Source organism: Triticum urartu, chromosome 5A, assembly GCF_056163025.1.
Source record: "Triticum urartu cultivar PI428250 chromosome 5A, HENAU_Tu73, whole genome shotgun sequence".
Lineage (NCBI taxonomy): Eukaryota > Viridiplantae > Streptophyta > Magnoliopsida > Poales > Poaceae > Triticum > Triticum urartu.
Genome location: NC_141877.1, coordinates 49,381,304 through 49,451,922, shown reverse-complemented (window position 1 = coordinate 49,451,922; position 70,619 = coordinate 49,381,304). Strand labels below are relative to the sequence as shown.

General features: G+C 44.8%; 4 protein-coding genes, 1 long non-coding RNA gene and 2 pseudogenes across 14 annotated transcripts; 2 read left to right on the top strand and 5 right to left on the bottom strand.

The window, feature by feature from the left end:
• Window positions 1–16,370: 16,370 nt before the first annotated feature.
• Window positions 16,371–25,603, bottom strand: LOC125506731 (leucine--tRNA ligase, cytoplasmic-like; annotated as a pseudogene).
• A 2,898-nt stretch (window positions 25,604–28,501) lies between these two features.
• Window positions 28,502–31,802, top strand: EMB1417 (Pentatricopeptide repeat (PPR) superfamily protein). 7 transcript variants are annotated; one of them, XR_007282983.2, is made up of 9 exons: window positions 28,502–28,727; window positions 28,823–28,920; window positions 29,027–29,125; window positions 29,461–29,604; window positions 29,796–30,008; window positions 30,363–30,753; window positions 31,212–31,245; window positions 31,286–31,407; window positions 31,547–31,802. XR_007282983.2 is itself a non-coding variant. In XM_048672267.2 (7 exons), exons 2-6 carry the CDS (start codon window positions 28,831–28,833, stop codon window positions 30,705–30,707), a joined length of 891 nt encoding a protein of 296 aa, XP_048528224.1. In that variant the 5' UTR covers window positions 28,502–28,727; window positions 28,823–28,830; the 3' UTR covers window positions 30,708–30,753; window positions 31,547–31,802. The 7 variants fall into 7 exon arrangements, 3 of the variants coding, with proteins under 3 accessions (XP_048528224.1, XP_048528226.1, XP_048528225.1); XR_015603916.1 differs by having other exon boundaries at window positions 31,506–31,802; XR_007282981.2 differs by lacking the exon at window positions 31,212–31,245 and having other exon boundaries at window positions 31,292–31,407.
• Window positions 31,803–33,055: 1,253 nt separating this feature from the next.
• Window positions 33,056–33,907, bottom strand: LOC147967941 (putative wall-associated receptor kinase-like 16). Its single transcript, XM_087522592.1, has one exon. It carries the CDS (start codon window positions 33,792–33,794, stop codon window positions 33,090–33,092), a length of 705 nt encoding a protein of 234 aa, XP_087378718.1. The 5' UTR covers window positions 33,795–33,907; the 3' UTR covers window positions 33,056–33,089.
• Window positions 33,908–34,678: 771 nt separating this feature from the next.
• On the bottom strand, window positions 34,679–38,335 carry LOC125507768 (single myb histone 5-like). Its single transcript, XM_048672260.2, has 7 exons — window positions 38,118–38,335; window positions 37,772–38,032; window positions 37,436–37,674; window positions 37,226–37,310; window positions 36,820–36,903; window positions 35,733–36,089; window positions 34,679–35,424 (listed from the first exon to the last, which is right to left on the bottom strand). Exons 2-7 carry the CDS (start codon window positions 37,919–37,921, stop codon window positions 35,410–35,412), a joined length of 930 nt encoding a protein of 309 aa, XP_048528217.2. The 5' UTR covers window positions 37,922–38,032; window positions 38,118–38,335; the 3' UTR covers window positions 34,679–35,409.
• Window positions 38,336–43,452: 5,117 nt separating this feature from the next.
• Window positions 43,453–46,647, top strand: LOC147967940 (protein FAR1-RELATED SEQUENCE 5-like; annotated as a pseudogene). The gene is made up of 3 exons (XR_015603212.1): window positions 43,453–45,593; window positions 45,673–45,733; window positions 46,145–46,647. The product of XR_015603212.1 is annotated as a protein FAR1-RELATED SEQUENCE 5-like (transcript).
• Window positions 46,648–48,474: 1,827 nt separating this feature from the next.
• Window positions 48,475–56,021, bottom strand: LOC147967939 (glutamate dehydrogenase 1, mitochondrial-like). 3 transcript variants are annotated; one of them, XM_087525448.1, is made up of 6 exons: window positions 55,550–56,021; window positions 54,175–54,425; window positions 53,942–54,017; window positions 53,782–53,844; window positions 52,976–53,113; window positions 48,475–49,474 (listed from the first exon to the last, which is right to left on the bottom strand). In XM_087525448.1, exons 1-5 carry the CDS (start codon window positions 55,628–55,630, stop codon window positions 53,072–53,074), a joined length of 513 nt encoding a protein of 170 aa, XP_087381574.1. In that variant the 5' UTR covers window positions 55,631–56,021; the 3' UTR covers window positions 48,475–49,474; window positions 52,976–53,071. The 3 variants fall into 3 exon arrangements, with proteins under 3 accessions (XP_087381574.1, XP_087381573.1, XP_087381575.1); XM_087525447.1 differs by having other exon boundaries at window positions 48,475–48,820; XM_087525449.1 differs by having other exon boundaries at window positions 48,475–48,796.
• A 2,329-nt stretch (window positions 56,022–58,350) lies between these two features.
• LOC147967938 (uncharacterized) lies at window positions 58,351–61,168 on the bottom strand. The gene is made up of 4 exons (XR_015603211.1): window positions 60,208–61,168; window positions 60,057–60,117; window positions 59,109–59,220; window positions 58,351–59,003 (listed from the first exon to the last, which is right to left on the bottom strand). It is a non-coding gene; the product is annotated as an uncharacterized LOC147967938 (long non-coding RNA).
• Between the last annotated feature and the right edge of the window lie 9,451 nt (window positions 61,169–70,619).

Here is a 70,619-nt window from a genome sequence, read left to right as displayed (position 1 = left end):
CCTGGGCCGGGCCGGCGCTGACGCTCATCGACCTCACGGACCCCGAGGACGACGACGACGCCGCCTAGGGTAGCGCGCCTCCTCGTAGTTTAGGCTGTTTTTTATGCAAATGTGGACGCGTGGACTCTCGTCGGCCTTCGTGGCCGGCTTTAATGTTTAATTAATGCAGTTTCTCTTTTTTTAAATATGCATGCGTTCATTTTTTTTGGCGTCGTCTAAATGGGTCGCAGGCCAGCATTGGGTGCAGGTGCCGACCCAAATGCGGAAGCGGACATCCGTGTCCGTCTGGCCGACCCAAACGGACAAAAAGTGGACGAAATCGCCGTCCGTTTGGGTCGACCCGTTGGAGTTGCTCTAAAAGTCCTTTTGTACAAGTCTCCTTTCAAATAAAAGTCCTTCCCAAATAGACAATGTACCAATCGTGCATTCTTGTAAGGGCATCTCCAACGCGGATCCTCAAATCGCCCCTATATGTCATTTACAGGAGTCGTGATGAGTTTTGCCATCCAATGTTATCCCTCAAGCGCCACTGAATAGTCCGGCAAACTAGAAGCAAACTAAGGAGTTTGCTTTGGGGGAGTCCAGACATCCGTCTAGCCAACCAAAAGCCATCATGTCAGACATTCGAGCATCCTCTCTCTCTTCAACTGCGACATGCACATGCATAGATGGATATTTAGGGGACATGATTGGATAACCAGCTTCCACGTCAATGTCCTTGAACTGTTCTGGACCAGACCGTGGACAAATAATGTACCCATTTTAGGGGTTATCATTCAAGATGCCCTAAGCATAAATGCATACAAATTTTTCTTCTGACCATGATTGCCTTGCTAATTATATTAGGCATCTCCAATGCAGATCTCATTCCGGCCTAAATTGTTAAGAGTCGTACCGTTCGTCAGGGATCCCTATATTACGCCTGACATGCTGGGATGTCCAGAATTTCCTGGGCTGATCCCAAATCGGGGGGCTCAATCACTACTAGGAAAAAGCCTACCAGCAGCGCGGGTTTTAGGACTATCAGTAGCGCGGGCAAGAGCGCTACTGGTACGGCGCTACAACTAAAGGTTAGCAGTAGCGTTAGTTAACCCATGCTACTGCTACACCGACTTAGTAGTACCGCTTTCTCGACGCGGCGCTACTGGTAATTACTAGTAGCGCTTCTCCCAGCCCGCGCTACTACTATTATTCCGTATTTTATTTCTTTTTTATTTTATGTTGTATTCATACACCTCTATACAAGTTTTCATACAGCAGCAATTTAGAGATTGCTTTTACATCATAATGAGTTATTACATCATTGGGTGAAAGAACCGTGGACTACTTTCAAGTGGCATCCACTTGAAACTAATCTGCGGTTCTTTCACGCAATGATATAATAAATATCATCATCATCATCATCATATCATTAACAACTTATCATCATAATACATCATTGTCATATAACACCTCCTCATGATCATCATTTTGATCGATAAGACATCACATAGCAAGTTGGTCACTAGTCATAATCACAACTACTCCTCATCATCAACTCTAACACATTGTACCACATAATAAACATATTGTACCTCATAGGACCTACTACATTTCTTAGGACCTACTATATTCTCTAAGGTAAAACAGTAAAAAGCAAGATAGCCCCTGGCTCTCCATTATGGAGAATGCAGATTATCCTGTCTCCAATTCTTGCCTTTCGCTTAATGTTGCTTCCAAGAACCTCCTTACGAATGTCCAAATATTTTTTCCACTCTTTTATTAGCATGTGTTCACCGGTTTCAGAAATCCGATATGCACAGGTGAGATCCGTAGGATGACCTGACTGTATGTTCAGAACTTCAAGGCGACCATTGTAATACATCAGATGAGGCACACAATCCATCAGGATTTTCTGTTGAAAAACATAGTAATAACTTCGTAGTTAGCAATGATGTACTAGTTTTAGAAGTATGCAAAAGATGCACAGATATCGTAATAGTAAAAAATCTTACCAGGGTATCTTCATAGAAGTTATCGTGGTTCAACACGTGCACTAGTGGCACATATTCATCATAATTTGGAGGAGTTCGATAATAGGTATTGTAATTCTTAAAGAAAGTACAAAATGCGATCAGATGATTTTTCTCCTTATAAGTTAATTCGGAGCCATCGGTGTAGTGGGTTTTGTCTACCATCTTCGGCACATTCTTTGAAGAATGAAAATAAGCTGTCAATGGAAATAAGTTGTCAACTATTTTGAAATAAACAATATAAATTAGTTAATAACTATGTTTGAGAAACTCACATAGCGGTAGAATCGGAAGCGTATCAACAAGGACCCAAATGTCCATAATATTTTGCTTGATGTCAGGATCACCAAGATCCATGGTGACAATCATACCCTCATAAAAACCATACATTTTGCAAAGTGCTTCCCAATTTTGGCAACCAAAATGGGTTACGCTCTGAGAATTGTACAGACTTACTTCAAAATCCATACCATGATGGGTCCTTAGATGTATTTCCTTTGTTTCAAAATTTTCATGGTCTTCAAAACCCATCCTCTCCAAGACATAGCGTCTTGCATGGCATGGGATAAGCTAGTCGAATTGTAAAAGATGAAAATTAGACGTTGAAATAGTTGAAGTCGTGCTTAATTACGAAAAAAAACACTTGTCGTCGTTGCGTACCGTTTCAACATTGAAGGTCTCCTCGAGCTTAATGTTGAAGCGCCGATCATCGTCCAGGTGAGGGTACCTGTCGCACAGACTTCGATCGTCGTGGCACCAGCTGCACTCCCCCGGGAGACTTTCGTCATCCGAGTACGACATTTCCTACGTTCATAATTCAAAGATTAAACTTGTACAATTAAATATATGTACTAAAAACCCTAAATTAGATCATTATTTTTTGAGAAAATCCAGGTCACTCGATATTTCCTACATATTCTAGCACAAGTCATGCCAGAATTCACGGGAAAATCCGGCATGATCTTTGCTAAAAAGGACATATTGAGCGCCTGAAATTTGTCGGAACGGAAATTAATCAACACTCCGGCAAAACATAAGCCACTCGGAGGTGTAACCTGAACATGACCGGCCACTTGGGCAACCACATATCCTATTTGAGCAACACAGGATATACATGTTTTTATCTACATCATATATATCTTATAGGACTCATGTTGACATGGAGATTTGGCTGGTCTCACCTCGAGGTCGGAGGGGGTCGGTGACGGGGACGATGGCGGGGATGATGGAGGGGCTCCTTGATTTCTGCAAAAACAAAAACCCTATAAGTTATCACTAATACATCCCGAATAATTTCTTAAAATAAAAAATAACAACAAATATGACATGTTCAATTAGTTCTATTAATTCAACTAGTTCTTACTAAATATAAACTTACTATAAATAGAAAAAAAAACTAGTTCTTTCTAAAAATAAAGTAGTTCAACTAGTTTATTAATTTCCTTACTAATTATTTTAAACACTTACTAAATAAACTAGTTCTATTAAGCACTTACTATAAATAAACTAGTTCTATTAAACACTTGCTAAAAATTCTACTACCCTAGTTCTACCCTAAATTTTCTTACTTCTATTTTATTCAAAACACCTAAAATAGTCAAAAAAAATTATTCTATTAAAAAACCTACATTCTACAATGTCTACATTCTAAAATCTACATTTAAATTACCTACAATTTGCAAGAACAGAGACAAGGGAGGGAGGGAGGAGAGAGGAGGGGGAGGGGCGGCCGGAGGAGGGGGGAGGGGTCGGCCGGAGGAGGAGGAGGGAGGGGCAGTGGGAGGAGGGCTGTCGGCAGAGGAGGGAGGAGGAAGGAGGGAGGAGGGGGCGGCCGGAGGCGGAGGGAGGAGGGCGCGGTGGGAGGAGGAGGGATGAGGGTGTGGGAGGAGGAGGGAGGGAGGGAGTACCTCGGTGGAGGACGGACGACGGCGGCGGCGGCGGCGAACAACGGGTATCGGCGCAGGCGAGAGTGACTGAGAGGGAGAGTGAGTGAGAGAGGGTCGGCCGCGTGGGGAGGATAAGTTAGGGTTAGTAGTAGCGCGTGATGTCTACTACACAACCTTCTTCTTGTAGACGTTGTTGGGCCTCCAAGTGCAGAGGTTTGTAGGACAGTAGCAAATTTCCCTCAAGTGGATGACCTAAGGTTTATCAATCCGTAGGAGGCGTAGGATGAAGATGGTCTCTCTCAAGCAACCCTGCAACCAAATAATAAAGAGTCTCTTGTGTCCCCAACACACCCAATACAATGGTAAATTGTATACGTGCACTAATTCGGCAAAGAGATGGTGATACAAGTGGTATATGGATAGTAGATAATGGTTTTTGTAATCTGAAAAATGTAAAAACAACAAGGTAACTAATGATAAAGTGAGCGTAAACGGTATTGCAATGCGTTGAAACAAGGCCTAGGGTTCATACTTTCGCTGGTGCAAGTTCCCTCAACAATACTAACATAACTGGATCACATAACTATCCCTCAACTTGCAACAAAGAGTCACTCCAAAGTCACTAATAGCGGAGAACAAACGAAGAGATTATGGTAGGGTACGAAACCACCTCAAAGTTATTATTTCCAATCATTCCGTTGGGCTATTCCTATAAGTGTCACAAACAGCCCTAGAGTTCGTACTAGAATAACACCTTAAGACACAGATCAACCAAAACCCTAATGTCACCTAGATACTCCAATGTCACCTCAAGTATCCGTGGGTATGATTATACGATATGCATCACACAATCTCAGATTCATCTATTCAACCAACACATAGAACCTCAAAGAGTGCCCCAAAGTTTCTACCGGAGAATCACGATGAAAACGTGTGCCAACCCCTATGCATAGGTTCATGGGCGGAACCCGCAAGTTGATCACCAAAACATACATCAAGTGAATCACGTGATATCCCATTGTCACCACAGATACGCACGGCAAGACATACATCAAGTGTTCTCAAATCTTTAAAGACTCAATCCGATAAGATAACTTCAAAGGGGAAACTCAATTCATTACAAGAGAGTAGAGGGGGGAAGAAACATCATAGGATCCAAATATAATAGCAAAGCTCGCGATACATCAAGATCGTATCACCTCAAGAACACGAGAGAGAGAGAGAGAGAGATCAAACACACAGCTACTGGTACATACCCTCAGCCCCGAGGGAGAACTACTCCCTCCTCATCATGGAGAGCACCGGGATGATGAAGATGGCCACCGGAGAGGGATTGCCCCCTCCGGCAGGGTGCCGGAACGGGTCTAGATTGGCTTTCGGTGGCTACGGAGACTTCTGACGGCGGAACTCCCGATCTATTGTGCTCTCCGATCATTTTAGGGTATATGGAGATATATAGGCGGAAGAAATACGTCAGGGGGGCCACAAGGGGCCCACGAGGGTGGAGGGCGCGCCCTAGGGGGGTGGGCGCGCCCCCTACCTCGTGGCTCCCTCGTTTCTTTCCTGACGTGCACTCCAAGTCCATCAGGTTGCTTTCCTTCCAAAAATAAGTTCCGTGAAGTTTCAGGTCAATTGGACTCCGTTTGATTTTCCGTTTCTGCGATACTCTAAAACAAGGTAAAAACAGAAACTGGCACTGGGCTCTAAGTTAATAGGTTAGTCCCAAAAATCATATAAAATAGCATATAAATGCATATAAAACATCCAAGGTTGATAATATAATAGCATGGAACAATAAAAAATTATAGATATGTTGGAGACGTATCAGCATCCCCAAGCTTAATTCCTGCTCATCCTCGAGTAGGTAAATGATAAAAACAGAATTTTTGATGTGGAATGCTACCTAACATATTCATCATGTATTTCTCTTTATTGTAAAAAGAATATTCAGATCCATAAGATTCAAGACAAAAGTTTAATATTGACATAAAAATAATAATACTTCAAGCATACTAACTAAGCAATCATGTCTTCTCAAAATAACATGGCCAAAGAAAGCTATCCCTACAAAATCATATAGTCTGGCTATGCTCCATCTTCACCACACAAAATATTTAAATCATGCACAACCCCGATGACAAGCCAAGCAATTGTTTCATACTTTTGATGTTCTCAAACCTGTTCTCAAACCTTTTCAATCTTCACACAATACATGAGCATGAGCCATGGACATAGCACTATAGGTGGAATAGAATGGTGGTTGTGGAGAAGACAAAAAGGAGAAGATAGCCTCACATCAACTAGGCGTATCAATGGGCTATGGAGATGCCCATCAATAGATATCAATGTGAGTGAGTAGGGATTGCCATGCAACGGATGCACTAGAGCTATAAATATATGAAAGCTCAACAAAAGAAACTAGTGGGTGTGCATCCAACTTGCTTGCTCACGAAGACCTAGGGCATTTTGAGGAAGCCCATCATTGGAATATACAAGCCAAGTTCTATAATGAAAGACTCCCACTAGTATATGAAAGTGACAACATAGGAGACTCTCTATCATGAAGATTATTGTGCCACTTGGAAGCACAAGTGTGGTAAAAGGATAGTAGCATTGTCCCTTCTCTCTTTTTCTCTCATTTTTTTATTTGGGCCTTTCTCTTTTTTTATGGCCTCTTTTTTCTCTTTTTTTATTTGGACTTCTTTGACCTCTTTTATTTATTTATTTATTTTCGTCCGGAGTCTCATCCCGACTTATGGGGGAATCATAGTCTCCATCATCCTTTCCTCACTGGGACAATGCTCTAATAATGATGATCATCACACTTTTATTTACTTACGACTCAAGAATTACAACTCAATACTTAGAACAACAATATGACTCTATGTGAATGCCTCTGGCAGTGTACCGGGATATGCAATGACTCATCAGTGACATGTATGAAAAAATTATGAACGGTGGCTTTGCCACAAATACGATGTCAACTACATGATCATGCAAAGCAATATGACAATGATGGAGCGTGTCATAATAAACGGAACGGTGGAGAGTTGCATGACAATATATCTCGGAATGGCTATGAAAATGCCATAATAGGTAGGTATGGTGGCTATTTTGAGGAAGGTAAATGGTGGGTTTATGGTACCGGCGAAAGGTGCGCGGTATTAGAGAGGCTAGCAATGGTGGAAGGGTGAGAGTGCGTATAATCCATGGACTCAACATTAGTCATAAAGAATTCACATACTTATTGCAAAAATCTATTAGTTATTGAAACAAAGTACTACGCGCATGCTTCTAAGGGGATAGATTGGTAGGAAAAGACCATCGCTCGTCCCCGACCGCCACTCATAAGGAGGACAATCAATAAATAAATCATGCTCCAACTTCATCACATAACGGTTCACCATACGTGCATGCTACGGGAATCACAAACTTCAGCACAAGTATTTCTCAAATTCACAACTACTCACTAGCATGACTGTAATATCACCATCTCCATATCTCAAAACAATTATCAAGTATCAAACTTCTCATAGTATTCAATGCATTCTATATGAAAGTTTTTATTATATCCCTTTTGGATGCCTATCATATTAGGACTAGTTTCATAACCAAAGCAAATTACCATGCTGTTCTAAAGACTCTCAAAATGATATAAGTGAAGATCAATGAGTAGTTGAATAATCATGCAACTATATGAAGACTCTCTAACATTTAAGGATTTTAGATCTTGATACTTTATTCAAACAGCAAGCAAAACAAAATAAAATGACATCTAAGAATAGCAAACATCATGTGAAGAAGCAAAAATTTATGATCAACCGATACTAACCGATAGTTGTTGAAGAAGAAAGGTGGGATGCCAACCGGGGCATCCTCAAGCTTAGACGCTTGAGACTTCTTGAAATATTATTTTGGGATGCCTTGGGCATCCCCAATCTTGAGCTTTTGTGTCTCCTTAATTCCTCTCATATCACGGTCTCCCTAAATCTCAAATGCTTCATCCACACAAAACTCAACAAGGACTCGTGAGATAAGTTAGTATAAACCATTGCAAAAACCTTATCATACTCTACTGTAGCAAATCATTAAAATTATTATACAACATTGCATACTGAATGCCTCTGCATATTTAATAGTCATATCCTCAAATAAAATCATTAAAGAAGCAAACATATGCAAACAATACAAACATAACAGCAATCTGCCTAAATAGGACAGTCTGTAAAGAATGCAGCAACATCCATACTTCCCTAACTCCAAAACTTATTAAAGAAAATTCCCACTGTATTAAATTTATCAGATCTTAATATGCAAAAGGTTTCAACATTTTATCACATTCTGAATTTTCTAGGGAATTATTGCAACAGCGGTAAACTTTCTGTTTTCAAACAGCAACATGTGGACTTCTAAAATAGGCATAGTAAAGGCTACCAATGCCACTTTTATTGAAATAAAAGATGCAAAACATTATTCTAACTAACAGTAAGCAAATCTTAACAAAATAAATTGACGCTCCAAGAAAAACACATATCATGTGGTGAATAAAAATATAGTTTCAAGTAAAGTTACCGATGAACGAAGACGAAAGAGGGGGTGCCTTCCGGGGCATCCCCAAGCTTAGGCTCTTGGCTATCCTTGAATATTACCTTGGGGTGCCTTGGTCATCTCCAAGCTTAGCCTCTTGCCACTCCTTATTCCATAGTCCATCGAATCCTTATCCAAAACTTGAAAACTTCGCAACACAAAACTTAACAGAAAACTCGTAAGCTCCGTTAGTATAAGAAAATAAATCACCACTTCAAGGTACTGTAATGAACTCATTCTTTATTTATATTGATGTTAAACCTACTGTATTCCAACTTCTCTATGGTTTATAGACTCTTTTACTAGCCATAGATTCATTAAAATAAGCAAACAACACACGAAAAACAGAATCTGTCAAAAACAGAATAGTCTGTAGTAATCTGGATCAAACGTATACTTCTGGAACTCATAAAATTCTCAAATAAGTTTCTGGAAGTGAGTAATTTATCTATTAATCATATGCAAAAATAATTAACTCAATAGCACTCTCCAATAAAAACTGGCAGCAATTCTCGTGAGAGCTAAAGTTTCTGTTTTTTACAGCAAGATCAACAAGACTTTCCCCAAGTCTTCCCAACGTTTCTACTTGGCACAAACACTAATTAAAAGCATAAAACCACATCTAAACAGAGGCTAGATGAATTATTTATTACTAAATGGGAACAAAAATCAAGGAACAAAAATAAAATTGGGTTGCCTCCCAACAAGCGCTATCGTTTAACGCCCCTAGCTAGGCATGATGATTTCAACGATGCTCACATAAAAGATAAGAATTGTAACATAAAGAGAGCATCATGAAGAATATGACTAGCACATTTAAGTCTAACCCACTTCTTATGCATAGGGATTTTGTGAGCAAACAACTTGTGGGAACAAGAATCAACTTGCATAGAAAGGTAAAACAAGCATAACTTCAAAATTTTAAGCACATAGAGAGGAAACTTGATATTATTGCAATTCCTACAAGCATATGTTCCTCCCTCATAATAATTTTCAGTAGCATCATGAATGAATTCAACAATATAACCAGCACCTAAAGCATTATTTTCATGATCTACAAGCATAGAAATTTTATTACTCTCCACACAAGCAAAATTCTTCTCATGAATAATAGTGGGAGCAAAATCAACAAAATAACTATCATGTGATTGAAAATTAAGATCAAGATGACAAGTTTCATGGTTATCATTATTCTATAAAGCATACGTGTCATCACAATAATCATCATAGATAGGAGGCATGCTTTCATCATAATAAATTCGCTCATCAAAACTTGGGGGACAAAAAATATCATCTTCATCAAACATAGCTTCCCCAAGCTTGTGGCTTTGCATATCATTAGCATCATGGATATTCAAGGAATTCATACTAACAACATTGCAATCATGCTCATCATTCAAATATTTAGTGCCAAACATTCTAATGCATTCTTCTTCTAGCACTTGAGCACAATTATCGGAATCCTTATTTTCATGATAGATATTAAAAAGATGAAGCATATGAGGTACCCTTAGTTCCATTTTTTTGGTAATTTTCTTTTATAAACTAAACTAGTGATAAAACAAGAAACTAAAAGACTAGATTGCAAGATCTAAAGATATACCTTCAAGCACTCACCTCCCCGGCAACGGCGCCAGAAAAGAGCTTGATGTCTGCTACACAACCTTCTTCTTGTAGACGTTCTTGGGTCTCCAAGTGCAGAGGTTTGTAGGACAGTAGCAAATTTTCCTCAAGTGGATGACCTAAGGTTTATCAATCCGTAGGAGGCGTAGGATGAAGATGGTCTCTCTCAAGCAACCCTGCAACCAAATAACAAAGAGTCTCTTGTGTCCCCAACACACCCAATACAATGGTAAATTGTATAGGTGCACTAGTTCGGCAAAGAGATGGTGATACAAGTGGTATATGGATAGTAGATAATGGTTTTTGTAATCTGAAAAATGTAAAAACAACAAGGTAACTAATGATAAAGTGAGCGTAAACGGTATTGCAATGCGTTGAAACAAGGCCTAGGGTTCATACTTTCGCTAGTGCAAGTACCCTCAACAATATTAACATAATTGGATCACATAACTATCCCTCAACATGCAACAAAGAGTCACTCCAAAGTCACTAATAGCGGAGAACAAACGAAGAGATTATGGTAGGGTACGAAACCACCTCAAAGTTATTCTTTCCAATCAATCCGTTGGGCTATTCCTATAAGTGTCACAAACAGCCCTAGAGTTCGTACTAGAATAACACCTTAAGACACAGATCAACCAAAACTCTAATGTCACCTAGATACTCCAATGTCACCTCAAGTATCCGTGGGTATGATTATACGATATGCATCACACAATCTCAGATTCATCTATTCAACCAACACATAGAACCTTAAAGAGTGCCCCAAAGTTTCTACCGGAGAATCACGACGAAAATGTGTGCCAACCCCTATGCATAGGTTCATGGGTGGAACCCGCAAGTTGATCACCAAAACATACATCAAGTGAATCACGTGATATCCCATTGTCACCACAGATACGCACGGCAAGACATACATCAAATGTTCTCAAATCTTTAAAGACTCAATCCGATAAGATAACTTCAAAGGGGAAACTCAATTCATTACAAGAGAGTAGAGGAGGGGAAGAAACATCATAGGATCCAAATATAATAGCAAAGCTCGCGATACATCAAGATCGTATCACCTCAAGAACACGAGAAAGAGAGAGAGAGAGAGAGAGAGAGAGAGAGAGAGAGAGAGAGAGAGAGAGAGAGAGAGAGAGAGAGAGATCAAACACATAGCTACTGGTACATACCCTCAGCCCCGAGGGAGAACTACTCCCTCCTCGTCATGAAGAGCACCGGGATGATGAAGATGGCCACCGGAGAGGGATTGCCCCCTCCGGCAGGGTGCCGGAACGGGTCTAGATTGGCTTTTGGTGGCTACGGAGGCTTCTGGCGGCGGAACTCCCGATCTACTGTGATCTCCGATCGTTTTAGGGTATATGGAGATATATAGGCGGAAGAAATACGTCAGGGGGGGCACGAGGGGCCCACGAGGGTGGATGGCGCGCCCTAGGGGGGTGGGCGCGCCCACCTACCTCGTGGCTCCCTCGTTTCTTTCCTAACGTGCACTCCAAGTCCATCAGGTTGCTTTCCTTCCAAAAATAAGTTCCGTGAAGTTTCAGGTCAATTGGACTCCGTTTGATTTTCCTTTTCTGTGATACTCTAAAACAAGGTAAAAAACAGAAACTGGCACTGGGCTCTAAGTTAATAGCTTAGTCCCAAAAATCATATAAAATAGCATATAAATGCATATAAAACATCCAAGGTTGATAATATAATAGCATGGAACAATAAAAAATTATAGATACGTTGGAGACGTATCAGCGCGTGCGCGAGAAAAGCGCTACGGCTAAGGAGAATAGCAGTAGCGCTGGGCGAGGATACGCGCTACTGCTAAGTTGGGCTAGTCATGTGTGCCCAGTTTAAACATAGCAGCAGCGCTTTTTGCTAGTACGCGCTACTGCTAAAGTTATAGCAGTATCGTGGTTTATTTACGGGCGCTGCTACTAAGTTGCAGTAGCGCATGATTTTGTCCAGCGCTATTGCTAAGATGGTGTGTATAAGGTTTTCCCTAGTAGTGAATAGGGGATTCCAGAATCCGAATGTCCGCCACGTCGAAATCTGATAGACCGGACCTACCCAATCCCGCCCCCTCCATTTATAGGGTTGTTAAGCAACTGAATTATGATTGCAAATTCAAGTTAGCTGGAGGGGAATTGTTGCTTGATATGAGTGCTTTAGATCAATGGTGACATAAAGCTAATGAAAATGCTAATATATTTAAAGAAAAGGTTAAAACTTGGGATGACAAGAGAAAACAAAAATGTGAATTCAAAATAGGAGATGAAGTCCTTCTGTACAAGTCTCTTTAAGACATTTTGCAGGTAAATTTCTATTGAAATGGGAAGGCCCATATATCATCGAGGAAGTTTACTGGCCAGGAGCAATCTCCAGCGCGGACCCTCAAATCTCCCATATATGTCCTTTGCAGGAGTCGTGACGGGTTATGCCATCCAATGTTATCCCTCAAGCGTCACGGAATAGTCCAGACGTTCAAATTCCGGCAAACTAGGGGGTTTGCTTTGAGGGAGTCCAGACATCCGTCTAGCCAACCAAAATCCATCATGTCGGACATCCAGGCATCTTCTCTCTCCCTTCAACCGCGACATGCACATGCATAGATGGATATTTAGGAGACATGATTGGATGACCAGCTCCCACATCAATGTCCTTGAACTGTTCCGGACCAAACCGGGGACAAACATTGTACCCATTTTAAGGGCCAGCGTTGGAGATGCCCTAAGCACAAATGTCTATGTTGCTTCCTTGTACAACTTTGAAGGACTCTACTTGACCTTGTCTCGCCTTCTTTGACATGGACTCCTTTTTAAGAGAAAAAGAGAAGGGCTTTAGGAACATTTTAACTACGTATTAGGATGATGCAAGTCATCCAATGTAGTGCCCCATCAATCCATAATCTCGCAGACTAGATGCAAATGCCGGAGTTCGGACGTTCCGCCACGTACGCGCCTGTTTGCCATGTCCTACCTACTCTCTTTGCTCGAAAAACCCTCTCCAAACGAACTGTTTGCCGTGCATTCATGTTGGCCAAGCCGATACAGAGCAGACGCGACTCCGTGACATTGATGCTGGTCAAAACAACGTGACCGGACGAGCGGGCAGCGCCACTTCAATGCCAACAGGTGACCAAGAATCCCACTTCAGCTGGTGTGCCACATTGAAGCCAATTGTCCGCTCGTTCGACTGGCCGTGACTACTTAATTAAGCATGGCTCTAGCATCATCCACGCTACACCTCACATCGTATCCTCTTCGTTCCTTTTCATTTATGCTCATCATCGTCGACGATGATGAAGTTCTAGGTCTTCGCGCCGACAAGTGGTGTCTCCGGATCCGGGGCCGTCGTACTCCACGGCGCCCGGATCCTCCGGGAAGGAGGAGATCATCTTATGCTCCGGCGAAGAGGAGGAGCGAAGCCACATCAGTCGTGCCTCCTCGTGGAGGTCGCCGCAACGGACGAGATTATCGGGCGCACCTGGAGCTCCTTCTCAAGTGGCCACTCAAGGACCGTGGTCTGTCGTCGCCCTCGCCGCCCCTCCGTCGCATGAAGGCGGAGTTGAGTCAGCGTCATCGCCTCTCTGGGCGTCAAGGCGGAGCCCTACCCCGTGCAACCTGTCCAAATCAGTCATCATGTGAAGCAGGAGCCGCGCGCCGGCGCCGCACCGCCATTATGCCCGAATTGACGAGTCGGCGTTGCCGTCTTGCCGCATCTGGCGCCACAAGGCCGTGATGGAGGAGGTGCCCCCGGCGATTGCGAAGGCGTGTGGCTGCCTGCAGTGGCGGAGCTACAAACTAAGAGCAGGGCGGGCCAATCTGAAGAATACCACCCAAAAAATTCAGAAATAGCCCAGTTAAGCTCATACTTTGCATTGTTTTCGTTCTAAGCTGGGCGGGCCATGGCACTGTTACATAGCTCCGCCACTGGCCGCCTGGTCGCGGCTGCAGCTCCTCGTCGTGAAGCATCATGACGGCAAAGGAGAGGGTGGTCAAAAAGGTAGATGGAGGGAGCAGCACAACGAACCACACCGGGCGTTTGCTCTAGAAATTTGATCTAGAATATTTTTTCATTATCATAGTGCATCTTAAGAAAGGACTTTGCTTCTACTCAAAGCAATAGTTGTAATTGTATTTCCGAGCTTAGGTTTATTTGCACCCGGTCAAAAAAATCATATTTTTTTTAAAAAAATCCCTCCCCCTCCCTTCCTCCCTCTCCCGATGGCCGAGTGGTTCCCCGGCGATGAGGCCGCGGCCAACGGCTTCGGCCGCCGATCGCTCCGCGAACATGAGTCTTGGCTCCTGTTCCAGGCGAACATCTCGGTGCCGCCGAACATGCGCGCCGGGCCAACGGGGTGGAGACTCAGCAACGGGGGAGTGCCCATTCCCCCGTTGCCCGACGCCGTGGCGAAACCGGGCTACTTCGCCGACGAGGTCGACGTCGTGCGCGCCTCCCTCACCGACGCCCAGCTCGCCCTCCCCGAGTACGCCGCCGACAACATAGCGGCGTGGACGGCTTACTTCCAGCGCCGGCAGCAGCAGAGGCTGGCGTCCACCAACGGCGCGCCGGTGGTGGCCGGACCGAAGAACAACGACGGACGCCGCCTGTGGTGGGGTGTCCCCGGGCGGACCCTTGAGGGCGTTCTGACGTACCTCGAGGGCGGCAACGACCCGCCGTTGGCATACCCCCGGCGAGGGCGGCTGCCACGGCCATGGCTCACCGCCGACGCGACGGGCAATGGTTGCCCAGGAGGTTCGGCGCCTCCTCTTCTCCCTCCTCCTCCCGCTCTTCCTCACACTCGTCCGGCGCTCCGGCGCTGCTCGGCGTCAAGGCCGAGCCCGCGGCGGAGATGCCGCTCGGCCGGCGCACTCGCAGCGTCGACATCATCATCAATGAGGGCGGCCGGCGCGCCCCCTCGTCGGCTCCTCCGCGCTTCGTCAAGCCCAAGACGGAGCCGGGCCTGGCGCCGGTGAAGACAGAGCCGGGCCTGGTGCCGGTGAAGACAGAGCCGGGCCTCCCCACGGTGAAGACGGAGCACGGCGCCGACGTCGAGGTCGATGATGTTGCGGCCCTAGAATGGGCGCGCGCGGACTCCCTGAAGATGACGAGGGAGCGCCAATGCGCCACCCTGCGCGATTCGCGCAGCGCCGCCGGGGCCGCGACGAGGGAGGAATCGTCGTCATCGATGGCAGCGACGACGCCGCCGCGCCACCGCCGGCAGCCCGCATAGGCGACGCCGGTCAGGGGTCCAGCAGGGACGGCCGCGTCAAGGAGGAGAAGCCGGACGACGACGACGGCGGCGGCGACTACTCCGCTTTTAGCCAGTTCTTTTTTAATTATATATGTAATAAAAACCCGCTTTTTAAATGTAATATATGCCGAACTTTGCCGAACTTTGAACTTTGCTATATATTTAAATTTTTTTAAACGCGCCTGGGGACGGCCCTGGGACCGACGGCTGGGGACCAACTCGGCCCCAGGGCGAGTTTTTGCGCCGGCTCACCTCAGGGGGCGATTTTAGGCGCCCCTTGGGGGGCCAACGGCTGGAGATGCTCTAAAATGCAGTAGCATGCCAACAAACAATTACACTGCTCATTCCCAATACTGCACTATCTTCTAACCCTAACTAAAGTACTTTTTTCCTAACCAAAACTATCATCTTCTAACCCTAATTTTAAAATCTCAACTAAAACTGTAACTGGTACTGAAATTTCTTACCTCACTCCACCAAACGCGGACGCCCGCCTGTGGCCGCCATCTGGATCCGCGTGGATGCACTTCGCCACTGCCCTAGCCGCGCGGACTTCCGGATCCACCTGAGCCTCGGACAGTGATGGTCGCGGCAACCGCTGCGCTGGGAAGCTCGAGCTGCCTAGCCATGCCTGAACCTCTGAATGTCCACCGCCCTCCTCACCGGTGACGCCTTGGCTCAAAAGCTCGCCGCCGACGGCATTTCGCTGCGGCGCCGCCATCGTCCACCTAGGTCACTGCGGGCGGAGAGTGAGAGGGAGTGCGACCGACCGGCTGCTTTGGTTCCGACCGGATCGCACGGGCTAACGGCCGTCAACGACCGCGCCGTGAGCGCGCGTGGCCACGTGCCCTGACATGTGGGTCCAGGCGGTCAGAAAAACGGTTAAATCGCTAGTCACGGGCGTTTTGGGTTTTTTAAAACAACGGACCGCGTGACTGATAGGTTTTTGAGAAAATTTAAAAAGCGATAGTTTTTTGAAACCCTAGCCTGTAAACTAGTAGTTTTATGCTATTTACTCGACTTGAGGGCATCTCTGAACATGAAGGCGTCATAGCTCTTCTTAGTTTCTTTCACAGCAATGTTTATCTCATTCGCAAACACCCGGTCAGCAAAAGTAGAGGGAGGCCCAGACCATAGAGAAGATTCAGAAGCTATGATCTCTTCCATCCACGCGAGCTCTTTCGTGAGCCTCAGAACAGCGGATTCTGCTGTTTCAGTGACAAAGTTGGCATCGTCCATGCCGTCACCGGCATCGGCAAGGGCAAACCTAGGGACTGTTTGGCAACCCGCCGGCTCCTCAAAATATGAGGAGCTGCGGAGTCGAAGGACTACAGCTCTATCCTTTTTAACTACAGCTCCGCCAGCTCCCGGAGCGGAGCGGCGGAGTGGAGGGGATCCGAACGGGGCGCTAGTTGCGTCGGACGAGTATTCAGCAGTGGCCTCCTTGAGAGTTAGAAAGTTCCCTGTGGACTTGGACATCTTCTCAGAGTTAAGCATGAGATGCCCATTGCAACGAAATCCGCGAGGCCAGTGGTGCTCCGGAAGAAGTGCCGTGTGTTGTAGATGCTGAATGTCAGATGGTTCTGGATAAGATCCTTACCAGATACCCGGATATCCAAGGGATACCAGTATTCGAATTCTTGCTTCATTTTGCACAGGAGGGCAGAAGGGATGTCACTCTTGGGTGCTGGGCCATCACAGAACACATAGCCCCATACTTCATCAGTCATCTGTTCTGGCATGATGGATGAAATTTCCTTCCATACATGTTGCCGTTTTGCAGATAATGCGCAACTGTGTAGTAAGCCATGTATAGGGTTGAATCAGAAAGAGACTCCACAAGGAACTGCTCATCCCAAGGGATGCGAGTACCTAGGCCAAAAGAACGTGAACATGCCCATTGGTTGAGCCAGCCCAACGTGTGCTCGAAACCATTTCGAGTTTCTGCTGAGAAAGTATTCATATTGTCCAAACACCGGACCGCCAGTGGAGTGTTATACTCACACGTGAATTTTCCTTCTGATCACGCCTGCCCTCACCCTCCCGAGCCGCCCCCCGCGTGGGCGAGGCCCCAGATCCCATCGGCCGGACCTCCCCCACTCCTCCTCCTCCCTCACCGCCGCCCAAGGGCGCGGCCAGGCGAAGCCTTGCCGTCGCCGGCGGCGGCGGGGACTCGGGCCCTCTCGCTCGGGTGGGGCTGGCGCGGGACAGCGCCCCCGGGCCGGAGCGTGGCGGGCGGGCCGGACGCCACGATGGGTGGTGGCGGCGCATCGGCGACCTCGCTTCCCCGTGGCAGGAGGTCTCGCGATCTGGTGCGTCGCGGCCGCCAGGGACGACGGCGGTGTGACCGGATCGGTTCGCGGCGGCGCGGCCAGATCTATGTCCATGCGTGGGCCTTGATCGCTGGTCTGCCGTCGGCATGGTGGTGGGTGCGACTCGTCGGCAGCTGGGCAGATCCGCAGGATTCTATCCTTGTCTGGTCCTTGACAGCGCGGGCAACTCCGGGGGAAACTCTAGATCTCCTTGGGATCGAACGATGGCGGCGCTTTTGCGTCGTAGTCCCTCTTTAGGGCATTGTTTTGGAGTTTGCTCCAGTTGAAGGGACCAGCGGCGTCGGCGGCGCATGTCTGGTGGAGCAACTACCGATGAAAATCGCGCCGACTACGGTCATGGCGGACGATGGCGGCGTGTTAGATGTCGTTCCCTTGTTGAGGCATCGTCGTTGCAGTCTGCGTCATCAGGCTCGGGATGCTCCGGGGGAAACCCTAGATCTGGGTCTTCCGGATCGGACGATGATGGCGTTTTATCGCTTTTCCTCCTGGGGGCATCGTTTTGGAGTAAGTGCTGGCTGAGGGGATGGTGGAGCGGTGCTTCATCTCACACATTGATGGCGACGGATATCGGCGGCATGGCGCTGTGGAGGCTCGGCGTCCGATGCACGGAGATGGACTCGCGCAGGAGGAGGTTGCTGTCCGGCGTCATGGTGACGTCGATGGCAGAGTGGCCAGACAAGGTAGAAGCCTCAATATGATCTGAAGACGGACCTGTGAAAGATGGCGGCGACGACATACGAGTGCGTCTGACCGGATTGTGCCCCAGACCCGGTATGTGGCTCGGCTGGGACTTCTGAATGAGTTTCAGCTTCCGGCTTTTGATGTTAGGCTTAGGTGAGTGGTTCGGGTAGTGGCCCAACTAGCACCCCTTCATCATTTTGAATAGGAATAGTGGTATATGTTGTCAAGATGGTGGATTCAGGCACATTGTTGTAATACTTTATAAAGTCCTCGAGAATAATCAATAAAATGGCCGTATGCATCTTCCAGATGCAGAGGTCGGGGGTCATCCTCCTTTTCTAAAAAAAAAACACCGGACCGCCTTCTGCTTCCACTCATCTTCACCGTAAGTGATGTACCACTGATCTGTGAGCGCAACCACACACTCGTCGCCGGACCTTGACATAACGTTCTTCTCGGGCTCATTATACAACACTGCCATGGCTTCTTCCTGTTAAACACAATATTATGAGGCTGTTGGGCCGAATAACTTATATATCACATTGGAGTAGTTAGGTGTTGTATCTCCTTCTATCTCCTGTTTATATTTCCTGTAATATTTTTTGTTGGTTAGATAAGACTTTGTCAACTCTTGTAATCCAAGTCATCAATCAATATATACCGATGCGGCTCCTCTATTGGGAGTAGGAACGCTTACCTAAACTTTACATGGTATACAGAGCAACCTCTTCCGCCACATCTAGTTCGATCTGCGTGCGCCAAGAACCCTAGCCACCTTCCTCCTACCTGCGCCAAAACCCTAGCCCACTTTCCTTCCATCAGCCATGTCTTCTTCTTCCTCCGCCATCAACTCTAGCCTCAACTACAACATCTCCGAGCCACTTACCCAAACCAATTACATCCTATGGCGCGCACAGGTAAGATCACAGATCATGGGTGCCGGCCTCTTCGGCTACCTAGATCAAACCATTGAAGAACCACCAAAAACCCTTACCACAAAAAACGCCAAAGGGAAGGATCAGGTTGTTTTGAACCCTGCCTACTCCCAATGGATCATCCAAGACCAACAAATCGTTGCTTATCTCCTCAGAAACCTATCCAAAGAAGTTCTTGTCCAGGTTGCTTCGCTTGAGAAATCACATGCGATATGGACCGCGCTTGGGAACATGTTCTCGGCCATGTCTCTCTCACGCGCCAACAACATACGGGTCGCCCTCACCAACGCCCAGAAGGGCTCCCAGACGGCGGCTGCATATTTTGGTCACATGCGCGCCCTCTCCGACGAGCTTGCAGCGGCGGGCAAGTCGATCGGAGAGGATGAACTGCTCTCCTTCATCATCGCCGGGTTGGACATGGAGTACCAGCCCATCATCACGGCGCTCGACACAAGAACAGAACCGGTCTCCGTCGACATCCTCTTCTCCATGGTGGCAAATTTCGATCAGCGAGTCGAGATGTTCCATGGTACAAACGCCGGATCCTTCAAATCATCGGCGAATACTGCATCTCGTGGTCGCCAGGGAAACACCAAAACCTACCAAAACCAGCGGAGTGGTGGAGGTGGTGGTGGATCCCGTGGTGGTGGCGGCCAGTACGGAGGCGGCGGTGGCTACCACAACGGCGGCAACAACCAGGGCGGTGGCGGCGGCTACCACCCAAATAACAGTGGTGGCGGCTATCCTGGTGGGGGCGGCGGCTACTACCAGGGCAACCCTCCCGGTGGAAACAACAGGCGCCCCCCCCCCCCCGGCAACAACAACCGGGGGCGCAATTTCTAGGGCTACGAGGGGTACGGAGGGAAGTGCCAAATCTATAAAAAAAACCACATAGCTAAAGATTGTGATTGGCGCTACGCTGATGACAATTCTCAAAAGAAAAAGGTCGCAGCCGCTGCTGATATGTCATATGGTGTAGATACAAATTGGTATATGGATACATGTGCCACCAACCATATCACTGGAGAACTGGACAAGCTGACGATGCATGAAAAGTACCATGGCAATGATCAAATCTACACAGCTGCAAATGGTCCAGGTATGGAAATTAGTCACATTGGAAAATCAATCATTGAAACCCCACACACAAATCTTGAACTCAATGACATCTTGCGTGTTCCTAATGCTGCTAAGAATCTTCTATCTGTCCATCGCATTGCTCTTGATAATAATGTCTTTCTAGAGTTTCACCCTTTCTTCTTTTTGATCAAGGATAAGGTCACGAAGAGGGTTCTTCATAGGGGTATCTGTGTGCAAGGGCTCTACTCGTTTCTTCCCAAGTATTGCAAATTCAATAAACAAGTCTATGGTGCCATCAAGCTTTCTGCTGAGAGGTGGCATAATCGATTAGGTCATCCATCCTTTGCTACTGTTCATCAAATTCTTAGTAGGAATAAACTCCCAGTTGTTGGTGAGAGAAATTTAGAAACTGTTTGTGATCATGCCAAAAAGCAAAAAGTCATCAACTACCATATCTTGTCTATACTAGTGTGTCTACAAAACCCTTGCAAGTTATTTTCTCTGATATTTGGGGCCCATCACCCACTTCTGTTGGTAGACATTCTTATTATGTGAGCTTTATTGATGATTTTATCAAATATACTTGGATATATCTTCTTAAAAACGTTCAGATGTGTTTCAAGTTTTTCACAATTTTCAAGCCCTCGTTGAACGCAAGTTTGATTGCAAAATCCTTGCCATGCAATCAGACTGGGGTGGTGAGTATGAAAAATTGAATTCTTTCTTTCAACAAATAGGCATATCTCACCATGTGTCATGCCCTCACGCACACCAACAAAATGGCTCTGCTGAACGCAAGCATAGGCATATTGTTGAAGTAGGATTAGCCCTTCTGGCTAATGCCTCTATGCCCCTCAAATTTTGGGATGAAACTTTTCTTACCGCCGTTCACCTCATTAATATTTGGCCAAGTCGAACTATTTCCAATGAAACACCCATTGAACGCCTTTTGCATGTCACACCAGATTATCAAACTCTTAGGGTTTTTGGTTGTGCCTGTTGGCCCAATCTTCGTCCCTACAATTCTCGCAAACTTAGCTTTCGCTCCAAACAGTGTGTCTTTCTAGGTTATAGTGCTCAACACAAAGGTGTAAAATGTCTTGATGTATCCACTGGACGTGTGTACATCTCTCGTGATGTTGTGTTTGACGAAACCCAGTTTCCCTTTGAAAAACTCCATCCCAACGCCGGTGCTCTTCTCAAGAAGGAAATCCTTCTTCTCCCTTCTCATCTTCTTGGCAATGATTGTGTGGGTGTTAATAATGATGATTCCATATTGACTAATTCCTCTCTGGTTCCATATGAGCTTTATGCTGCAGGATTAAACAGTGCAGCAAATGGCATGGAGAATGGTACAAATTTTTCTGAAAATTTTGTGCAGCATGCCCCTGATTTGGATGCAGCAGATCCGGCCGAATCTCCCTCGGGATCGGTGCGGTAGACTGCTCCCAAATCCGCCCCGGGATCGCTGCGCCAGTCTGGGCCCGTATCTGCTTCGGGATCGGCGGCCTGTACCGCGGCGGACACGTGTGCAACACGCCACCCACCGCCAGGGGACAACCCGACCGGCCGGGACCCACTCTCCGGGCGCTACGCGCCATCCCCGTGCGTCTACGCCAGGCGACAGCCTGCCCTTGCGTCAGGCGGGACCGACGCTCCACCCGAGCTTGCATCGCTGGGTCCCCCTGGATCTTCTGTGGCACGTTCTCCTTCAACACCCTCTGGTTCTGCCACAGATGATCTGACCGCCACAGCTGCCTCGAGATCGCCTCGGTCAACTGCAGATCTGGCCAGTTCGCCTGTCCAGGAGGATTCTGCTGCCCCTGGATCTTCTGTGCCGCTGCAGCCACCTCATACACGACTTCGAACAGGCACAATTCCTTCTGTTAATTACAAAACTAAATATGGCTTGGTTGTATCTGATACATCTACAGGAGAACCTCACACTGTTCATGAAGCACTTGCTGATCCAAAATGGAAACATGCCATGGATGAGGAGTTTTGTGCCCTTCAGAAAAATCATACATGGCACCTTGTTCCTTCCTCTCCGGGTACAAACCTTATTGATTGCAAGTGGGTCTTTCGCATCAAACGGACATCAGATGGTACCATTGATCGTTACAAAGCACGTCTTGTTACCAAAGGATTCAAACAGAGGTATGGACTTGACTATGAGGATACTTTCAGTCCCGTTGTTAAAGCAGCAACTATTCGCCTGGTTCTTTCTATTGTTGTTTCTCGTGGCTGGTGCCTTCGTCAACTAGATGTACAGAACGCGTTTCTTCATGGTGTTCTGGAAGAGAAAGTATATATGAAACAACCTCCTGGGTTTGAAGATCCAAACAGGCAATTCCATGTCTGCAGACTTGATAAGTCACTTTATGGACTGAAACAGGCTCCACGAGCATGGTACTCTCGCTTGAGCTCCAAATTGCAAAGTCTTGGTTTTGTTCCTTCCAAGTCTGATACTTCTCTGTTTATTTATCATCGTTCCAACACAACTATTTTTGTGCTTATTTATGCTGATGATATTATTGTCACTAGTTCCTCCAATGAGGCAGTTACAGCTCTCTTGCAAGATTTATAGTCAGATTTTGCTCTAAAAGATCTTGGTGACTTGCATTTTTTCCTTGGTATTGAAGTCAAGCGAAACCAGGAAGGTGGTCTTCATCTCTCTCAAGAGAAATATGCCACTGATCTTTTGAGCAAGGCAGGACTGCAGGGCTGTAAACCATCACCAACTCCACTCTCCAGTTCAGAAAGGTTGTCTCTCACAGAGGGTGTGCCTTTGGATCAAGAGGATGGTACTAAATACAGGAGTCTGGTAGGAGCACTTCAGTACTTGACACTCACGATGCCTGATATTTCATGTGCTGTAAATAAAGTGTGTCAGTATCTTACTTCTGCTCATTGGAATGCTGCTAAACGCATACTGAGATATGTGAAGAACACACTAAGCATTGGACTAACGTTCACCAAGTCAACCTCTACACTTGTTAGTGCCTTTTCTGATTCTGATTGGGCATGTTGCTTAGACGACAGAAGGTCTACGTGTGGTTTTGCAGTTTTCTTTGGACCCAACTTAATCTCTTGGTGTGCAAAGAAACAAGCCACTGTGTCAAGATCAAGTACAGAGGCAGAATACAAAGCACTAGCCAATGCTACTGCAGAAATTATATGGGTTAAGTCTTTGCTTAAATAACTTGGAATATTTCACACGCAAACTCCATGTCTCTTGTGTGACAATATTGGTGCTACTTATCTCTCTGCCAACCCTGTTTTTCATGAGAGAACGAAACATATTGAGATTGATTATCATTTTCTTAGAGAGAGAGTTGCTAGCAAAGAATTGCAAATTCGGTTCATACCTTCAAAGGATCAAGTGGCTGATGGGTTTACTAAGGCATTATCAACAGAACTGTTTGAAGAGTTTAAGCGTAATCTAAACTTGAGAAGTTTAAATTAAGGAAGGATGTTAAACACAATATTATGAGGCTGTTGGGCCGAATAACTTATGTATCATGTTGGAGTAGTTAGGTGTTGTATCTCCTTCTATCTCTTGTTTATATCTCCTGTAATATCTCTTGTTGGTTAGATAAGACTCTGCCAACTCTTGTAACCCAAGTCATCAATCAATATATACCGATGTGGCTCCCCTGTTGGGAGTAGGAACGCTTACCTAAACTTTACACTTCCAACAGTTTATTCCTTATCAGTGGCTTTGCCTCTTGTACCTTTCTTCCACTGAACTCCCCCACAATCATTGTCCCATCAGTAAATCCTTTCAGGTATGTCATTCTTTTTGCTTCCGCAAGCTTCTCCTTGTCATTCTGGCTCTTAATCTTGAGACTGAAGCACACCTTCTCAGCTGACTTATCTCCAAATTCAGGAATGTTGATTACAGGGATAACTTTGAGGGGAAGGACCCACTCATCCTTGACTCCATACTTCGCTCTCAAAGCAGGCTTGGTGACCAAATCTTGTAGGGCCATGAAATCATCCGGCGAATCACTCGGAACACTAGTCACGATGCCGGTGCCTTTATCTGTTAAGATGGTGAGCATGGGCAGCGCATATATGTTTTCACTCAAAGCGAGAGGAGATCTTAACCGCAGACCAACCAGATCACTGCCAGACAGCTCGGCTAAGCAGGTTGGCTTTTCTGGGACCCTGGATAGATGTTGATATGCAAGATTAAGAGCAGCCCTTGCTGTCATGATGAAGACATCAATGTCATTAACCTCGAACGCCCCGTAGTTTCCATCTGGCAATACCCAACAGTTTGTCTGGTCATACATAGTCTCGGGTCTCAACGTCGCTGCTGCCAAATAGACTTTCCTCCCTTCTAAGGCCTTCAGCTTGGGAGGAAAAGGCGAGAGCACCTCCATTTTGATCAACACATACTCCTGCGGCTGCACACCTTCACCTGTTGCTCGATCATGGTCAGCGCAAGGTTGGCCATCCAACGGAGAATAGATTGTGTACCTCATATCTTTAACAATCCTGTGCAGTTTCTTCAACTTCCTCATTTGCCATCGGACAAAAGAATCATAGAACGGGTTGATGTCAGACTGTCAGTGGTTACAAAAGAACGCCTCCAATCACAACCCAGGCCAAAATCCTTGAGATGTTCCTTGGCCAACTGAGGGAAGTAAGTCATCCAATGATAAGGATCCTGAAATCTGGCAATTTCTTGATCTGACAGCGCATAGTTCTCCATAATCTCCCACTGAAACTTCTGCACACCAGACTTTGCGGCAGCCTTACCTTTCTTGCTCTTAAACTTACCCGGAACGACGGCAACCTGATCAGCCTCTGACACTTCAGCACTTGACTTCTCGTCTGCCACAGGAAATACCGGAGGATTCCCATACTGTGCAATCTCTCGGGCAAGCTTGTCCGCCGAGGCCTTTATTGGCATCCCAGTACAATGGAAAGCTAAGGGTAAAAGGACATTGGACCCACGAAGCCTGTCGTATGCAGCACCGAACTCAAGCTTGCACAGTGAGAAGGCGTGGCCCAAATGCAGTAAACCATTCATGTATGGGTATGGAAACGTGCCAAAGAATTTTTCGCCGGGCGCCGGAGGTTTGTCCCCAGGCTCGGCCTCAAAAACCCTGTGCTCCTCCCAGCACTCCTGAACAGCATTTTGGATATCGATCAAAAGCTTTGCCCGCGCCTTGCTCTTGCCTTTTTCACGAGTCGATGACATTTTCCTGAACAGTGAAGACAACAAGGTGTCAGACAAGGAGAAAACAGAGTTAAGCATCCAGAATTTAAAATGCTGCCACAGAGCTAGCATCATGTGGCAATTTAAATGGCTTAGAGACCAGCAGGCCATTTAACCATTACAAATTTCAGAGACAACTTGCTGAATATGACATGCTGTAAAAAGGCCTGGAGTTATATATTTTCACCAAAATAGAAGATCTAATGGTTTTCTCCATAGTTGTGAATCCTTAACAGACATCGATAAAAACTAGTTAACACCTTTCGGAGCTATCGACTTTTTTAGTGCGTAAGTTGTTGTGCAATCATTAAAACGAGCACAATCATCTCCTTCTCTTCTCCTTGTGTGAAGTACTGTACCCTATCTCTGAGGTGACTTTACTAATTTACTTGATGCAGAAACAAGTTGCATCGGCAACTTAGATGATGGCTTAGAGACCAGCAGGCCATTTAACGATTACAAACTTCAAAGACAACCCGCTGAATATGAGGCGTAATCTATCATACGTGTGGACCGTTTTAGACAGTGACACGATGTGAAAAAGTCTGGAGTTCTATTTTTTCACCAAAATAAAAGATCTCAGAATAGTTAATTTTGCATCGGCAAAACATGGTGATGCCACAGACATATTGTTGAAAACATTACATTACAATACATGGGCTTCCTGATGATAAATCAAATCTCTTAACAAGGACAAGTAGCGGCACTGAGTGCAGAACCTAATAAGTTGGGAAGCCAACGTGAACAACAATTGATGGGCAAGTTGACGCCACATGCGTATTTGCAGACAGATATTTATTAGTTGAATTTAAAGTTGAAGCTCCTGGTTTGAGATTATAGCATTGACCCGAATGGTTTGATATCATAAAACAACTTTACTGCACCGTACCTCTGAGATGACTTTACTGATGCAGAAACAAACCACTTTTAACTCTATTCACTATGTGGTTCGAGCAACACAACATAATTTTTTTTTAACAGATGATGAAGATACCTGTATGCATATAGAAGTGAACTAACCACCTTAGACACGCAAATCGTTCAGTGGACAGTATGTTATTTTGACTCTGGTGGGCGATGGAATCAACTCTGTCACTGGTTTTAAGACCCAAACCGAAGAGTTGGCTAGAGGGCTCGAATCGACCTCTTGCTAGAACGAACGAGCTACGGAATGTGTTACCTGATGGAGGCGGCTCGCCGCAGCAGGGGCCCTGCGCCGGGGAGGACGGGGCGGCCGGGCGGGGGCGAACCGGCACCGGCACGAACCAACTCTGTCAGGTTCAGAAAGTTGGGGCCGCACCGGCGAGGATCGCTGGAAGAAGACCGGGGCTCGAAGGAGTAAGCGAGGGCCTCACCTCGAACGGAAGGGGGAAGGTGGGGGCGGAAGGGCTCGTCGCCGCCGGTGAAGACTCCGGAGCGCGATGGCCGGTGGAGGTGGCGGCACCGGCGCCGCCCGAATTTCTGAGCTCTGTTTCCCCCCAAGGAGAGGGAGGCGATCCTGGCCGTTCCGTGTAAATCCGATGGTCCACGACAGGCGTAAATGTTTTTAAATAGCCCCCAAGCTTTGAACTAAAACCACGACGAGTAATTTGAAACGAAGGACGTACATATGTTGCTTCCGTGTACAACTTTAAAGGACTCTATTTGACTCTCTCTCATCTTCTTTAAGAGGGTCTCTCTTATTCTTTTCTAAGAGAAAGAGAAGGGCTTTAGAGAGACCTTATAATCGTCCGCAAACATTTTAACGATGTAGTCGGATGATTCAAGTTATCCAACATGTGTGGCACATTAATCTGTGGATGCATCTATATGTATAAAATCCTGCAAACCGGATGCAAATCAGGAAAATATTTATGAGAGTCCGGACGGCCACCACGTACACGTATGGCAGCCACTTCTCACCTAAAACTTTCTCTACCCGAAAACCCCTCTCTGTGCAAAGCGGTTGCCTAGCATTCATACCCATCAGGCCGTTCAGTGTATACTTGATTCCACAACATTGATGCAGGTCAGAACGACGTGCTCGGATGAGCAGGCGGCGCCACTTCAATGTTGAAGCCGCTGCCGAGAAGCCTAATTCAGTTGGTGGGCCGCATTGAAGTCGACCGCCCGTTTGTTCGTCTGGTTGTGGCTATTTAAACATGGCTATGACGCTGTCCACACCACACCTCACATCCTCTCCTCTTCGCTCCTCCCCATCTCTGCTCATTGATGTCTATGATGACCAAGTCCTATGTCTACTCGCAGGCAAGTGATGGCTACGTATCCGGATCGAGGCGCATGGCTCCTCCAGGAAGGAGGAGATCATCCTCTGCTGAGCAGGAGCTGCATCAGTCGTGCCTCCTCGCGGAGGTCGCCGCGATGGACGAGGATTACTAGGCGCACCTGGAGCTCCGTCGCTCCACCGCATCAAGACAGAGTCGGTGTCGTCACCTCTCCGACGCGTCAAGCCAGAGCCTGCCCCCCCCTCCCCGGTTGCAACCGCGGCGTCCAAATCAGACGTTGCGTAAAGGAGGAGCTAGCGTCGCCGGCGCACAACCATTACGCCCGCATCGACGAGCCAACATCGTTGCCGTGCCGCGTTTGGTGTGACAAGGCCGTAAAGGAGGGGGTGGCCCGGCAACTGTGAAGGCGCGCGGGCGCCTCCCCCTCTACCTCGGCCCCGACGACAGCTTCTCGTCGTGGAGCACCGTGACAACAGAGGAGAGGTGGGTCAGTGAGGCGGACAGAGAGAGCGGCGTAACCAACTACACCAGGCTTTGCTCTAGAAATTTTGTCTTGAAAACTTTTTCATTATCATAGTGGATCTTAATAAAAAGGACTTTCGCCTACTCAAAAAGTCAAAAACATAGGTGTAGTTGTATTTCAGTCTTTTTTCTTTTCTATTTTGCACGGTCAGTTCAGTTCAGCTTCAAAGTAGAGAGCACAAAGCTTATCTCAACCTTGGAATAGTTACCTTCGTCTCTCCACCACCCACCCCGTCCGTACGAGGAAGAGGACCCTCTTCTCTTCCCGTCCCGACCCGGAGCCCTCCGCCGCCGCCGCCGCTCGCCTCCTCGTCGCGTCCCTGCCCCCGTCCGCAATCTCCGGAACCCCGGTCTTCGAGGTACGAGCCTGCTCTTTCGCCTCCAAAGAACCGCGGAGTAGGGCGGTAGTGACATTGGAGGCTTAATTTGGGGGATTCCTGCTTCCCTGCTGCAGATTACATCATGCTTTCCCTGAGGTGTTGGGCGCCCGCATTCGGGTTAGCGTTCGAGAGAGCCGTCGTTCTGCGCCCTCGAAAGTTCAACTCTTTGGTGGTGAGCTGCTCCATTCGCCTCCATGGCATGTGGGGTTCGTTCAGAACTTGGTGGTGGTTTGTGGTGGTGCTTATCCTGATTGGTACTGTACAACCTTGTGGCGCAGGTTTGCGGTGCCAGGGGTCCGAGGCCGAGATATCCTCGCGTGTGGAAAACTGACAAGAGAATCGGGACCGTTTCCAAGTCGCAGAAGCTTGTCAAATGTGTGAGGTTCTTCTACGTTTCGCTCTTGTAACTATCACTAGAATCTGTACTCTATATAGATTTGTGCCTATTCCTGCTCTGAGACACTAGATTACCCCATAACTCCATGTCTGCACTTGCAACAAAAAACAATTGTTCTGTACTTCAGCTTTCAGATGGAACTCTGCAACTTTCAATTGCTGTACTGATTTTAATAAATTCTTACATGTACACTGTTTATCAAATAATACCTTTGGGACAACAGGGATTATGTGTTCCTTATTACTTTGGCACCAAAAGGTTGCAGCCATAGTTCTGTTTCAGCATTTGTGTGACTCCTTTCATCTTCTCCTGCAGATTAAGGGTTTGTCTAATGTAAAGGAGGAAGTCTATGGTGCCCTTGATTCATTTGTTGCATGGGAACTGGAGTTTCCCTTGATAGCGGTAAAGAAAGCACTGAAGACGCTTGAAGATGAGAAGGAATGGAAAAGAATAATTCAGGTATCAGATAGGAGTTCATGCTTGTTTATGTGAAAGTGTCGATTATTTTGTCTGATGTGTTTCTATCTTGTATTTCTAATGAAATTGTTGGTGGATATTATTTCTCTACTGAATATCTACAATTGGCTCCTCCCTTCCAATAATATTCTTTTTCTTGTATCAAGAAAATAATTGCACGATCTCTGGTTTAGGTTATCAAGTGGATGTTCAATAAAGGTCAAGGGAAGACCATGGGAAGCTATCAAACTTTATTAAATGCTTTAGTCGAGGATGGGCGAATTGAGGAAGCAGAAGAGCTATTTCAAAAGATATTCTCAAGATATATGGAGGGTTTGCCCCGTATTTTTTTCATGAAAATGATCTCCTTGTATTACAGATTGGGGTCATACGAGAAGATGTTTGAGGTAGGAAAATAGAACTAAATATGTTGTGTTTATTTTCAATGTGCAAATCTTATAAATGTAGATTTTGCATCATTTGGTCCTACTTGCATGGAGGGGCAATAGCTATAATACTGTAGAACTATATGCATACATAACTGACATAGTAAGATGCGAATATGTATTCCTTTTATTTTTCACCTAATTATCTGCTCGCCTTAAGAGATTTGGAGTTTGAGTTGGTTGTATTCTAACATGTTATTGACCTTACACTGGATGTGATTGTATCAACATTTTCTTTAGTGGTACAGAAATGATGCTTACTGCAATGGCTATTCCATTTATAACCGTTTCATGTTTCCTTCACAACCCATCTAGGTTTTTGCTGATATGGAAGAGCTGGGTGTTCGACCTGATACCTCGATTGTCAGGATGCTCGGTGATGTATTTATGAAGCTAGAGATGTTGGACAAATATGAAAAGTTAAATAGGAAATATCCACCGCCAAAATTTGAATACCGATACATCAAAGGCAAGCGCATAAGGATAAGGGTTTATCCAGACGATAGTACTGAAGAGGTAACACAGAGAGACTCTGGTAGAGATGAACTGGAAGATGCAGGAAGCATGAATCCTGACAATGAATTGGAAGAAGTGCCAGGAACAGGCCTGGACATGAATGTATTAGGCGATGCGGCTTCTGGAGACCTTGAATTTGTATAGCTCAGAACTTGAATGTGGCGTTTTCGTGTCTGCTTCATCATAGCAGGTAAGGTTAAATTTGGCTGGTTAGCTTGGTCTAGTTTTGTGTCAGTAAATCTTCAAATACTGAACTAGAGAATGTCTGAATTATTCTATTAAGAAACTGGGAGACATCGGTACATATCATGCTGTTGGAAAGCAAACAAATAATAATTATTTCACCAGTTTTTCAAAGTTCTTTTAAGCAGCCAAGCAAACAAGTCATGAAATAGATTTTAGAATGTAATGTAAGGTGTCCAACATGGGAGTGAGAGAATGTAGAATGTAAATGATTGGATCAAGATTATGTCTGCAGTTTAAGGTGTTTGACAATGGAATTTGAAGAATGCTGTGTTTGATGTAAATAAGAAAGTTCTTCCAGAGTATTGAGTCTTCATGGTGGTTTACTACATTAGCATTTGTTCTGCTTGCATATTGCTCATGCTTCATCCCAATGCTCCTAACTGGATTTACACATATCTGTAGACACAGATTGTGATGATAGTATGGAACTTTGTTCATATTTTCGATGCCTATAACATGGAGTGCTTCTGCATTTTTTTCAGTTGTGCTGCAACTCTTTTCTATAATCTAGCAATATTAGGCCACTCTTGCCATATTTGGAAACAAAAGCTGTCCAACAATTTGGCTGAAGATGTTCAGCTGTTCAGTAAATGATATGGTATGTTCTAGGGACCTGATGATAGTTCATTTCCAGGACAGGCTTTATTTAACTTTCTTCAGAAAGATATGTAGTTAATCATCTTTGGCATGAGGCAGGATACAGTCCTTGATGTCTTTGTTGTGTTGTATTCATCAAGAATTGTGCATTGGTGCGGGAGAGAGGCAGCTCATTCTGGATACATTGCAAGTTTTCACCATGTCCTGAGACGGATGGACTTAAAATCCTGACTACGGTCACACGAGATGCTTTGGGTAATGTTCAACTGTTTCAGGAAACATGTACAAGTATTATTTGTAGCACTAGCATTAGACAGTAGTACGTATCTGAAATGGAATGGTTGTACTAGAAAACCTTAGATGTTAGTAATATCGATCGGGTGTTGTAGATGAATCTTTTGCCGCTTTCAGCGTCGTCTTACATTACCTCCTTGTTTGAAAAAACGTGAAGCGCGAGTTCAGATAGTAGCATATAGCTATGGATTTGTAGCGAATCAGGTTTATTGCTCTGCAATTCTCAAACGTGGCCCTGTTAGATACATTGAAGGGTTCTTGAGCAGCTACTCGCCAATAAGGGAATCAAATGCTGCAGGTTACTGGAAATTTACAGTGTCTAATCTGTGCACGTACGGTTCATAGCCAAAGAGGGATAGGTGCTGTAAAGATGTGCAAAGACCATGTCTTGTTGAATCACATTGTGATCAAATCATTTGCTCTAAACTACCAATAGCACAATCAATTGATTATTTTCTTATATTTTGCAAGCAACAAGCATATGATACTAGAACCAACAAAGCGGCACACAAGACCATGTGTTGTTCCATGTGCAGAGCATAGCAATCTTCTAAGCAACAGTTTGACCATCCCTCCATGTAAATAATTATGCCTCACTTTCTTTGGATGATTCCATGACAAGAACTACGTGTACTCCCAGTTGGATATGCCTCCCTTAAAGCCACCTGAATATACTGACTTGTATGTTCTTCTCCCTCGGTTAACTTTTGTAAGACGTTTTAGACAACTGCCATTGAACTGTTTTGGGTGTTGTCTGAACTTTCTAAAACGTCTTTGAAAAGTGAACAAAGGGAGTACAACCAGAAGAGTAGGCTTCTGACTACCTTGCTGAGTGGGCATTGGCCTAGTTATATGAATTGAAAATCACACAAAGGAGACGAAGTGGTGAAATTCCTCAACAGCAAAAAAAGGTGATGACTAATCCGGTCCAGTTCCAAGTTGTGAAATCATTGAGATAAAACTTTATGATCAAATATGTTACTAGAATGTAATTAATACTACAACTCAAAGAACTTTTTCATCACTTCTTTAGATAATGACAACTCAAAGAACTAGAGGTGCAACTGTTTCATAGTTCCCATCACCAAAGGAACTGGCATGCGCAAAATTGTGAAGCTTCTGCTTTTTTCGACGACATATTTCTACTTCTTTAAATGGACAAATTTCCCTTTTTCTTTTGATACATCATTGAGTAGTGATGAACATGAAAGGTATGCATCTGAGTTTCGAAGATCACAACCAGCGTTTGCTCTACTTCAAATACAGTAATACTGGTACATAATTTGATGTCTTGACAAATTATAGCCAGTAAAAATTATCAGGACACTAAAGCGGTTACATAAATGGATGGAATATTCAGAATATTAGCAAATTAATTGTATTCTTGTTCTAGCCTGTGGTTACCACATTCTTGCAATCCTTGAGCAAGGGAATATCATCCGGTGCGGGACTAACATCTCCTTGGTAGTTTGTCTCCTGTGTGGACTGTCCAATAATTTGGAAGAGGCATTGTTCTACTTGTTTCATGTCTAGGCGTTCTTCTGGATTAGGTTTAAGACACTCCACGGCGACCTCGCCGACCATTTCCAGGAGCTTAATGTCCCCCTCGCTTGTAATAGCCTGATCAAAAAAGTGCCTTGCTTGTTTATCAAGAGAAGCTTGAACAAAGCTCGCAACATAGCTCCTTCGGTCGTCGTGTATGGCGGGCCTCCTTGTGATCAGTTCTATGAGAACAACCCCGAAACCGTAGACGTCGCTCTTCTGTGTAACAACTCCATGCTCCATGTATATTGGATCTATGTAATTTAGATCCCCAACGACGCGCTCGGTCTTCACAGATTTTCCCCCCGCGAGCAGCCTCGTCGTTCCAAAGTCTGAAACCTTTGGAATTAATTTATCATCTAGAAGAATATTGGCAGATTTAACATCGCCATGGCGTATCGTACACTCCACTGCTGAATGCATGTATGCTAGGCCTTCGGCTGACCCGACAGCAATTCCGAGGCGCGTATGCACAGGTATGATATCTATGCGCCTTAGTCCAAACAGAACATCATGTAGACTCCCCCTCGCTGCATATTCGTAGACCAACATTGGAGCATCCACCTCCAGGCAACAGCCTAGGAGCCTGACGAGCACAGAGACAACAATGAAGGCGGCAATGCCTGCAGAAGTGCAGAGTAATGAAGCTTTTAGTTAATGCTTGTTAAAACATTAACATAGTGAGTTCAAACAAAAAGATTAGAAGTAATGAAGTATGTAAGCTGTTGTTTTCCTATTATGTACAACTTATTCAAGAATTGGAGGCACTGTATTGCATTTGAAGAAGATCTCTCTCTCTCTCTCTCTCTCTCCATACGTTGCACTTGCACTTCATCGCCCTTGTTTTTTTTCTCTTCTTCTTTCGAGATGACCACCAATGTTTTGATTTGCGGCCTCTATAGAACGTGTCTTTCTTTTTCCTGCTCTCTCTCTCTCTCTCTCTCTCTCTCTCTCTCTCTCTCTCTCTCTTCATACGTTGCACTTGCACTTCATCGCTCTTGTTTTTTTATCTTCTTTTTTCGAGATAACCACCAATGTTTTGGTTTGCGGCCTCTATAGAACGTGTCTTTCTTTTTCCTGCCGTTCATATATAATGGATTGTAGTGTTTCTATGAAATTCATGCATTCCAAACGGAACGGCCGATATGTTTGTTTGCTTTTCTTCTCTGCCGCTCGTACATTTGTTTGCAAAATCCAAGCTATATATGCTCCTATATATACAGGAACTGAGAGTACAATGAGTTGGTTGTTGCCTCTGTCAGTGTCCAGCTGACTGTAGCAGCCAGCGCATTTGATGAACATTTTTCTCCTCCTTTATTCCATGGAGAACAACAACGATTCTCTGGTAAACAATCACACGGATTGAAAAAGCATGTGTGCGCTTTGTACAATTCCAAGAAACTTTGGGTTGAACCAAGACGCACATGCCACCCAAGTTCACCGATATCAAAGATTGGTAGACGTTGGATCACCAAATGTACAACTGCGTTTTTTCCAAGCACCGGTACAATACCAAGATAAATATTGGGTGAATTCGGCCTGCCAAAACATGTTATGTTGCCAACTATTTTGGCTTGGCAAACTTATACAGACTGAATACATGAATGAATTCTATAGACGCTGTGATTATTCTGTACCAAATACCTTGGCCTGGGGCAGACCAGACAGACAAGCGGCAAACTGAAAGGCACCGTTCATTCGGAAGATTCGCCGCAAAAGGAAGGTAAGGTAATCCAACACATGGTGAATAAAATTCCAACATGGCAGTGACCTAAACCATGACAGCAACAAGGGTCCAGAAAGATGGAATGACCATCATCTGTATTTATTCAGCTTCTCATCATCCCACAGCCCGTGCAGATCGCATTTACGTCTCTGTAATGTGGGAGTTAAATATGAGTTTGTCTTCCTCCATCCCTCGGCAAACCGGCATGAGGGAGAAAGGTAACTAGCTTCAAGCTGCAAGTCAGAAAACCAAGCAAGTTTGCGCTGCTTGAATCTGGGATGAGCTTGCATGGATTAAAATAACAGATCAGCATTGCCATCAGCTCGATGGCTCCAGTAACACCAAAGCATCAGTTAGTTTGCGCTGGAATTCAGCAGGCATGCACGCGCGCACAACAAGGTCAGAGGAAAGCGGACGCTGAAGCAGGTCCCACAAGATGTGTCAACCTCGAATGATCTGCATGTGAGCATGAAAGCGTTCAGGATTTGCTGAAGCAGATAACATGTTTTTTTTTCACGATTCTAAAGTGTCCATTTCCTATATAAATTGCTTGAAAGCAGTGATTCTGATTATGTGTGTTCAAGTGTTCCAATGTTTTACTCATGAATATGAATGCGACTGTTTGTGGAGGGGGCTAGAAATTCATATTAAAGCAAAGTGAATGTATTTACTTGCATTTAAGTGGCGTGATGTAAACAAAATGTCAACTGAAAACATGAAAAAAAAAAAGTTGAACATACAGTCTAAGTACTTGAAACAATTACCAATTTTGCGGAACTCCTGTTTTTTAATGTCAACATTGCTGCTTCCGCAAAGGCTTGTGCAGCTACAGCATCAGCTTCTGCAGCCTCCGCTTCCCTCATTGCGGCTTCAGCTTCCGCCATGATAGCGTCTGCCTCAGCAACCGCACGAGCTGCTGCAGCTGCAGCCTCTTCTGCGCTCATGTTTCTCATCCGTGCAAGTTCAGCATCTACCTGAGATTTGGTGTGGGCTGTAAAGCCATCCCGCTCTACCTTCTCTACCTTGGTTGGCTCCTTTTTTATATCATCAAGCAGCAGCATTTTGGAGCTTCGCCCTTCTAAAAAGGACGAGCTAGGGGCTATCCTGTACTTCCGATTCACCTAAAATTGTTAAACTAATAAACTTCAGTATTGGGCTGCATGGCAGATGGCTTATACACTTAAAAAGAGTAACCTAGCCTATCTAGGTGTGAACATACAAATTTTCAAGGCTAAAATATTAAGATTATCCAGGTTCATGATTTTAGGGACCTTACATTCCAACTAAAAATATATATATAACAGCAATTTCCAGGTGGTCCATGGCAAAAAAAAAATACGCATACAAAAGATATCATTGGAACCAAAGAGATCCAGCAAAAGGTATAATAGTACCTTTCTGAAATATAGTATGGCATTTTGAATCTTACTACCTAGATAAGTACTGTCCTACTAGACATGTTACGGCACTGAAAGCAATTATAATAGAATAGATAAGTACACCGTCCGTCCCAAAATATAAGAACGTTTTTGACACTATCACAGTATTTTGGGACAGAGGGAGTAGATGCCAATAGCAGGCAAACAATGTTTGGAACAGAGAGTGCTCACACACGTGTTGATAGGGTGAATGCATTTGGGGGGAGCACAACATATCAAGCACAGTCATCCATATAATGATAAACCCAGACATAATATGAAAACATCCTAGTTCATTGAGCTTCATCAGACTTCATTTATATGCTACAACAACGGTAACAGGTGTGACTTTAATACTTTATATCAGGGCACTTTTTGCCCACCTCTTTATAATTTACAATAACGGAGTTATGGTAGAAAGAAACGTTACTACCTTCATCAATTTCCCAGATGATGTCAACTCATTCAGTTTTGCAGACAGTACATGATCAAAATCAGCAGGTGGCCAGTATTGTTCCTACATGACATGAAAAAATATGTTAAGAACGGAGCAATCTACAAAACAAACTAGATTAGATAGAACTCTGCCACAATGGAATGGGATTTTGTAGCCACTGATTATCATGAAATAATTTCTGTGTGCCTATGTTGTCACATAATTTTTTTTCTGCATCACTGCCTGAATTCAAAAGTATATTAAGTGATGGGCAACGTAAATAAGCAATGTTTTATTCATGAAGACTACGAAATTTAGCATTTGTAAAGCATCATATATTATGTTTGTTGTTGACATTTCATTGTGATAAAGTACATGATAAACAGAAGAAGCATATAGAGACCTCTATGTAATTAGCAACGGCTGTTTTGTATGACCCTGTAGGCTCATTCAAGGTCTTCACGGCCTCCAGTATGATATTTTCTAGCCTGCAGGAACGGCACCATAGAGGTACATCAAAGCAGTCAAAACCTTGCAAGTTTCTGTTCGAGATACTGGTAGAACAAAGGAAATAAACAAGCATTCAAACCAGTATATCGAACAGGGCACCTACCTGGATAGCGATTTATTCCCTGAACCTGTAGTAAACGTCACAATAGGCTTTATGATAGGCTTCACGTCGACGACGTCATCATCGCCGTCGGAGGTGATGGTGGTGATCGCCGTCGGGTGGTTTTCCTGCTTCGGAGCAGACCTCGGCTTCTTAGCCGTGGGTGTCGTCGTGGTCGTCGTCCTCACTTTGTCGCGAGTGCCCGACGCGTTCACCGTGACATTCATGTTCCGCCACTTGTCCTGCAATCATGCAGCAGTCATCAGAGTCTCTCCAATCTAGTGGAGCGGCTAAAGCGCGCAGGGTCTGGCAGCCGAGGAAACGGACGCAGGAACGAACCTTGAGGTCAACGTTAGAGCGGTAGCGCAGGATGTTGCTGAACTCGGGGTCCTTGAGTATGGTGCGCCATTTCCCGGCCCCGTGCTTGCCTATCCCGGCCTTGAGCGCCGCCTCCTCCTCCGCCGTCCACTTCTGCTTCGGTGCCCCCATCTGCTTCGGCCTTGCCCTAGGAGTCTAGGGCTCCCTCTCCTCCTCCTCCTCCTCCTCCTCCTTCAACAACGACAGCAACAGCGCCTGCCGCCGAGCAGATCGGAGGCGGATCTAGGCCCGGAATCCCTCGAGGTCAGTTCGGGATCGACTAATCAACCACCGGATCGACGCCTAGAAAGCTCGTACTCGTACGTACCTCGGAAACGAAGGCTGCGGGCGGGACGGGGGCGGGGCGCGGCGAGGTAGGGCGGAGACGGCGACCGCGCGCGGGGGGCGCCGGCGGTGGCTAGGGCACGTTCGGCGGCAGGTCTAGGGCACGGTGGATCGGAGCTTGAGATAGGGCAGGGCGGCACAGGGGAGGAGGAGGATACGGTGGAGAGGAAAAGTCGCCGCGGGGATGATGGATTTTTTTTTTTTTTTTGCTCTGTCGACATACCGAGAGCGGAGGGATTTGATTTGTTTTGGCCCTGAGAAACTAGTAAACGTGTACGTGCAACGCACGTCTAGATTAACGTAAAATTATTTAAAGATGACGGTCATCTAAATATTGCATATCATGAATAACAAAAATCGTCTAAATTATTGTATGTAGTGAAATAGCAAAAATCATTGTTGATTCAAATTGCAAATCATGCACACGGCATGTACATATGAACTAATGCAAACTTAGTTAAACCTATAACAAGCACAAACGATCGGATTGTGGCATGTCACGGAACAACAAAGTTTTTAATTGGAATACCACAAACTTTGTAATTTACTTTATACTAATAAGTACTATAAATACCCTTTCCCAGACAAGATGCATTACCAGCTACATATATGAAGGTGTGCGTATTCAAACTATTTTTGCCTCAGTAAAGGATAGACTGAGTGCTAAGCTTCCACGCCAGGACCTCTTGGGACAAGTGGGGAGTATTTCACCCACTCGAATACATTCCCGAAAAGGTATCAAGCTGCTCACTCAAAAAACCTAAATTCATTCACAAAAGGCATCCGTAAGCACTTAGATACATGTAGTGCGGAAACAAGGTAGATAACAAAGTTAGTAGATCTTGGACTTCTTTGCGCTTCATTTGCACATTGATATGATTACAGTAGTAACAAAGGGGAGAATATAGATATCAAATAGATCTTGTCGCAGTTGATAGTACAATACTATTTATTCCCAGCAATTAAATCTCATTGTACATCAATTGCTCACCCATGGTAAAAAGGAAGCATCACTGATTTATGATCACTACAAAGTAGTCTAATTTAATTAGAAACCACATGCATTTAGCCAAAGTATCTCTGGTTAAATATTCAAACAATGAAATAAATAACTTCCAAGAAATAAATATGTGCTCTTAGAAATTCTAGAACTGTGTTCCTGGAGCTCTTTGAGGTAATCATTCTTTTTGTAATCTAAAACATGAACACGTGGATGGTAAAAAAAACTTTGCATTAAATATGTGCATGATCATAAATACAAGTGTTTTCGGTTGTAACCTGAAGGCATCCAGCTCAATTGTAAATGTTAATCATGAAACCGAATCTAGTCGTTTGCCCTTGATAACCTGCACATTCTCTTGTTAAGTTGTTAGCACTAAAGATGACATGAACCTGAACATATATGAGCTGCTAAAAGACATATTCACATGGCCATCGACCAACAGTAATGTAGTATACATGGCGCATGTATAGGGTATTACTATCCTTCTTCTACCATATGGCATCTGCAGACTAGGAGGCGGCTTTGGCACCACCAGATGCTCAGCACTGTGATTGGATGGAAGAGTGTCGATTGGATGCCCACCGTCCCATTTCTCGCCATGGTAATGCATGGCCCCAGCCACAACCTCTTCCCCCATGTCCTCGGCCTCTCCATTGCATCATTCTAGCTTTGTCATAGAAACCATCCTCACCCTATATAAGAGACACACCATTAGATAGATACTTGCCGCATCTTCTTCTTCATACTCTTCAAGATCAACTTCATCCGCAACCTCCTCATCTCCACCTTTTCTTCCTTGACCGATCCCATGTTTCTAGTGGCCAGTAGCAAATTAAATGTGAAAAAAAAGGATCCCCTACAATGAAGCATGCGATATAATGGTGATATTAAAAAAGTCTTGTGGGAACAGTCTGTCCTCTAAATGTAATCTTCACTAAGCACTTAAGCAGGCTTGTACTCGTCAATAAAAAATGACAAATAGATGTAGCCAAAATAGTAAGATGGAGAAGGAATACATAGGACAATTTTGTGTGCATTATGCTCAGAATCAATCTATGATTACTTCAAATTTTGCATAAAACATGGCATGACCAATAAAAAAAGATATTGAATTGGTCAGGATTCATTAAGGTGCCAGGAGCGGACAAACTCTCCATGTCACTGATCACGTGTTGATCGATCCAAAATTTCAGAAAATTCAATACAAGAGGTAATTGAGCATACACAGAAGGTCCATTTACATATTTCATCAAATGGTATGTACGTATATCTTTACTGATTCGTAATTGAGCATACACAGAGGGTGTTGCCGGCAAGCTCATGTGACCTCGATTTAGATCCTCTACTCAAACATACTGAACAGAGAGGTTAGAAAGACAGATTGGGTGCAGAGGGTGCAGTTGGTCCTGCCGCCGCCCATGCCCTTATGCCGGCACCACCGCAACGCCTTGCTGCAGCTTGAGAGGGACAGGAGAGTAGAGAGGGAAGAAGGAACATAGAGAGTGAGAGGGAGAGAAGTACCCTCGTCTGAAGAGCCTTCTCGTCACTGTGCTCGTCGGCGTCAAACGGCCCCACCCCGTCATCGTTCTTCCACGTCTCCACCGCAGAACCCTTGCGCATGCAGCAACACCGCGTGGGCATCAAGCGTCTGGTGGAGCAAGCGGCGGAGGCTGCGGGGAGGGAGCGCGGCGACCCGTGCAAGATGGAGCGGCTGCGGCGGCGGCATGCGGGAGGCTAGGAGGGCCAACGCGAAGGGCGCCCGTGAGGCTGTCCCGGGGGCAGTTCGGGAGAAGATTGGCTGTTACGTGATTGTAGGGATTTGTTTCCTTTTTTAAAGTTTTGTTTCCTTTCTTTTTGGACTTTTGGAATCGCTAGAGATGGTGGCAGAGTTTTCGTCCGACGCCTAAAATTGCTAAACGCACACTCAAGGAGGATAAGTTGTTAATCCTGACGGTTAGATTGATATGAGTGGGCCTGACCTAAGGCTCTAATTGTTTCGGTTTGTTTTGTGCGCATTAGATGGGGTGCACTTAGCGATGAATATGTTTGCTTGTTTAATAGTAGTATAGATTCGACAAAATCGCACGCTTTGCGCATTTAATTTTTGACGAAATATCATTTTGTACTCCCTCCGTTTCTAAATATTTGTCTTTTTAGAGGTTTGAACAAGTGACTACATTCGGAGCAAAACGAGTGAATATATACTCTAAAATATGTCTATATACATCCGTATGTAGTAATCATTTAAAATTTCTAGAAAGACAAATATTTAGGAACAGAGGGAGTATATTGTTAGAAAGTTTGTAAGGACTGGAATTTGGGTCTTTTGGTTCAAGTTTTTTTTTTGCGAAAATGGTTCGAGAGAATTCATGGGCATTTAGAATATTTCTATAGGAGCAACTCCGATTGCTCCCTTATCCCTAAAAAAAACTACACTCCACGAACAGTTAAGACAAAAATGGCACTTCCATCGCTTTGTCTCTCCTCCAAGGAAAGACCACTACAGTTTCTGCCTTTCGTCGGCGGCGGCGCCGATCTGCCACGTCTCACGTCTCCTGTGGTCTTATGGCCATGGGTGCACGGTACATCCCGGCCTTTGCCCGCGGAAGGGTTCCGTTTTTAGGTGTTTTTTCAAGTTGTGTAGGGTTTGTGTCTTGCTCAGGTAGACGAAACGGCGGCGGCTACCTAAAGATGGAACAAGGTTCTCCTCGCCTAGCCTCCATCCTGTTAGTGTGTCTAGCACCGTCGGAGGACGCATGGAGGTGTGTCTCCGGCGGATCTCGCGGGTTTCGGTCGGTGAGTGCCTTTGGTGCTTGGATCAGGTCTTTATTTCTCGTTCTTAGCGTGTCTTTAGTTTAGATCTTTTCGATCTACGCTTCTCTTATCTATGGTGGTTACTGTTCTGGTGTGTTGGTCTTATGGGGCCTTAGCATGACAACTTCCTGACTGTCTACTACAACAAGTTGTGCCTGACTCCGACACGGGAGGGGCGATGACGGCAGCGCACCTTCGACTCGTTTCAACGCTTGTAGGCGTCGCTAGGTGTTCTACGTAGCTGATTGTAATTTTAGTTATTTTTGGTGTTTGTTGTACTTTCATAAGTGAAAAATAAATAGATCGATAGTTTCTCAAAAGAAAAAGAAACAACACTTCAATAGCTCATGTAAACCCCTTTCAGTATAATTTGGCAGACAGAAAACCGCGTAAAAGTTCATGGGAGTTAGGGATCATTAAGCTCGTAACTCGCTTTTTAATGAATAGTCAATCATTAATTTTACCTTTGTTAAATTTAACGAGCTTAATGAAGAAGCTAAATGGGTTTCATGAGTAGCTCATTAAGCCCATTAGCACAACACAACACATATTTTTTATGATCTCTTTTACGGTGATTGGGGAGTTACATCTTGTAATTTGATGTAACTCCTCCCTTAATTATTCTCCACCGTTGATTATAACTTGTTAACTAAAAAGGTTAAATTTAATCAACAAGGGTATTATGGTCATGCATGATTGTTTTTTTAGTAACTCTGTCAATTCGCTGGTCAATCCCCCGCATCTGGCTAGACGGTTGCGCAGGAGCGACGACCTTGGCGACCAGGCCGGCGCGACATCCATTAGGCGAAGCCTTGGCTGGGCTTGCCGTGGTGGAAGCTACCCCACGCCACCCACCCCCCGCGCCGCCGTGAGGTCCTGGCGGAGACAACGCTGGCGCGGGGTCCTAGTGTTCCATCGCCCTGAGCAGCGCCTCCTGCTGCCGATAAGCTGACCAGCAACGCCGGCGACCAGTCCATAGGCACGTAGCCGCCACTCCTGCCTTCTTCCTCCCTGTTCCCTCAACCCCCGGCTGAATCTGAATCTATTTGCTCTATTAGCTCCGCTCTTTCTGAATCTCTTTGATCTGAATTACTACCATAGTGTTGGGGCAGGTATTCCAAATTCTAAATCTCTTTCTGTGGAGAACTGACAATATATGTTCGTCCAATATGTGTAGGTGTAGTTTACAGTGGAATGGGTCTGATCTCTTTGCACTTTCTGAATTTGTTTGCTATGTTCTGAAATCACTTATATAAAAATCAACAAGTTTCTGAATTAATGTTCAAAAAACCATATAGAATCTGAAAATCAACAAGTCATGAGATGTTGTACAGCAGCTTTTTCTTTCTTCATATGAACAAAAACTATAATCATAAAAGGCATGAGATGTTGGACATTTTTTAAATTATTCCGAACCTCTTATCTTGAGGGGAATATATGAGCATGGAAATTACTTTACATCCAGTACATGATTGAGACCAGTTGATCATTTATATGTCATATGCAGGAAGTCATGGCCGATGTAAGTGCACTCTGTATGGCTGAGTATGACGGCATTGTTAGCAGGATGTTTGATAGCGAGGAAGAGGGTTTTGAGTTCTATAACAAGTATGCTCTTGAGAAAGGCTTTAGTGTGAGGAAAGGATATGTTGAGTGGGATGAAGCGAACGAGAAGATAATTCTGAGGAAACTTGTCTGTAGTCGTGAAGGTTGCCGTGAAGAGAAACACATGAAGAGGAAGAGAGAAGATAGGGAGAGGAAGCCACGGAATATCACTCGTGTTGGGTGTAAAGCAAAATTTGTCATTGCAAGAGTCGCGAAAATAGGGCGGTGGTTTCTGAAAGATTTCATCGATGAACACAACCATCCTTTGGCCCCACGAGACCTTTCTTGCTGTCTGTGTTCCCACAGAAGAATCGGCGACGAGAAGAAAGCGGACATTATAGAGATGGAAAGTGTTGGAATCAAGAAACACAAAATCATGGATGTGTTGTGCATGCAGTACGGTGGATATGACCATGTTGGATGCACGACGAGGGACATCTATAACTTCTGCCATCGCTACAAGCAGGAAACAATCGCTGCCGGTGATGCTCAGACGGTGATCCGTCACATGATGGCGCGGCAAGAGACCCAGATTATTTCTTCAAATACTTGGTTGATAAAGCTGGGCATTTGAAGGGATTGTTCTGGTCCGATACTCAATCCCGCCTTGATTACGAGGCTTTCCGTGTTGTTGTTGTTTTTGATAGCACATATAGGACCAATAAGTACAATCTTCCGTTTGTGCCGTTTGTTGGGTTGAATCACCACCGCAGCACTGTTATCTTTGGATGCAGGATCATTTCTCATGAAACTAATGAGGCGTACGAGTGGATGTTGCGGACATTTTCTGAAGCCATGTCGCAAAAGCATCCGATATCTGTAATCACCGACGGGGACCTTGCAATGCAGAGAGCGATCAGGGTGGTGTGGCCTGACTCATACCACAAGCTATGTGTATGGCACATTCAGCAGAACATTGTACGCCATTTGCATGACGACGAGGTTAGAGAAGAATTCAGATCTTTCATATATGACTCGTCTTCTATTGAAGAGCATGAGAGAAAATGGATAGAGTTCTTACGAAGGAATGAAGTGACAAGTGAGGAGTCGTGGCTGCATCAGATGTATCAGATGAGGAAGCTGTGGTGTGCTCCATACCTGGTGGGGCGTTGTTTCTTAGGATTGAGCAGCAATCAGCGTAGTGAGAGCCTCAACTCGGTGCTACATACACATCTTGAGGGTAAGATGACATTGTTTGATATGCTAGAGCACTATGAGCGTTGCCTTTCGGGACGACGCTTGAACAAGGCGATCCTAGACATCGTGGCCTTACAGTCCATTCCATTTACAGATGCGGATGCTTCAAGTCTTGAGAAACATGCTGCCCGGGTTTTCACGCCTTGTATGTTTGAGTTGGTCAGATGGAGCATAAATGCCGTCAGCAAATATGTTATCAGCGAGATACTAGACGCATGGGAGTTGACTACATATGTTGTCGCTAAGATCGATAGAAGAGAGAAGAAGTTTGAAGTGCGCTGTAAGGTGAAGGAAGGTTCTTTATACATGATCAGTTGCTCTTGTCGTAAGCTGGAATGCTTGGGAACACCATGCTCTCATATATTCTACATCTTGGGAATACGTCAAGTGGAACTGCTGCCTAGGTGTTGTGTTCCCATGAGGTGGACAATGAGTGCGAAGTCAACATTCGCTCCGACCAGAAAGAGCGAGATGTATGACTATTCAGAAAGCCTTGTGAGGTACCGTGAGTTGCGGAATTTGAGTCATGCGGCATGTTTCTGGGCATGTCAATCCAGTGACGAGTATCAGCGTCTGAAGACGGTTTTGAATGCACAAGATGGCAGCAAGGAATCAAGCCGTGGTCAGGAGGAATGCATTAGGTTGGGTCCGGTGCTGCCACAGACGACGGAAATTGATTGTGCAGATTTGGAAAAGGTTTTAGACCCAGTGCATGTACAAGGCCGAGGTGCACCGAAGAAAAGGTTGCAGGCAAAAATGAAGAAGCAAAGATCAAAGAGGAAATGTGGCTACTGTGGGGTGGAAGGTCATGATCGGCGTATATGCACTAAATTGGAAGAGGTGTCAAATGTCTATTTTTTTATTTTGCGTCTGCTTTACTCATTAATATAGTGCACTAATTATATTTGTTGCTGTGTAGGAAGTGATGGGATGATGGCAGCAAACTGTTAGGTACAACTCTCTATACAAGGGATTTTGTGGTAGGAAACTGTTGCGCTTGTGGTCCTGTTATGAAGTATTAATTACTGCAAGTATGACTGTGCTTGAATAACATCACTGTTAGTTGTCAATTCATGTATCATATTTGTCTTAGTAGTATTATTAGGTTGGCTTCCATATATTTCTAATATAAAAACAATTGTTGGTTGGCCGAGCAAAGAATGAAACTGTCTGCATGTTACTTATTAATAACTTGAAATGGACCACTGTTTTGAGATGTACAGTATATGTTCACAGAATTATAAAATTTCTGCAGTATATGATGATACTTCTTTCTGAAAATGAGATTGCAATATGTAGTTGAGATCCGGTGTTGTAATTGCGACATCACATTTTCTATCGACGCTATGCAATTTCTTAAACTTTTGTAAATATTTCTCCATATTCTTCAGGTGACCCGAAGTGGCAGGCAGCTACATGCTGGTCTGCTGAGAAGATCAAACGCACTAAGAAGATCAAGCAGGTAGAGAAAAAAGTCTATGGTTCTAGATTCTCAAGCAAGGTAGAGAAGACTAATGTTAGCAAGGCAGGGTGTGCTTGTCTATACAAAAAACATCGTAGATTTAATGGCAGCCGACCATGTAGTAAAAACATTATACGTTGAAGACATATGGGAGGTTGAAGATGATGTTCGATGAGTTATTGGCTATCATGAGTATGTAGTCATTTCTCCGGTTGTTGTAATTGAACACATGCATGTGTGTGTCTGTTTGTGTGCCGCTATTATCCCACTCCTCTAGGTTCTCTACTTTAGTTTGTTGTGGCCAGCTATTAGCCCCCTCCTATAGATTCAGAGTTCTTTTACAACAAATCAGAGAAGGTTAGGTAATATTTATGATAGATGGAGAGGTGATCACAGAGCAGCCAAAATATAATGTCCTGAATGTCAAACAGAACAAAGCAGTCCCAAAACTGATGCGAGCTGGCTTGACTTTTTTCCAACTTGTTTTCTTTTTTCTTCTTTTTGTTTGCTCATTTTTTTTGTTCTCTTTTTATGTTTTTTTGTTTTTTATCAAGCCGGTTACTAGCAGAATATGTATCCACCCAAAATTAGAGCTGACAGAGAAAAGGGAAAAAAATATTGGTGAGACGTGTGACACGGAAGCTAGCGTTGTGCTAGTAGCAAAAGTGAGGCATGTATGATGATGTGCTGCATAGACAATACCAGCGTACCGGATGACCCATAGTACTTGGTACTGCTGCAGACGCCGTTGGTGAGTCCGTCAGGATGGGGGAGAGCACATGCCTCAAGACTACTGTCAAATTTGCTCGTGTCGTGATTGAGGTCTTTGGACCGGAGTATCTCAGAGAACCAAATGCACGGGACACGGGAGAGGTTGTTGGCTATTGGACAGGCAAGGGGGTTTCCAGGAATGCTCGAATCAATTGATTGCATGTAGTGGCAATGGAAAAACTGCCCCAAAGGTCCACGGGTAATGTATCAAGGTCACACCAGCGAGGCCACCATCATACTAAAAGCGGTGGCATCACATGACTTATGGATTTGACATGCTTTCTTTGGAATGCCCGGTTCTCACAACGGCATCAACGTGCTTCAATGATCTCCGGTGTTCAGGAGGCTTTGCAATGGGGAATCACCGTCGTGCAACTACGCCTGTCAATGGCCGGGACTACAACATGGGGTACCAACATTTGTTATTTACGTGCGACATTGTGGTGCATGATCGACGTGCATGTATTTGCATGGATTTGAGAATCAGTATTTGAGATATGTGGATGCACAGAAGGAAATATGAGGGCCCGTCCGGATGCGCCCGCGGGCGGGATTTGAGATATGTGGATGCACAGAAGGAAATATGAGGGCCCGTCCGGATGCGCCTGCGGGCGTGCCCGAATGCGTCCGCGGGCGTTTGAGGGGCCGGATTTGCCAAATCCGGATGTAGATGCTCTAAAAATTCTCCATATCCTTTCCCGACGAGGCCCCGGTCTGATTCGTTCAACGGCAATGCCTTCACTTTTGGTGAGCCACCTTGAAAGTCCGCAAAGCTGCATATCAATGATGGAGCCGCGTCGAGCTCGGGTGAGGAGGTGAACCATCATTCTTTTTCTTCGATGGCTGATGTGGTGGTGCCGGAGGCAGGTGACAGGTGTTGGTGTCAAGCTCAGAGATGTTTTGCTATCTTTTCACTTATGTCATGTCGGTCTTTACGTGACTTGTACTTTGTTTTTTATGATATATGAATGAGACACATACTACTATAGAAAAAAAGAAGTTAACACACAATTAGTTTGGCCAAAGAGATCGCCTAAGCCCGGGCGCAAGCCAAAAACAGACGTGGCAGATTCTGAAAAAAAAACAACGTGCCAGAAGAATTGGTGTTTCATCAATCAACCTTTTCTGATTTTAAAGGCGCCATCCAATTTTTGGCTCGTCACACTTATCACGCGCGTATCTATCGGCCTTCCCAAACTCCGCTCCCACCTCCCCCATTATCTGCAACAACCTCCGATCCAACTGGCCTAGCCGGCTCGAACGTCGATTCTCGACTCATATTCCAGGTGCCTTCTCACACGCGACCTTCTCCTCCAACGCCAGTCCCATCGCTGCCTCCCTGTTCACCAGCTGTAACAGAGCCGCCGTCCTCACCCACGGGAATGGAGCCGCCGGCGACCGCCCATCCGGCCTGCGGAATACGACGTCACTGCTTGTTCTTCATCCACACGTTGGATTGAAGGTGAGAATGCCGGCTCTTGTCATCAGTTAGAACTAAGGCAACATATGAGATGATTTAAAACCGAAGAATGGATCCCGCTTATTCTGTGCATGAACCCATCATGAGATCTTATGGGTTTTCTCTGAATTTTGCTCCGTCCATAGCATCGTGATCCGCCTCTCTATGCTTGTTGCCGGCGTCGAACTCTCTCCATGGACACTTCACGCAGTCAGCTCGAACGCCAACGCCACCCTCCTGACCGGGGCGATCGGAGCCGCTAGCCACACCCAGCCACCCAGGGGATCGGAGCCAGCGGCCACCACCCACCTGGCCTGTGCGATACGACGGTACTGCTTCCTCTTCATCCACCTATTCGCATCACGGTTAGAACACCTGGTATTTTTACACCCCTTAGACAACAGTGAGGTCAATATAATCAAAAACTTTGTATATAAATATCAAATGGCAGAATACATACCACGTGTTGTTCACATTAACGACAGTAGAGAAAATTTAGGAAGTAATCATTAATCACCGATCAATCTGTGTGGTAAACGTACACCTCTGGAGAGGTAGTAACAACGAAGTAATTAAATTAAATAGTTTATCATAGTAATTTTGTGCTCTGTAAGAAACAGGTGGAACAATTACAGTATGGTACAACCCCATAGCTTATGTTTATTCTCTGACTTGACCCAGTAGCTGGTTGTGCATATTTTCCAGGAATGGCCAGTTCTCCTACAAGTTGTGCCGACACACAATTACCAGACTTAACCAATCCGGTATATTTTTTTCCCAGTTAGGTTAAAATCTTTGAAAACACATAGTTCTTTTACCTTTACACGTATTTCAGGCTTTTTTGGACGAACTCAGTGTGAAACATGCAAATATGAGGTTTATGTGCTCACCGATAAGGTTCGCGCAAACGATTGATGGATTAGATGACGAGCACCTAAAGCCCATCTGCACTCAAACTGGTCTTGGAGGGCTAACAAAGATGAAGTCAGTGTCTCTCCGACGTATTATGTTGGTGCTGCTAGCGAAGAGCTACATCCACAACATGCAGAGTATTCACATTGCTGGTAAGGACATTTCTATAACTCCAACGGATGTCTATCAATTAATGGACCTTCCAATAGAGGAAAAATATATATATATGGAAATGGGAAAACCAAAAGACGAAAACCTATTAAGGGCTTATCAAACAGATGGAAGACTTAAGCTGAGTGACCTCGAGGACAAAATTAAAGCCTCCAAAACTTCAGATGATCATTTCATCAGGCGGTTTGTTTTGTATGCTATTGGCATTATTTTAGCACCCACGGTACAAGATTATGTCGACTCCAAATTTTTCGTCCTTGTTGAAGATGTCGCAAGAATTCCCAATTTTAACTGGGGATGTTTCACACTGAACCATTTGATAGCATCCGTCAATACTTTTAATTATAAGGATCAAGTCAATCTACAAGGAAATCTAGCTTTGCTCCAAGTAAGTGCTACAACAGTAGTTGTCATTCAACTATTATTCATATGATGCATATCTCTCTATCATTGATGAACTAATATTTCATATAGTTTTGGTATTGGGAACATGTTCGTGCTGGATCGATTTTGTATTCTCGTATACCCCGTCCGCTGATGGCACGGTGGGATGAAGCCACATGTAAAATAAGACATGAGGCTTATGATAAAGGAGGCCTATATAATGGATTGGTACCTTTCTAAACTTGACTTCTATATTTACCATATTTATTTCTTAGTACTAATTCTTTATATCTTTTCAAAGGTTGTCATGAACATCGGCGGTCTGGAGCCAACTAACATTACAAATGACCAGCATACCAACAAAGATACACATGCGGATGAAGATGCTATCTATCGACCACAACCACGAGGTCAAACTATGAGTAGCCAACAAGTAAGTTGCTCCAAGACACATCCTTTTCAATAACACAACAAAGGTCACACCTAACCATACTTATTTTTCTTCTAACAAAACGAGTTGACATTTCTTTTATGCAGATGGACATGATACTTAAAACCCAGAACGATCTATTTGCAGAACAAGAGAAAAAGTTGGTCAAATAAGTAGTAGAAGTAGAGCACAAATTAGATAAAAGAATAATCACCGTGACCGAGGATGTGATAAATATAAGGGGTAAAATTGCCACTCAACCTAGGTTGTCCAAGCTGGAGGACGAAGTTGGAGACCTCAAAAGGGAAGTTGGAGACCTCAAAAGGGAACTCCATGTAAGTGATACTACAACATCAATTTTACCCATAACTTCCTATATTTTCATTCTATGCATTTCATGTTACAGGAATTAAGATCCCTAGTTGAAACAAACAAAAAATCAACGACGAACAATGCATACGTACAGGTGATAACTATGGCCCATAACCTTGCTAACATGAGCTAATTTCTGTTCATTGACCAACTCCTAATTTTAGGAACAAGAGCAACCAAGCAATGACAACTTTTCATCAACTCCTGGGTTTGACGCATGGAAAGCACAGACTTCTGTTGGTACACCTAGTGCAAAACCTGTGGTGCAAAACGAGGAGTTGGACCAAGACATCCCACCACGGAAGCCTGTATTCAATAATGATTACATATTGACAGATGAAGACTAGGAGGCTGCACTTTTCATCCGAGGGAGTCACGACCTTGTTGAGGTAGTTCACATCAAAGACATTGTGCTAACAGTTCATCAACTCAAGCAAAATGTTAGCAAACTATTCTTCGTCGATGACGTACGGCCCGTATACTGCAATCTACATCAAGTATTCTAAATTGTGCCATATTACATGACAAATTTTGCAGGTTATTAATGCATATGCACACATTAGCAATGTTGCAACTGATGCTACATCATTCATTTCCACCGTAGAAAGTAGAAGATTGCTAGGCGAATTTGGGGGTATTCCAATGGGATGCAAAAGCCCACATGTTGCTAATGTAGCAACGAAATTTGTAGGGTGCAAAATGGTATGCATGTTTCCTGACTTGTTTAATTGTATATCTTGATTTTCCCTAAATTGAGTCCGCTTTAATTTTCCTCCAGGTACGTGTCCCAATGAATGTGCACAACATGCACTGGTTATTACTCGTGTTTAATTTAGACAAAGAAGAGATCCAGGTCCTAAACTCCATCCAAGCATATCGTGACATTGCCAATGAAACTGCACTGGTAAGCTTGCTCTCTTGCTTCCTCTTACCTCATGTGACACTTTTTGAAAAGCACTGATGCAATCCCTTGAATTACTCCTCATACACCAGGTGGAGTCCATTCAGGCGTGTATCAATGAAGCGATCCAGGATGGCTTGGTAACACCGCCTAAACCCATCAATATTACCCAGTGGAAAACCACTTGCTATACTAACATACCACAACAGACGGATGAGTACATATAGGCAGCTACATGATTCCTCACCTACATTACAATACTTAACTTCAACTTTACATCACAGTTATTTCTGTGGGGCGTACACACTCAAATACATGTTGACATGGGACGGAGACAAAATTACTGAGGATTTCACACAGGTCTGCCGAACACTAAATTACATTTGCAATCATGCACTACCTATGCTTCACCGCTATCCTAACCTATGCGTCGCTATCTAATTCAGGCAGAAATACATATTTTCAGCTGGAAAATATGTTCAAGCCTGCTGCGTTCGGATTGCAACAAGCTTCAAAAAAAATCATACAAGAATCCTATAGAGGTAAGTTCTACACAACTAGCATTTCATGTCACGTAGTTCCTACCTTTCATGATTGCATGTAACGCACCACTATTTCCTCTACAGAAGGACGAGTACGAAGCCAGCATTCCAGAGGAACGAAAATGTGCAGACGACGACGTCACGATTGTCAGCAACCCTGATGTTACAAACAAACCAGACACAGTAGGTGCCCCAAAGCGTAAGCGTGGACGCCCGAGGAAGAATGCCCCATCCTAATAATCCAGTGAAACAACAATTTGACACAGAGACTATCGCTAAACAAGTGGAGTCAAAAAGACGCAAGCGCAAACCATCAAACACCGTGTCCAGCCCATTCGTACAGCCATGAATGGGCTACACGGAGAGGCACTTCAAGGGCAGATCCAAATGATTGATCTTCATAGCATGTTCTTTGAATTAAAGACTACACTTATGTTCTAATGTTTTTGCATATTATTTGTATGGTTATGTCCATCCAAATGCTTGAATTTTTATTGGTTCTTTTTAGGAAAAACCCAGCTAATGAGCTGCAAGTTCCACTTCTATCATTTGCACCATCTGATCCATACCTTTCTGCATTGGAGTAACCTTACATCTAAAACACTACCATAAGTGACTACTTACAAACGCATGCTCCCCATTCTAACGACGCCATACACTAGTAAGTATACAGTTCTGGTTTAAGTGGATGATGATTATGGCTGAGGCAGGGTAATTAAGGAAGAAAAATCATAACATATAGAACACATGAGCAATGATGTAAATATCATGGTTACACTACTATTTCTCACATCACGAGTTGAGTGGGAGATTATTACCTCGCCAGCAAAAAGAACAGAATCAATAATGCAGCTAGCTTGATGGATTACTTCATTCCACTCCACAAGAAAAATTTCAGGCTGCAGCACCAGCAGTCAATGCACACACAGAACCGTATTGTCAAATGCCAGCCTCTCCTGCAGAAAATAAGAAGGAATAGCATCAGGAACACCATGTACCATTTTTATGCTGATATAGACATGTTGACAAGAGTTGGTACATTGCAGCTTGTGTTTCGCATCAAAACTAATGCGATACATGGAGCTAACGAATTTACAACTAATAAATCTAGGCCTAAGTCTGTTGGGTAACAATACTGAAACAGATGTCCCAGCTAGCTTTACTCTAACAGAGTTTTGCTTACTAACTACACAGCTAGGACGACAATGAGAACCAGGCAACCAGCATAAGATCATCGAAGAACAAACAGATGCTAAACTTGCTCATTGGCAAAATAGGTTGTGCACGCGAACATAACAGAGAGGACTAAAATAAGGGACATACTTCTTCTGTTCCATATTTGTCGACAATGATTATGGCTGAGGCATGATAACGCACATGTAGCAACGCGTGCAAAGCGGGCAAGAAATTCATATGAATTAGGCATTCTTCCAAATTGAGCCAATTCTGGTTTTCGAAGATATACTTTACATAACTACTATCCATTTTCTACAGTGCCATACATTGCCTAAATATTCAGAACTATGTTTGAGGCGCGGGTCATGTATGTCTTGAGCACCCGGTTCACCCTCTCCTCGTCCCACATGAACCCCTAGATGTTCTGCACCCACTCGAAGCAACTCACCATCACTCCGCCGGAGTTGGCCATGATGTCCGGTAGGATCAGCACGCCCTTCTTTGCCAGAATCTGCACCACGAACATGAACATTTCTCTGCCGTCAGTCAATGTGTGAATGTGTCAACAAATGCAGCTTAGTTTTGTGGCAAAATGTTGGTGTTCTTGCCTCGTCGGCCTCGGGGTCTGTTGGGTGGTTAACAGCCTTGATGATGTACTTTGCTTTGATGGCATCAACATTGTCCCTAGTAGAAGAAGAAAATCAAACGGACTTTTTATTAACAAAAATTGTATTCAGATACACAAAAAATAACAGCCAGGAGGATACTTTAACTGAGCTTCTGAGCAGTAATCTGATAAAGATTGGATGAAGTGAGATGGGACGAGGAAATAGAAGATTACTTGTTTATAACTCCTCCCAGAGCTGTCGGGATGAGCACGTTGCACTCTTCCGTGAGCAGCAAGGTCGGGTCGACGGCGTCGCCTCCGTCAAAGCCCTTGATCCCGCGGTTCTCTGCCGAGTGCTTCATCAGCTTGGCTATGTCAATGCCATTGGAGTTCTTGACAGCCCCTGTGATATCTCTCATGGAGACCACCTTGCCACCAGCTTCAATGATCAATTGGGCAGCCCAAGAGCCAATATTGCCAAATACCTGAAAAAGGCAAGAAGATGATAATTGCTCATCTGTGCAAAATGTAGATGAAGAAACATAGTTCTGGCCTTGGTCCACAATGTATGGCGCCATTGTACACAACAATTATTACTAGCATTGTGTAGGCATGCTTGTATATATTTGGCAGAATATATTACTTGTGGGTGCTCATTGTGTGCTCCTCTGCCCTTTAATTTCAGCGCGTGAGGTGGGAGATTAGAAAGATACTGACATATCAAGCACAGAACTTTGCAATTGCCACTGATGGTGTCTCCATTGTAAGCCTAAGCTTTGACAAGATGCTTGTCTCTAGATTATAAATGGGAAACATCTTAGCTTTGCGTGAAAATTAAAGAGATTGGCAAAAATTTCTGTGGCAATTTAAATGCGCAAAAGACCAAAGAAAAAGCAAATAATCTTAGTGAGTTCAGATAAAACAGAGAATTACCTTAAGAAGAGTTCAATTGCAATATCTTGATATTACACTAAAATTAAAAGCTGGATGGTCAGTCTAGTGGCAGAACAACAACCATCTTTTGGCAAATAAAACGTCTGCTTACAAATTTTAAGTTTTCGGAAGCAGCCATGGATTTCACCTGGAAAAGAACATCGAAGAGAAAAAACAACGTCCTACAACTGCTCCATCAGACACAAATGGGCAGAATAAAGGGATATGTTGTATGTTCTTCCCTACGGCTAAACAATTGCTGAAAATTGTCACTTTCCTAAACCAGAAGGGTTGCAGTAGCAAATTTCTACTTAGTAGTGAGCAAGTGTAGATGATTTTGGTCCTTCTGTCTTCTATCAATCCTTATCCAAGATGGCAAATTATGGCACAAACGACGTATAACTTATTAATATGATTCCTGCGCTTTGTACGTGACGAACAATAACACTGCAAATATCATTCTACAAGAATTTTGATTCCTCTCCAGGGTAACTGCATAGCTCCCCATGTGCATCAATCGACAAAGCACAAATCTATCGTGTATCTACGCCGCTAGGCCATCGCACATCCAACCACTTCCTCGCTTGGACCATCGAATTGAACTGCCCAATCAAATCAATACATGTCGGGATCAACATAGGGGATGAAAGGGGGGGGGGCAAGAGACCGTACGTACCATGTCGGGCAGGATGACCTGCAGTCCGGCGGGGCCGATGTCAACCTGGGCGACCTCGACCAGCAGCGGCGACTGCAACATTGGTAAGGTCGACGACTAGATGCATGAGTTGGGGACGACCTCGTCCGGGCACGGCTGCTCCCCCTCCTTGGCGGCATGGGCGGACAAGACCTCTTCTGGGAGGCCGAGGTCAGCGACGGGAGTCCGACGATGCCGCTGCCACGACCACCCGCCTCCTCCGTTGAAGATGCCGCCGCCGCTGCTGAACATGGACGCCGATCTGGTCGATTACTCAGCGAGGAGCGGGGAGGAGAAGGCGCAGGAGAAGCGGCTGAGCCGGCGGTGCAGCGACCGACAGAGGAGGAGGCGCGGAGAGGGGGGGGGAAGAAGCGTGCGGCGGCGCAACGACACTGCAGAGGAGGAGGCGCAGAGAGGGGATCGACAGAGGGGGAAGAAGCGTGCGTGGCTACGTTTCTTTTTCCTTTTCTCCCAGCGCTGCACACTAAATTGGACGAATCTAACCTTTTGAAAAATGATTTGCCCCACCATAATCTTGTAATGGTCCCACAGTTATTTGTAATTTCATGTAATTTTACTCTCGTAACTCCTATTTCTCCACCGTTTGATTATAGTGAATGGACGGCCCCTAAATTCGCCAATCACTGTAACAGTTGTAATTTTTTATGCAACAACATTTTTGTAGTATGCAACCCATCTTTTCAATCTAATCAACTCAATCCAACCTATAAAGGACAAAAACCACACCTCTCCTTATAGTTATAGCCACCATATTTTTTCGTAAGAATTAGACCCACACTCTCATGACATAGACCATAATACATCATAGTTTGTTAACGAAGCCTCGCGAGTGTTCACGGATTTAACGAGTTTTAAAGACGGAGCCAAGCATGATTTTTTGGCTCATTAAGCTTAACGAGCCAGGCAGCTTTTTAATCCACCCCTGCGCCCAAGAAACCCTCGTGCAACCCCCTGCAGGCCTGTGCCGCCCTGCTTGACCATGCCGACTCAAACCCGCGTCGCCCTGCCTTCCCCGTGGCCACCCTGCCGCGCCGCACCTTGTCGTCGTTGCACCATAACACATACAAGCCCAATGTCGGTCATGTGACGGACAACGTCATCCGTGACATTGATTGTGGGCCCTAGGCTTGTTTAATGGGAAATAAAAATAATACGGAGAAGATGCTTACGGGAGCTAAGAAATTACCTGACCAGCCAACTTATCTTAAGTTACATAGACTTTCCCATAGAGCCAGTTTTACGGGAAGGTTGTTACAGGAGCTATAAAACTATTTGGTTTGTAAGATTGGAAAATGTACAACTTTTTTCCCATATGGTTGACTGTCCATGCAACTTCAAAGGAAAAGTTATACAATTTCTTTCCCTTTCCTGTGTAAGTTGTGGCTAGGGCAAATTTTTTCCTTTCGATTCTTCGATGGTCAGCCCGCAGATTCGCGTCCCCTTTGTCTGTCACTCCGTCGGTTGGTGGCGAGGAGAGGAAATCCAGTGTCTTGGCTCAGACGGATCGCAATGCTTCTTCTTTAAGTTGATCTTCCGGCCTTTGATCCTCCTTGAGTTCATTCATCTAAACGGAATTGATGGACCTCCGTCCTAGATTTTTGTCATCTCCTTGGGCGACGTGGTTAATTTTTCTGCTAGATTTTTGTCATCTCCTTGGGCGACGTGGTTAATTTTTCTGCTCGTGGGTGCGATATGGTGAGATGCGGTGTCAGGCACTTTAGATCGATTCAAGAGTTCAACGTTGATGGTGAAGGCTCCTACGAAGACTTTCTGACTATCAGTATCATCGATGTGATGAGGTCGGTTTCATTGGGAAGCGGCGAGAACGGTTCGTTCTGATAGCGGTAGTGGTCGTTTGATGGTCCAAAGAGCTCAATGTAAGTTGTATTTTGTGTGCGGTGCCTTGAACATATGGTAAAATTTTATAATACATTTGGGCCATTTTTGCAATAAGAAAAGATAAATTATTTCACCGCTTTGGGTAATTTGAACAAAAAATTAATAAATTTGGGAGGCCATGGGTGCGCGGTAGATCCCGGCCTTTGCCCGCGGGAGGGCTCCGTTTTTAGGTGTTTCTTCAAGTTTTGTAGGGTTTGTGTCTTGCTCAGGTAGACGAAACGGCGGCGGCTACCTGAAGATGGAACAAGGTTCTCCTCGCCTAGCCTCCGTCCCGTTAGTGCGTCTAGCACCGTCGGAGGGCGCGTGGAGGTGTGTCTCCGGCGGATCTCGCGGGTTTCGGTCGGTGAGTGCCTTTGGTGCTTGGATCGGGTCTTTATTTCTCGTTCTTCGCGTGTCTTTAGTTTAGATCCTTTCGATCTATGCTTCTCTTCATCTGTGGTGGTTACTGTTCTGGTGTGTTGGTTGTTCTGGTGTGTTGGTTCTATGGGGCCTTAGCATGACAACTTCTTGACTGTCTACTACAACAAGTTGTGCCCGACTCCGACACGGGAGGGGCGATGACGGCGGCGCACCTTCGACTCGTTTCAACGCTTGTAGGCGTCGCTAGGTGTTCTACGTAGCTGGATGTCATTTTAGTTATTTCTGGTGTTTGTTGTACTTTCATAAGTAAAAAAATAAATAGATCGAAAGTTTCTCAAAAGAAAAAGAAACAACACTTCAATAGCTCACGTAAACCTCTTTTTTCTTAAGGATTTCATAAAAACTAGATGATACCCCCGCACGTTGCTGCGGGACTTTGTGGTTTCCATGAACAGATTCAAAGAAAAGCATATATGTACGAATGAATATTAAATACAGCTTGAAATGCTGAACATTACAATTACATTCTAAATATTGGTATTGGAGATCCAATGGAATATTTATATTTACATTTGAAATGTTGAGCAAACATATTTCTGCACAAGCATAAAGAGAATTATCAGTAACGTGCATCGATTCCTCTCTCAAGTAACTATGTTGTATTTTAAGAGCATTGAAGTAATTCTAGTACACTTGGTTAGCCTATAGTTGCTCCAGATGAGGCATTTGTTCACCTACAAAGAAGTTCAAATTCGTGTGGCCAAATCTTAACAACTGGAAAAATAAAGTATGGGCATATGATAGTACAGCTAAAGCATATCCAAAGAGGCATCAAGAATAGCATACATCGATATAATTCTTTATTTGCTAAGGAAGCAGTACCGTACAGAAACAAAACTAATTTATTTATTTATACTGGCATGATAACTTTTTTGAAAGGCTTATACCTATAGGTTGTACCTTGTCTAGAAATTCCCTCCTCAGATGATTTTATGTTTTGCATTCGTAACAAAGAAAAAATTCGAAGTTGAGTTGTACTTGCCATTCTTGGTTCTTCAAAAAAACTGAAATTGGAGAATAGACTCTTCATGTTTATCTGGATATTTTGTGTAGCCACTCCATTAAGATCGCCGATGAGCGGAAGCTGCAAGATCTCCTACAAAAGCGAGGCACGACAGTGAGGCAACATGTTCTTCAACAACTGGAAGAAAAGTTTTAAACTTTTAGTGTGTACGACATCCCATAGGGCTAGGGAAACAACCTGCAGTGCTACAATCCGATGATATCTTTTGGTTTTGTTTTGAGCATGCATGACAAAATGAATAGTGAAACTCTGGCCCTCCATCTACCGTAACCATCCATGTTTCATTGTTCTGTTGTAGGAAATTAGATAGCAAAATTTAACAATAATCCATAAGAGGAACCAATAAACGTGTATAGATGAGATGCAAACTAATGCAAGTATTCATTCGTCTGCAAACATAATTGCTGAAGGCATGGGAAAGATAATAATCGTAAAATTATAGAGGATAACCTCACGGTAAGTGGCAAGATAGTGTACCAGCAGGCGGCTGTAACTCCAATTTTCTCCGAGCATTATAACTTGTATTATGAGAGTAACATACATGAAGGGATCAAATAAATAGCATGGTGAGGCTAATTTGAGCGGTATAATCAGGGATTAAGGTAAGATGGTGCAAACTGGTATGTACTCCCATATTCGTGTTTCTATGGAAGTCATGTATCATGGTAACCCTGCAGTATTGCTTAATTTCAAGACATGAAATTATTCTAGAAATTGTTATTTTCCTGAAAACAGTGGACTGAAAATTTATTTAGTCAATAAATAGAACATGAGTTGAGGAGGGACTGTTGGTTATTCATATGGCTGCATGAATATTTCTTTTCTAAGTCTACAACACCGTGCATGAAGGTGAAATTTGGTGATCATCTGCATATTGTGAATGCCCTTGCGGATCTGTTGTTGACTCACATGGGTATGAAGAGAATAGGCGGATGACATTAGTGACAAAGATATCAATGGATATAAGATTTAAATGGGTGCAGTTGCGCATGTACTCAAAAGCAATACAGATGTCTGTTTCAACAGTGAGAGTAATAAGAATATACGACAATGAAGTACTAAGCTGTCATCAGGCCATGACTCATCTTCTTCGTACAAATAGTCGTGTTCATTTGTAGTTCTCACCTGAAAACTTTGAGGCAGCTCATAACATAATATGATGCTTTGTTGAAACTCTGACGTGTCGCTGCATGAAATGATAAGAGATTGAGGTTTAGTTAGTAGCATCCCCAAAAAAAGTTAGGAAACAGAATAGCATGGCAGAATTGATTCTTACAATCTGGACTTTCCAATATTCCTAAAAATCTGGTCCTTTTTCTTGGCCACCTGAAAATTAGCTCCACCCAAATGGAAGTTTCCAACTTGTATGATACGTGTGAACCCACTGTCATCTGCATTAACAAACTTGCATAAAAAAATCGAGATGTTCCTAATTAATTACATGCCAAAGCATGAAGAAATCAGGCTGCAGAAGTAAATTAGGTAAGTCGTAATCATACCCAAAATGATTCCTTTTCCTAATATCGCATCAAAAAGAAAGAAAGTAAATTAATGCCCAATCAGATTTTCTAATTCAAAAACAATCCTTTTTTCGGGACTTCTAACCAATCTGGGAGAAAACGTATATACTTCGTTGCTTCCGATTCTTGGATTACTCTATGGTGCAGCCGACGCAACTAACTCCTGGCGAGGCCATCACTGCTGAGAAGAGCACGGCGGGTAGAATCCTCTGGGATTGTGGCTTCATCGAGGATCTGGGATTCAGGGTGGCCGGCGATAGAAAGGCGGCCTAGCCCGCGCTCCTACCATAGAGATGTGGAGGAGAGGCCGAGTGGCGGGATGTGAGAGGAGGTACGGCGCAGACCAAATTCGGCCATGTCTTCCTCCATGATCTGCGTCGGCGGCAAGGGAACCACGAATCACGATTGGCCCGCATCCGAACTCCGAGAGCGAGCGTGGGGGATGGGGGGCATACTGGCGGACGTGCAGGCGGATTGCAGCAGATCGGTGGGGAGGGAGCAAACCTCCAGATTGACAGCGGAGCGAGACTGATCGATCTTGGATTTGTTAGGCAGACCAAGAAGACAGACCGGAGAGGCACCGGACGGCTTGGGAATAAGGGTGAAAGTGGAAGTGGAACGGGAAGAGGAAGGGGAGACCTGCGTGGAAGTGGAAGGGAAGACCTGCGAGAGCTGCTGAATCAGGGGAGAGCGAGAGAGGACGCGCGTGAGGTCAGATTGTGGTGGGTCCCTTAGGCCTTAGCAGTAACCGAACACCCATGTGGCAGGGTTGTTGTACTAGCTCGTTGGTCCTATATGTAAGTCACTGACAGGATGCTGATGTGGCAAGTATGTTGAGATGGATAGGCTGCATGTTAAAAGAAATAGGTTAGTGGGGATGAACTATTTACATATCATAGATTTTTCCCAACTCCCCTCATATTTACGGAAGCATACCCCTTTCAGTATAATTTGGCAGACAGAAAACCGCGTAAAAGTTCATAGGAGTTAGGGATCATTAAGCTTGTAACTCGCTTTTTAATGAGTAGTCAATTATTAATTTTACCTTTGTTAAATTTAACGAGCTTAACGAAGAAGCTAAATGGATTTCACGAGTAGCTCGTTAAGCCCATTAGCACAACACAACACATATTTTTTTATGCAACAACATTTTTGTAGTATGCAATCCATCTTTTCAATCTAATCAACTCAATCCAACCTATAAAGGACAAAAACCACACCTCTTCTTATAATTATAGCCACCATATTTTTTTGTAAGAATTAGACCCACACTCTCATGACATAGACCATAATACATAATAGTTTGTTAACGAAGCCTCGCGAGTGTTCACGGACTTGACGAGTTTAAAAGACGGTGCCAAGCATGATTTTTTGGCTCATTAAGCTTAACGAGCCAGGCAGCTTTTTAATCCACCCCTGCGCCCGAGAAACCCTCGTGCAACCCCTTGCAGGCCCGTGCCGCCCTGCTTGACCATGCCGACTCAAACCCGCGTCGCTCTGCCTCCCTCGTGGCCACCCTGCCGCGCCACACCTTGTCGTCGTTGCACCATCACACATACAAGCAATGTCGCAAGTGAGGTAATCTTCACACAACCCATGTAATACATAAGGGAAAGAGATACATAGTTGGCTTGCAATCGCCACTTCACACAATTACATGAATAAAGCATTACATCAACCAGTTACAATCAAGGCCCGACTACGGAGCGAAAATAAAAGAAGACTACACCAAAAGCGACAAGGTCCCCCGATCGACCCCAACTAAGCTCCACTACTGAACAACTAGAACGAAACAATACAAAGGACAAGATCTTCATCGAGCTCCTCCTTGAGCTTGGTTGCGTCATCTGAACGGACTCATCGGCACCTGCAAGCTGGTTTTGGAAGTAATCTGTGAGTCACGGGGACTCAGCAATCTCGCACCCTCGCGATCAAGACTATTTAAGCTTATAGGAAGGGTAAAAGGTATGAGGTGGAGTTGGAGCAAGCGACTAGCATATATGGTGGCTAAAACATACACAAATGAGAGCGAGAAGAGAAGGCAAAGCACGATTGTGAAACTATGATCAAGAGGTGATCCAAGAACAACCTACGTCAAGCATAACTCCAACACCGTGTTCACTTCCCGGACTCCGCCGGAAAAAGACCATCACGGTTACACACGCGGTTGATGCATTTTAATTAAGGTCAACTTCAGGTTTTCTACAACCGGACGTTAACAAATTCCCATCTGCCCATAACCGCGGGCACGGCTTTCAAAAGTTCAAATCCCTGCAGAGGTGTCCAACTTAGCCCATGACAAGCTCTCACGGTCAACGAAGGATATTCCTTCTAGCGGGAAGATCCGATCAGACTCGGAATCCCGGTTACAAGACATTTCGACAATGGTAAAACAAGTCCAGCAACACCGCCCGAATGTGCCGATAAATCCCGATAGGAGCTGCACATATCTCGTTCTCAGGGCACACTCAGATGAGACATCCTACGAGTAAAACCAAACCTCAAGTTGCCCCGAGGTGGCCCCACAGTCTGCTCGGTCGGACCAACACTCAGAGGAGCACTGGCCCGGGGGGGTTAAAATAATGATGACCCTTGAGTCTGCAGAACCCAAGGGAAAAAGAGGCTAGGTGGCGAATGGTAAAACCAATGTTGGGCATTGCTGGAAGAGTTTTATTCAAAGCGAACTGTCAAGGGGTTCCCATAATAGCCCAACCGCGTAAGGAACGCAAAATCCGGGAACATAACACTGATATGACGGAAACTAGGGCGGCAAGAGTGGAACAAAACACCAGGCATAAGGCCGAGCCATCCATCCTTTACCAAGTATATAGATGCATTAAGTAAATAAGATATATTGTGATATCCCAACAATGATTATGTTCCAACAAGGAACAACATCTCCATGTTCCAACAAGGAACAACTTCAATCTTCACCTGCAACTAACAACGCTATAAGAGGGACTGAGCAAAGCGGTAACATAGCCAAACAACGGTTTGCTAGGACAAGGTGGGTTAGAGGCTTGGTTCAACAATATAGGAGGCATGGTAAGCAAGTGGTAGGTATCGCAGCATAGGCATAGCAAAAGAGCGAGCATCTAGCGAGCAAAGATAGAAGTGATTTCGAGGGTATGGTCATCTTGCCTGAAATCCCGCAAGGAAGAAGAACGAGTCCATGAAGAAGACAAATGGACGTAGTCGAACGGTTCCTCACAAACGCGATGTTATCGGAACCAACCCGAAGAAGCAACACCGGAAAGAAGCAAACAACATAGTAAACAACCACGGCATGAACATGGCAGGATGCACAATCAAGTATGATGCATGTCCGGTTTAATGATACATGGCATGGCATGGCAAAGAGCAACAAACCACACTACAAATTAAGTGGAGCTCAATATGCAACGGAGTTGCAAATTGAACAAAACACCACATGACTTATTTAGTTCTCTCTCGTTTATGTACCCAACAAGATTAAATGTTGATTAACATGGCAAGAGGGTGAAGCATAATAAAACTACCTATCTAGTCAAGTTTAAATGAGGCCGGAAGCAACGAATAACAATTCCGGTAAATCCCCATATGCATATATTAGGTTTGGTACTGTTCTGCCCTAAACCATATTTTAGAGTTATTAAACATGCAAAGTGAGCACACCATGTTAAACTAGGCATTTTTCTACCCCATTTACATCTAAAGTTTGTTTAAAACCGAGCTACGGTTAATTAGTTATGAAATAAAGCAGTTTAGCATGGCATTTGAGCAAATTTAATCAAACAACATTTTAAACATTTCAAACATAGATGAAAGTTGGATATTATGAATCTAGACAAAATTCTAAGCAAGTTTCATATATAAAACATTTTAATCAGATGCACAGTTGTGAAGTTATTAAATGCATGAAGCATGAGGGTTGTTCTGTAAAACTGTAAACCTCTGGATAAATAGATAAATCACTCCTCAGGAAAAAAACAGGAGTCGGGCCGAAACTGCAGACTGGCCCAACAAGAGAAATAAAACAAAAGAGGGGCGTTGTGGGTGGCCTCACTTGTGGGCTTCGGCCCGGTCAGTGGAACAGAGGCAGGCCGGGCGGTTGCATCGAAGGAGCGGAGAAAATGGGCCGGTTCAGTGGGGAGGAGCGCTAACCACGCAGTCCAGGTGACAGCGGTGTCAACGCACGGCGACTCGCTGACGTGGATCGAGGCAGCGACATCTTTCTCCTCGAAGCAAAGCAGGGGAAGGAGAGGAGGCGGCCGGGAACGGGTCCAGGCGGCGGAGGTGATCCCCTGTGGGGCGGCGCGGCGCGGCTTGAACTCCGGCAAGACGGAGGTTCGGCGGAGAGCAGAGGAAGGAGCTCCGCTCGGGCCAGAGGAAAGGGATGGCGCGATGACTCTCTCCGGCGAGACAGGGACTTGGCGCGGGCTCGTCGGGGTCCTACTGGTGGCTCTCTTCTCCGGCGAACTTGGACGCAGCGACGTCGAGGTCCCGGAGCAAAGTGAGGAGGCAAGGGACGTCCAGCTCCGAGGCGGACGGGCGCGGTTCAACGGGGACGAGGCGCAGGAGAGCAGAGGGCCTGCGAGGCGGCGCAGTGAAGCAGACCCCAGCGCGGGTCTTCAGCGGCAGAAGGTGAGGGTGGATCCGTCCAGGAACAGGGCGGATGCGAGCTGGGCGTCTTGGCAATGAAGGCCATGGCGACAGCGTGGTCAACAGGAGCGGGATGAGGCGGAACGACGGTGGCGACGTCGTGGAGTTTGAGCAAGCTTCTGCTCGTTCCTGGGAAGGAGAGAGAGGGCCACCGTGAGAGAGAGAGGGAGGGAAAAAATTAGGAGGAGGAGAGAAACGGGACGAGGCCGGTCCTGGTCATGGCCGCCAGTGGCGGGGTTGTCGGAGGGCGCGGGCTGCAGGGTCGGTGAGGCTCGGGCGCGAGGGCTCCTGCTCCGCTGCTGCTACGGGTTTGAGGTGAAAACAGAGGAGGAGCTTCGGGGAAGGAGGAGGCTGCGGCCGGACCGATGTATGGATGGATCGAAGGGACTGGGTTGGCTCGGCGCTGAAAATCAGGAAGGTGGTCGGCTGCGGGTCTGGATTTGGGAGGATCCCGAGGTGGGAGGCGAGTGAGTGGTTGGCTTGTGGTGGCGTGGTGGGAAAGGGTGGATTGGATAGGGTAGGCTAGGGTTAGACTGTTATATATATAGCAGATGAAATCAGTATAGGGTGGTTAGGTCCCTCCGATCGTAATCGGACGGACGGGAAAAATAGGTTAGGTAGCCCAAAAAGAAAAACGGAGACGTTTTGTAGATGTTTGGGGATGATCTGGACACAGCGGTGATGACTGTCCGGGTCGGGTCCGGGACAACTTTCCGGACGCGCGCGCGAGGGGGTTTGATGCACTGAGTAGAGAGGGTTTCAGACCGTGCGATCGCATCGGACAACTCCGGAAGCGAAGAGGGGAAAGAGGATGGACTAGGTGGGCTGTGTAGAAGGTCTCGAGCTGAGATAAGGGAAGAGAGGGAGACCCGGCGATTGTTTCCGGAGACCGAAAACGTCCGACGTTAGACCGGCTACTATTGCCGCTATATTTATCTGTTGGGGCGTCAAACGGACTCCGAATGCGATGAAACTTGGCAGGCGGTCTACTGACAGCAAAACAACACTGCATGCCAACTTTCAACCCATTCCGAGAACATTTTACGGCCACTTATAAAATACTATTTCGGACATGCCGCGGGCGCGTGCAAGTGTGGTTGGGCTCAGAACGGACAACGGAGAGAACTCGGAGAACCCGGACGAATGCAAGTTTTGAAAAACATGATGATGCTATGCACATGATGACATGATGAAATGTAACACGCAAGCAAATGACATGGCAACGCCGGCGAATAACTGGAAGACACCTGGCGCAACGGTCTCGGGGCGTTACAACACTCCACCACTACGAGAGGATCTCGTCCCGAGATCTAGAATGGCACCGGAGGGAAAAACGGAAGAGAAAGAGAAGAGGTAAAACTAAGTTGCTTCTTTGACAAACGAGTGAAACCAAAGAACCTTAAAAAGTTGAACAACTTGGAAGGAATAATACCACGGAGGTGATGGAAGTTGGAAAACACTCCGTTAGGAACGTGGAACAAGGAAGAACCAATTCGGATAGCACTCCGTTTGAAAAGTGATACAAGACTTGATAAGATGAAAAGAACATGAGCAGCGGGCACACACTCCGGTTAAAAGGATAAGCAGAAAAGATCACGATCTTCACAATTCGAGATGATGATTGAAAATAGCAACATCACAAGGCCTCCGGGAGAAAGAAATAGAAGATAGATAATTGAAAGAAAAGAATGGAGAAGAAAATGCCAACTTCTGCCACAAAAGAGCTTGAGAAGGCATCCTTAGGAGAAGGGTCGAACGGAGTTGTTGGAAAACCAACAACAAAACGAATAAGCTTGTAGTGGGCTTACGGAAAACATCCCAAAATTATGAGGTGAAATTCTGCCACTAACTGAAACGATAGATTGGATAGATATGAACAAGGAGACAAGAAACTAATTTATCTGGGAGGGTAAATGAAGACTAGGGTCGTTTATCAGCACCATAATTAGCAAAATCCTTAGGGAAAGCTTTAGGTGAAATATAACCCAAGATAAATGCAATGAAGAGGTTAATTGGTTGAAAAGATGTCTTGAGCGAAGAGAAAATGATGGATTTAGATATGTCACTCTTGAAAACCTGTGAATCATGAAACACAAAGGGAAATTATCAACAATGACATAACACCACCTTAAAAGATAAGGTAAAAAGAATTGCACTCCGGATTACAAGATGAAGAATACATGAGCTCCTCTGAAAAGAATCTCGATGAACGCTTCGAGAAGGAATTTAATCCTTGATGAACCAATCATGTAGAACCTCCATGAAGAACTCGGGTAACAAAAGGATAACGAAAAGAAAGAGAAGTTGAAAACACAAGGTGAAAACTTGTAATGATTTAGATGGATCTCCGTGATAAAATAATTGAAAAAGGTTGGAACTCCGGGAAGAAGAGAAGATGAACAATGGAAATCAAGAATTTGATGAGCCTCTGGAATAAAGAATTAAACGCTTGGATGAAACAAGAATAAGAATTACATTATGCTTATCCTTCACAAATTTAGATTGATGAGAAGCAATGGATTTGACATACTACTTATTCTCGTAGAAAGGATTAAGATAGATAATGCGCAAACTTGAAGAGGCCTTCAATGATCCACCGGTAGGATTTGAAAGAACGGAAGTATGATAACGTAAGAAGAGGAATCTTGCACAAACCACCGTAAGAATTTAAAATGAACGAAGAAAATATAAAGAAACACCGGAAAGAATTAGGAAATGAACGAAGAAGCTTGAGGGGATTTAGATACATCAGAACGAAGAGATCAAGAACTGATTAGAGGATATTTGATTGATGCACCGGTAAGATTGGAGAATGAGAGCTGCCAGCTGAAATGAATAATATTTGAAAAGATGGCCTTCGGAGGAAAGAAATGGAAAACAACTCAAGAAATGCTTCTGATGGGTGAAAAGAATTCTCACGATCAAAACAATTATGAGAGGATGGTCTCGAATTAGAACCACGAATCTCTGAGAGAACGGATAAGATATAGAGGTAAAACTCTTCTTCGGTCTTCAAATGTTGAGAATGACGATGAGAAACACCACCATGAATTGTTGAGGCACTCCGGAATAAAGAAGAATATAAAAGTTGAACCAATGATGAAAAGAATTTGGAAGATCTTGGAGAAAGACATTTGGCTGATGATAAATCATTCTTACGTCAAACTTCAAAAAGAAATTTGAGGATAGCTCCGGGAAAAATAAGAAGAGCCAGGTAAGATCCTGGAAAAAGACCTGTGGGTTAGGGCCCACTCAAAAGATACACCGTTGAAATGATTACTTGAAAAAGGAGAATGCACCGGTTGAATTAAATGGTTTGAATGAGATAACATCCTCGATATGTCTTGAACGGATTGAGAATGGAAACGAATCATCCGAGATATTTTTAGCACTCCGGAGCAACAGAATAGCGAGAAGTGAATTATTATGAGGTGCACCGGTATTAGAAGGCATTTGAAACGAGGAAAGAATACGATCAACACCAAAAGCTTGAATTGAATCTACCAGAGACGAAAAGAATGGAGAATATTGAACTTGAAGCTTCGATACAATCTTCCTGAGAATCACCGGGTAAAAACATGAAGGAAAAAGAATGGAGAGACTTCACATCAATAAAATGACACTTGATTGAGATATATGAGTCCTCGGAGAAAAGAAAGGGAGGGAGGGCGGGAAAACAAAGACAACTTGGAGATGGATGAAACAAACACCGTTCAGAAGAAAACTGATACTTGATCTTGCGAAAATTGGCAAGATTTGACCCACTTGAAGAGAAGCACACCGGTTGAAAAGGATTTACATGACAATCTCGATGCTCATGAAGGATTAGTATCCGCATAGGAGTATGAGAACACCGTTTAGGAAAGGTAAGGAATCAACACTTGACATTGAAGCAACTCGAATACCACAACTCCAAACAAAAACAAAGGATTGGCTTGCAGAATAAGCCGGAACAAACATATGATAGAGATTTCGTGTGAAGTTTTCGTGGTGGGGCCTACATGGGCTCGATCCTATAGCACCATCATGTACAAGGCAGTGCACATGACATACGAAGCGTCCCCGAGTCGGCATAGCCAAGGACTCTTGAAGACACAACGAGACCACTGTAAAACCGACCGTGAATAGGCGGACCACTAGACGTCGAACCCCAATTTCATATCATACATCTGTCGGAAAGATATCCTAAGAGCTACTTGATTTCCCACTTATAAACTCCCGAAATTTTCCGGTTATGCAATCAGGTGTTGGGGATACATGGGAAGCATAATATCTCACCCAAATCGAGCAAATCCTACATCCAGCTGTATCCATCCTTCAACACATAACCAAGAAACCTTCGGAAATCGTCTACCTCAACCTTCGAAAAGCATCCGTTATACGAGTTATGGCAATACTCCCGAACTCCCGCCCCAGTACTGGGTGGCGTCGAGGTTATCTCACCAACAACTGCATAAAAGAGATTTTCAATGTCGGCGAACTAAACTCAGGTATTCCAGAACTGCAACGATAAAATTGTGACGACAACACCTCAGAGCTCAACTCCCCGGGACACTGCCACAACCCCTAAATGACAGGAGGCACCAAGAACAATGTTCTCGTCACAAATCGACCGGAACAATTCCAAGATACCCGCGTGATCCTAATTTTTTTTAGTGAAATTTGAGAAGAGAAGAGTCAAAACTCTACGTCAGGATACCTCACCAGAGCGATGAAGGGACTGGGGAGTAAAAAGAATTCTTAAACTCTCCGATATATAATTCCTAAATGACTCAAAACATTTTTCTAGACTCAACTCGTCCGCTAATTCGATCAAGCAATGGGGCTCCTAAGGTCGGGGAAGGCTCTGATACCAACTTTTAACGCCCTCGATGCGGCTATATCTCCCACGTGTCGAAGCACGACTTAGAGGCATAACCGCATTGAAAGCAATGTCGCAAGTGAGGTAATCTTCACACAACCCATGTAATACATAAGAGAAAGAGATACATAGTTGGCTTACAATCGCCACTTCACACAATTACGTGAATAAAGCATTACATCAACCAGTTACAACCAAGGCCCGACTATGGAGCCAAAATAAAAGAAGACTACCAAAAGCGACAAGGTCCCCCGATCGACCCCAACTGGGCTCCCCTACTGAACAACTAGAACGAAACAACACAAAGGACAAGATCTTCATCGAGCTCCTCCTTGAGCTTGGTTGCGTCATCTGCACGGACTCATCGGCACCTGCAAGCTGGTTTTGGAAGTAATCTGTGAGTCACGGGGACTCAGCAATCTCGCACCCTCGCGATCAAGACTATTTAAACTTATAGGAAGGGTAAAAGGTATGAGGTGGAGTTGGAGCAAGCGACTAGCATATATGGTGGCTAAAACATACGCAAATGAGAGCGAGAAGAGAAGGCAAAGCACGATCGTGAAACTATGATCAAGAGGTGATCCTAGAACAACCTACGTCAAGCATAACTCCAACACCGTGTTCACTTCCCGGACTCCGCCGAAAAGAGACCATCACGGTTACACA

Excerpts from the sequence above, each read along its gene's own strand:
- EMB1417 (XM_048672267.2), top strand. The coding sequence starts at position 28,831 with ATGCTTTCCCTGAGGTGTTGGGCGCCCGCATTCGGGTTAGCGTTCGAG. Across the intron at positions 28,921-29,026 it reads GAAAGTTCAACTCTTTGGTG|GTTTGCGGTGCCAGGGGTCC; the intron begins GTGAGCTGCTCC and ends CTTGTGGCGCAG. Across the intron at positions 30,009-30,362 it reads CATACGAGAAGATGTTTGAG|GTTTTTGCTGATATGGAAGA; the intron begins GTAGGAAAATAG and ends CAACCCATCTAG.
- LOC147967941 (XM_087522592.1), bottom strand. The coding sequence starts at position 33,794 with ATGTTGGTCTACGAATATGCAGCGAGGGGGAGTCTACATGATGTTCTG.
- LOC125507768 (XM_048672260.2), bottom strand. The coding sequence starts at position 37,921 with ATGGGGGCACCGAAGCAGAAGTGGACGGCGGAGGAGGAGGCGGCGCTC. Across the intron at positions 37,675-37,771 it reads GCTCTAACGTTGACCTCAAG|GACAAGTGGCGGAACATGAA; the intron begins GTTCGTTCCTGC and ends GCATGATTGCAG. Across the intron at positions 37,311-37,435 it reads GGGAATAAATCGCTATCCAG|GCTAGAAAATATCATACTGG; the intron begins GTAGGTGCCCTG and ends CCGTTCCTGCAG.
- LOC147967939 (XM_087525448.1), bottom strand. The coding sequence starts at position 55,630 with ATGTTGCAGTCGCCGCTGCTGGTCGAGGTCGCCCAGGTTGACATCGGC. Across the intron at positions 54,018-54,174 it reads CTGGGAGGAGTTATAAACAA|GGACAATGTTGATGCCATCA; the intron begins GTAATCTTCTAT and ends TTCTTCTACTAG. Across the intron at positions 53,845-53,941 it reads CAGACCCCGAGGCCGACGAG|ATTCTGGCAAAGAAGGGCGT; the intron begins GCAAGAACACCA and ends TTCGTGGTGCAG.